The sequence below is a fragment of the Budorcas taxicolor genome, chromosome 14 (assembly GCF_023091745.1).
Source record: "Budorcas taxicolor isolate Tak-1 chromosome 14, Takin1.1, whole genome shotgun sequence".
Taxonomy (NCBI): Eukaryota; Metazoa; Chordata; class Mammalia; order Artiodactyla; family Bovidae; genus Budorcas; species Budorcas taxicolor.
The window spans coordinates 74,909,827-74,979,076 of record NC_068923.1 but is presented as its reverse complement, the minus strand read 5'-3'; the positions used below and the strand labels follow the sequence as shown (position 1 = coordinate 74,979,076).

The following is a 69,250-nucleotide window of genomic DNA, read 5'->3' as shown; positions in this document are numbered from 1 at the left end:
CTGGATCTTAAGAAAAGTCTGCCACACACTCATTTGCCTAGTTTTTTGGAGAATTTCAGGGACATGAGTGAATCCCACGTCTATGCCGGGGCGCGCTGAGAGAGAGGCCGCAGGCAGCTGTGAGCTCCTGGGCATTGGAATCAGTCTTTACAGGACAGTGTACATTGTCGTTTTCACAGACCAGGACTAGAGGATACAACCTGTTCTGTCTCAAGCTCAGAGGGCTGAATGATCTCAGCCAATATCTGAAAAAGAGATATTCTTTCATCCATGCATATACAGACATGCTCTCTGTAACGTGTATGTTATATACTACATATATGACACAAAGCATGTATGAGTAGATATGTAAATAATTTACAAAAAGTGACATCACACAGAATGTAATAAATATATATATATACAGATATATATATACAGATATATATATAGTGAGATAATTGCATTATATAACAACACATATAAAAGCTACACAACAAAACACACACATTTTATACATTAGATATACAAACACATATTGATATAATTTTTACTAAAATTTAATATTATATATGCTTTTAATCTTTCCCATTAAAATTTTCTTTTTGCAGAAATGGGGCATTATTATATATACAATTTTGTGGGAATATACTATGACCATTTTCTCATTAATATTCTTTTATAATATGATTGTTATATACTTTTACATGCTATGTGGAGGCATTATAATTTGCTTAGCCAGTCTCCAGTTTGGTTCTTTGGGCTGTTCTGAGTTTCTGTTATAATAAATAATGCTGCTAATACACTTTCTCCTAAATAGACCTCTGATTTGATATGTAGTACCTGCACCAGTTAGGGCCTGACAGGAAACAGGTGGCATGCCGAAACTGGGTAACTGAGGGAGTTCTAATAAAATGACGACGTACAAATGTGTGAAACCTGCCAGGGATGGTGCAGTGCTGGGGGATATTACCACCCCTAGGCCAGAGGGGGCCGGGAGGGATCAGTTACCAGAACCTGAAGAGGTGGGTGCTTGGGGAGGGTCATGTGATAGGGAGTGCGGCCTTGGTGCAGAGATACAGCAAGCCCAGGCAGCCGCAGAAACCAAAGAAACAGTACCCTCACTTTCTTCCCAACTCCTTCCCATAACTCTAACTAGCACCACCTAGCCAGAGGCCAGTCCACACAAGTCAGCCCCCAGGCACACAGAAGGATGGACAAGAGTAGATAGTGGATCTGGAGAAGCAAACCGAGGTTAATATGCCATAAAGAAATATATGATAACAATTTCGTACCCAGACCACCTAACCTGCCTCTTGAGAAATCTGTATGCAGGTCAGGAAGCAACAGTTAGAACAGGACATGGAACAACAGACTGGTTCCAAATAGGAAAAGGAGTACGTCAAGGCTGTATATTGTCACCCTGCTTATTTAACTTATATGCAGAGTACATCATGAGAAACGCTGGGCTGGAAGAAACACAAGTTGGAATCAAGATTGCCGGGAGAAATATCAAGAACCTCAGATATGCAGATGACACTGCCCTTATGGCAGAAAGTGAAGAGGAACTAAAAAGCCTCGTGATGAAAGTGAAAGAGGAGAGTGAAAAAGTTGGCTTAAAGCTCAATATTCAAAACGAAGATCATGGCATCCAGTCCCATCACTTCATGGGAAATAGATGGGGAAACAGTGGAAACAGTGTCAGACTTTATTTTGAGGGGCTCCAAAATCACTGCAGATGGTGATTGCAGCCATGAAATTCAAAGACGCTTACTCCTTGGAAGAAAAGTTATGACCAACCTAGATAGCATATTCAAAAGCAGAGACATTACTTTGCCAACTAAGGTCCATCTAGTCAAGGCTATGGTTTTTCCAGTAGGCATGTATGGATGTGAGAGTTGGACTGTGAAGAAGGCTGAGCACCGAAGAATTGATGCTTTTGAACTGTGGTGTTGGAGAAGACTCTTGAGAGTCCCTTGGACTGCAAGGAGATCCAACCAGTCCATTCTGAAGGAGATCAACCCTGGGATTTCTTTGGAAGGAATGATGCTGAAGCTGAAACTCCAGTACTTTGGCCACCTCATGCGAAGAGTTGACTCATTGGAAAAGACTTTGATTCTGGGAGGGATTGGGGGCAGAAGAAGGGGATGACAGAGGATGAGATGGCTGGATGGCATCACTGACTCGATGGACGTGAGTCTGAGTGAACTCCAGGAGTTGGTGATGGACAGGGAGGCTTGGCGTGCTGCTATTCATGGGTTGCAAAGAGTCGGACACGACTGAGCGACTGAACTGAACTGAACTGAGCAGTGTAGAAAGCACCTATTTCTCCATAATACCCTTGTAGCTACTGGGCATTACCACTTGTAGGGGGCTGTCAACAATAATTACCACTTATAAGGGGAAGTCCAAGGACTTCCCTGGTGGATAGTAATCCACCTACCAATGCAGGGGACACAGGTTCAATCCCTGGTCTGGGAAGATTCTACATGCCGCAAAGCAACTAAACACACACGCCTCAACTACTGAGCTAGAGCCCTGGAACTTCTGAAGACACCTAGACCCACAAGTCTAGAGCCCCGTACTTGGTAACAGCAGAAGCCACTGTAGTGAAAAGCCGGTGCACTGTAGAGTAGCCCCCGCTTGCTGCAACCAGAGAAAGCCCTCATGCAGCAAAAAAGACCCAGTGCAACTAAAATAAATAAATAAATGACTAAATAATTTTAAAACAAACAACAAAACAATATCAGGTCCAAATCCCTGAAACTTCTTAGTGTTACCTTACATCTCTGTGCTCAGTAGCTCAGTTGTGTCCAGCTCTTTGCAATCCCATGGACTGTATGTAGCCCACCAGGCTCTTCTGTCTATGGAATTCTCCAGGCAAGAATACTGGAGTGGGTTACCATTCCCTCCTCCAGGGGATCTTCTTAACCCAGGGATCAAACCTGAGTTTTTTACATCTCCTGCATTGGCAGGCAGATTCTTTACCATTCAGTTCAGTTCAGTTCAGTCACTCAGTTGTGTTCAACTCTTTGTGACCCCATGAACTGTAGCACGCCAGGCCTCCCTGTCCATCACCAACTCCCAGAGTTTACCCAGACTCATGTCCATCGAGTTGGTGACACCATCCAACCATCTCATCCTCTGTTGTCCCCTTCTCCTACTGCCGTCAATCTTTCCCAACATCAGGGTCTTTTCAAGTGAGTCAGCTCTTTGTATAAGGTGGCCAAAGGATTGGAGTTTCAGCTTCAATGTCAGTCCTTCCAATGAACACCCAGGACTGATCTCCTTTAGGACGGACTGGTTGGATCTCCTTGCAGTCCAAGGGACTCTCAAGAGTCTTCTCCAACACCACAGTTCAAAAGCATCAATTCTTCGGCGCTCAGCTTTCTTTATAATCCAACTCTCACATCCATACATGCCTACTGGAAAAACCATAGCCTTGACTAGATGGAACTTTGTTGACAAATAACGTCTCTGCTTTTTAATATGCTGTTTAGGTTGGTCATAACTTTCCTTCCAAGGAGTAAGCGTCTTTGAATTTCGTGGCTGCAATCACCATCTGCAGTGATTTTGGAGCCCCCCAAAATAAAGTCTGACACTGTTTCCACTGTTTCCCCATCTATTTCCCATGAAGTGATGGGACCGGATGCCATGATCTTCGTTTTCTGAATGTTGAGCTTTAAGCCAACTTTTTCACTCTCCTCTTTCACTTTCATCACGAGGCTTTTTAGTTCTTCCTCACTTTCTGCCATAAGGGTGGTGTCATCTACATATCTGAGGTTATTGATATTATTCCTGGCAATCTTGATTCCAGCTTGTGCTTCATCCAACCCAGTGTTTCTCATGATGTACTCTGCATATAAGTTAAATAAGCAGGGTGACAATATACAGTCTTGACGTACTCCTTTTCCTATTTGGAACCAATCTGTTGTTCCATGTCCAGTTCTAACCGTTGCTTCCTGACCTTCATACAGGTTTCTCAAGAGGCAGGTTAGGTGGTCTGGTATTCCCATCTCTTTCAGAATTATCCAGTTCATTGTGATCCACACAGTCAAAGGCTTTGGCATAGTCAATAAAGCAGAAATAGATGTTTTTCTGGAACTCTCTTGCTTTTTCCATGATCCAGTGGATGTTGGCAATTTGATCTCTGGTTCCTCTGCCTTTTCTAAAACCAGCTTGAACATCTGGAAGTTCATGGTTCACGAACTGCTGAAGCCTGGCTTGGAGAATTTTGAGTATTACTTTACTAGCGTGTGAGATGAGTGCAATTGTGCGGTAGTTTGAGCATCCTTTGGCATTGCCTTTCTTTGGAATTGGAATGAAAACTGACCTTTTCCAGTCCTGTGGCCACTGCTGAGTTTTCCAAATTTGCTGGCATATTGAGTGCAGCACTTTCACAGCATCATCTTTCAGGATTTGAAATAGTTCAACTGGAATTCCATCACGTCCATTAGCTTTGTTCATAGTGATGCTTCCTAAGGCCCACTGGACTTCACATTCCAAATGTCTGGCTCTAGGTCAGTGATCACATCATCATGATTATCTGGGTCTTGAAGATCTTTTTTGTATAGTTCTTCTGTGTATTCTTGCCACCTCTTCTTAATATCTTCTGCTTCTGTTAGGTCCATACCATTTCTGTCCTTTATCAAGCCCATCTTTGCATGAAATATTCCCTTGGTATCTCTAACTTTCTTGAAGAGATCTCTAGTCTTTCCCATTCTATTGTTTTTCTCTACTTCTTTGCATTGATACCTGAAGGCTTTCTTATCTCTCCTTGCTATTCTTTGGAACTCTGCATTCAAATGGGTATATCTTTCCTTTTCTCCTTTGCTTTTTGCTTCTCTTCTTTTCATATCTATTTGTAAGGCCTCCCCAGGCAGCCATTTTGCTTTTTTGCATTTCTTTTTCTTGGGAATGGTTTGGTCCCCGTCTCCTGTACAATGTCAGGAACCTCTGTCCATAGTTTATCAGGCACTCTGTCTATCAGATCTAGTCCCTTAAATCTATTTCTCACTTCCACTGTATAATCATACGGGATTTGATTTAGGTCATACCTGAATGGTCTAGTGGTTTTCCTCACTTTCTTCAATTTCAGTCTGAATTTGGCAATAAGGAGTTCATGATCTGAGCCACAGTCAGCTCCCAGTCTTGTTTTTGCTGACTGTATAGAGCTTCTCCATCTTTGGCTGTAAAGAATATAATCAAGCTGATTTCAGTGTTGGCCATCTAGTGATGTCCATGTGTAGAGTCTTCTCTTGTGTTGTTGGAAGAGGGTGTTTGCTATGACCAGTGTGTTCTCTTGGCAAAACTCTATTAGCCTTTGCCCTGCTTCATTCTGTACTCCAAGGCCAAATTTGCCTGTTACTCCAGGTGTTTCTTGACTTCCTACTTTTGCATTCCAGTGCCCTATAATGAAAAGGACATCTTTTTTGGATGTTAGTTCTAAAAGGTCTTGTAGGTCTTCACAGAACCATTCAACTTCAGCTTCTTCAGCATTACTGGTTGGGGCATAGACTTGGATTACTGTGATATTGAATGGTTTGCCTTGGAAACAAAGAGAGATCATTCTGTCGTTTTTGAGATTGCATCCAAGTACTGCATTTCGGACTCTTCTGTTGACCATGATGGCTACTCCATTTCTTCTGAGGGATTCCTGCCCACAGTAGTAGATATAACGGTCATCTGAGTTAAATTCACCCATTCCAGCCCATTTTAGTTCGCTGATTCCTAGAATGTCGACGTTCACTCTTGTCATCTCCTGTTGGACCACTTCCAATTTGCCTTGATTCATGGCCCTAACATTCTAGGTTCCTATGCAATGTTGCTCTTTACAGCATCGGACCTTTATTCTATCACCAGTCATATCCACAACTGGATATTGTTTTTGCTTTGGCTCCATCCCTTCATTCTTTCTGGAGTTATTTCTCCACTGATCTCCAGTAGCATATTGGGTACCTAGTGACCTAGGGAGTTCATCTTTCAGTGTCCTATCTTTTTACTTTTTCATACTGTTCATGGGGATCTCAAGGCAAGAATACTGAAGTGGTTTGCCATTCCCTTCTCCAGTGGACCACATTCTATCAGACCTCTCCACCGTGACCCGTCCGTCTTGGGTGGCCCCACACGGCATGGCTTAGTTTCACTGAGTTAGACAAGGCTGTGGTCCATAAAAGCCCGTAAATAAATAAATAGAAAAACAAATAATTAAAAACAAACAAAACAATATCAGGTCCGAATCCCTGAAACATCTAAGCCTTTACCTTATATAGAAGAAAGGTATGTGCATATATGATTACTTTGAGGATCTGGAGATGGAGAGATTATTCTGAATTATTAAGTGGGCACCATGAGTGTTTGTATAAGATAGAAGCAGAGGGATATTTGACAGAGAGCAGAGATGGGAGTCATGTGGCCACAGGAATGCCAATGGCCATCAGAAGCTCAAAGAGGCAAGGAGTGGATTGTCCCTTGAGTCTCCAGAGTGAGTATGGCCCTGCCAGCACTTTGATTCCAGTCCACTGAATAACTGAGTTTGTGATAACTTTTTATAGCAGTTATAGGAAAATAATACACTGCTTTTTTTCACTATGTTAGTCATGCAGTTAGGGAGTAGGAGAATATTTTATTGTTGCTTCACTTTCTATATTTCTCTTGTTGCTTGTGAGGTCGAATACTTTTTACATGTTTAGTTTTCTTTTGTAGAATTGCCTTTGCCAAAGGGGAGATTCATCTTTTTCTGTTTGGTTTGTGGAGTGCTTTATATCATAAGCATACCAACTGTTGGTTTGTTTCCCGAACATTTTAGTAGGTTTGTTACTTTTTATAGGTGACTTTGGTGTTTTGATATAATGGAACTTAAATTTTTTTATGTAGTCAGATCTTTTCATCTTTGCCTGTATGTTTTAGAATGATGCCAATTTCAATAAGATTACATAAATAGACCTTAAAGTGTATTTTACAGTTTCTTTTTAACCTCTAATTCTTAACTTCTAACTAACTAGTACTGACTACCAAACAACTGATAGTGGTTAAAAAAAATATACGTGTGGAGCAGAAAAAGAATGTATCAGTCAGAAAACTTTGCAAACCTTGTGAAAATGGAGGGTATTAAAAACCTATGGTTCTTTACCACATTATGTATCAAAAGTAGTTGGCAGAAAATACTTGAATCTATTGTGTCTTATTGAATACTGCTATTTATTGCTGTGGACTTAACCATTGTCAGTTATGTGAATTTTTGTCACAGATTGAAGCTAAATATCCTGTATTTCACAGGCATTACCACAGTTCTGTGGCTTAGCAGTTGTAAAGTTTTACTGCAACTTTTGAACTTGAGCCTAAGATTAAAATGTTTCTGAGTGAGAACTACTTCCCTTGACTTTTTTCATTTATTTGTTTATTTATTTATTAAGCAGTCATGATTATTGAACACTGAATGGCTTTGAAAATTAACTTCTATTGCAGACTTGATAATGCTTAATGAATTCAATCTAAAATTAAGAGACAAAACAGTGTTTATGTACAAAACTTATGTACTGCCATGAGATCATCTTGATGGTAACTAACGTTACTTTGGATCACAAGTAATGTCATACTGCTTTACACAGTTTCTGTGCTTTTAAAAATTAAAATGATAATTGAGATCTCCATTCCCACACAAATTTTCAGTGGATATATTTATATACTCAGCTCATACTATAGTTTCAGCAGTATTTTTTGAAGTTCCATGCAAGTATAAAGGGAATTTCCATATTTCAGAATCCACTTATCTGTAGTTGAGGAGCTTCCACCTGATCTTCAATTGGACGTGATTAATCTGCATTATAAAGACATGAGGGTGAGTGTTTTAGTTGCTCAGTTGTGTGCAACTCTTTGCAACCCCATCGACTGGGGCCCATCAAGCTCCTCTGTCCATGGGATTTTCCAGGCAAGAATACTGGAGTGGGTTGCCATTCCTTTCTCCAGGGGATCTTCCCAATCCAGGGATCGAACCTGGGTCTCCCGAATTGCAGGCAGATTCTTTACCGTCTGAGCCACTAGGGAAGCAATGACATGCTCCAAGGCAAATATTGGGTTGACCAAAAAACTCTTTCAGGTTTTTCTATACCATTTCATGGAAAACCTGAATGAAAATTTTAGCCATTCAAATACAAACAGAAGGAATGGAATCCTAAAAATGCCTTCCAAACAATGAATATGCTCAATTAAAATTGTATGGTTGAAAACTGATATCAGTATTTGGTAGCACCTTGCTGTGTAAAAAGACATTTTCCAAGATAAAATACATGAAATTCCATTACGTATCAGTAATAACAATAAATGTTTGCAAGAGATTTCAGCATCCACTAGTGGGAACACTAACTTTGAACCCCAATTCAGCAAAATGTGATCCTCACCCCAAAAAATTCCGTTCTTTTTTTTTAAGTTTACAGTTCATGGAATTTTTTCTTTTAAATATAAATTTATTTATTTTAATTGGATGCTAATTACTTTACAATATTGTATGGGTTTTGCCATACATCAACATGAATCTGCCACGGATATACACGTATTCCCCATCTTGAACCCCCCTCCCACCTCCCTTCCCCCAAAATTCCATTCTTACTGTAAGTAGACCTTTATTACAAAAAATTGAACTCATTTATCATTACTGTATTATTATATTTTGAATTTTAGCAGTAAGAATTTTATGGCAATTGGTATTCTCTGTTGTACTAATATAAGTGCCTACATAATATTCTCAGTTTAACCTCTTGGCCTGTGCTGTGCTCATTTGTGTCTGACTCTTGGAGACCCTTTGGATTGTAGCCTTACCAGCCTCCTCTGTCCACAGGATTTTTCTGTCAAGAATACCAGAGTGATTTGCCACTTCCTCCTCCAGGGGATTTTCCCGACCCAGGGATTGAACCCACATCTGAGTCCCCTGCATGGCAGGCGAATTCTTTACTGCTGAGCCATCTGGGAAGCCCACCTCTTGGCCCGCAAAGCCTATAATATTTACTATCTCATCCTTAACAGAGAAAGTTTGCTGACCTTGGATTTAGAGTATGTATACCAAAATGTCAACTGTGGTTTTCCCCAAGTATTTAGATTATGAATATTTTCATTTACTTCTTATTCTTGCTACTTGCATTTTTCTCATTTATCAGCAAACATGTATTAATCATGTAATAAAGAAAATCAGCTATTTTAAAAACCAGTTCCATAAAGAAAAATTAATCCTCCAATCAAGTTGATACATGTATCACTGATAAAAGTCATCATTCCATAAAGCAGACTCACTTCTATGCAATTCATTGTCTTTCTCGTCAGGAGAGGAAAGTTGCAATCAAACTGAGGATTTCTATAAGAAAAGTCCTTGTGTTTTCCTCGGAACCACATCAAAGCAGAGAATTTTCAGGAGGTCACTTTCATCTGCCACAGGCTGAATCAGACTTTTCAGAAGCCCTGTGCAGGTTTATGGGGAGCAGGCAGAATGGTGGCCTGTGGAGTCTCCTTCCAACACAGCATCTGACGTCCCACCTCTTGAGATGCTCTGTAGCAGGTTGCACGCTTGATTGGAAGTAACCATCCCCAGACTGATCCGTGCTCACAGGTTAGAGGATCAGGGCAGCTGAAGGGGTGGGAAATGAGCTCTGTCCAACTCATCCAGCAACAATCTGTGGTGGTGGTATTAGTCAGGTATGGTGGTGTCCAAATCTTTTATCTGTTTTCAGAAGCAACTTTACACTGAATTCCAATAGGTATAAGTCCATTTTTATCTGTATAAATTTATAATTTCAAGTGGCAATATTTACCACTTAATGGTAATCACACAAGGGAAATGAGGCTGTTCAGATACAAATTAAAGTTAGATTTAGGGAACTTCCCCGGTGGTCCAGTGGTTAAGAATCCACCCGCCAATGCAGGGGACACACAGTTTCCATCCCTAGTCTGGGCAGATTCCACATGTCTCAGGGAGGCTAAGCCTGTGCACCACAACTCCTAAGCCCCTGTGCCCTGGAACCCATCCCCTGCAACAAGAGAAGCCACCACAGCGAGAAGCCTGCACATCACAACTAGAGAGCAGCTCCTGGTCGCTGCAACTGGAGAAAGCCCAGGCACAGCAATGAAGACCTAGGACAGCCAAAAATAAAAATAAATAAAAAACGGTTTTTTAAATTAGCTTTAGCCTGGCCTCAGCATCAAGTTTGTCCTGAGTTATATTTCTGTTACATGAACTCAATAAAATCCTGAATCCCATACACTTGTGATGGCAAGCACTAACAGCTTTTAACTGCTTGCTTTGCAACCCCGGGATAACCTTCAATTAAACTGATCTAAAAGCTTGAAAGAAAATAGAAAATGTTTGTCTTAAAAATGGAATCACTAACATTCTCTTCCCACTGCCAGTATTTCTTATCATCAGTATAAAAGCCAATCAAGTAGCATCCAAAACTATAATGAATGTTAAAATGAATAGATTTAATGTGTTTAATATTAATAATAGTAAATAAATATTAAAATGAATATAAATACAGTATGTCTTGGGCTTCCCCTGTGGCTCAGTGGTAAAGAACCTGCCTGTAATGCAGGAGCTGCAGGTTCGATCCCCTGGAAGAAGGCAAGGCTACCCACAAGGCTACCCAGTATTCTTGCCCAAAAAATCCCATGGACAGAGGTTCCTGGCGGGCTACAGTCCATAGGGTTGCAAAGAGTCGGACACAACTGAGCACAACGCAGTATATTTACCACCTGAAAGTGCCAATTATCATCAACTCACTACTGTGTTGAGTGAGTGAGTGAAAGTTGCTCAGTCATGTCCAACTCTTTGTGACCCCACGGACTGTAGCCCACCAGGCTTCTCTGTCCACGGGATTCTCCAGGCAAGAGTACTGGAGTGGGTTGCCATTTCCTCCTCTAGAGGATCTTTCCAACACAGGGATCGAACCTGGGTCTCCTGCATTGTAGGCAGACACTTTACCATCTGAGCCACCAGGGAAGTCCCACCAGATGGCTTAAAACAACTGAAATTTATCCTGTCACAGTTCTGGAAGCCAGAAGTCTGAAATCGAGATTTGCCTGGGCCATGCTCCCTCTGAAACCTGTGGGGAATCCTTCCTCCTCTCACCCTAGCTTCTGATGGCTTGCCAGCACTCTCTGTCATCTTTGGTTTACAGACGCATCACTCCGGCCCTCCGTCTTCACACGGTTTCATATCCTCCCTGTGTCCAAACTTCCGTGTGCATAATGACACCACTCCAACTGGATTAGGCCCCACCTTAATGAGCTCATTTTAACTTGATTACCACTGTAAAGACCCTGTCACCAGTTAAGAATACATTGTGAAATACTGGGGGTAGAACTTCAATCTATTTTTGCGGGAAGATATAACGGATAACTGATGGCAACTAAGCGAGTCCATGGTGCTAGGGTTTGGATGACTGCTGAACCTGGGTGTCCCCAGGGGACTGGACAGGCCTAAGGGCTATGGAAGGACCCGAGTCCCTGTGCCTAGCTGGAGGAGGAGCAAACACGTGGTGCCTGCTGTTAGCTCATGGTGCTGTCTCAAGCACATCTCGAACACCACCTGTTTGCAGACACCACCTGTTAAATTTACATTATCCTCTTATGAGCCAGGTGTTATTGTGACCATGTCACAGATGAGGAACCTGAGGCCTGATGAAGTCAATAGACTACTTGATTCCTTTGGGTTTCTGGCTGTGATCTACTGGAGAAAGTGGGGTTTGCTGTTCGTGCTGGTGACTCCGTCATCCATTCCCGTTTTATTCCCAGTGGGCTTAGAATCTAGTCAGTGATTATGGTGACAGTCCTCTCTCCTGGTTTTAGGAATGACTCACTGGGTCGCATCTTTTATCTTGATTTAACCATGAACATCGTGTGAAAGCAGAAGTGAAATATTTTGTCCTTTTTCCCGAAGGTGTCACAACTGTCTGAGATTTTTGACTAGGCACTGAGTTGAAACACTGATTTCAAAGTGCCTAACATGTGGTGGCTCAGATGATAAAGTGTCTGCCTACCATGTGGGAGACCCGGGTTCAGTCCCTGGGTTGGGAAGATCTCCTGGAGAAGGAAATAGCAACCCACTCCAGTATTCTTACCTGGAAAATCCCATGGATGGTGGAACCTGGTAGGTTACAGTCCATGGGGTCGCAAAGAGTCGGACACGACTGAGCGACTTCACTTTAACATGTGTTGAAAGATGTGTGTATGTTGGGGGGGGGGGTGTTGTTGCTTTTTAAAAAAAATCCTCATAATCACCACATACAGTAGCTTATTATTATTTTTTAACTGTGTTCCACAGTGTACGGGATCTTAGTTCCCTGACCAAGGATTGAACCCAGGCCCCTGCACTGGAAGCTTGCATCTTAGTCACTGGACTGCCAGGGGATTTCCCTGTAAGATTTTTCTGTTTTAATATTTATTTATTTGGTTGTGCTGGGTCTCAGTTGCCACATGCAGAACCTTTAGTTGTGGTATATGAACTAAATTTTAGTTACAGCATGTGAGATCTAGTTCCCGGACCACGGATCCGAAACCAGACCCGCCCCCCCCCCCCCCCCCCCCCCCCCCCCCCCCCCCGCCCTGCATTGGGAATGCGGAGTCTTAGCCACTGTTAGGGAAATTAAATGAATAGTCTTGTTTAGGCTTCAGATACAAAGCACAGCAGGCCTCTGACCTTGCTTCTAACCTGCCTGGACACTGTCCTGACTGGGAGTGACTGCCTGCTGTGAGGGCAAGGCTTGCAGCACCATAGATAAGATGGGGGAGAAATCTTAAGATTGTTGAGCCCCTGGAGGGGGCCTGGCCAACCAAGCCCCAGGTTTCACTACATTCCAAGTTTTACACAACAAGACAGACTGCATTAATAGGAAAATAGGCTTGCAGTTTGGTCACAGATTGATGATGATATCAGTTTACGTCCATCCTGGGATTATAAGTGGGAACCCCTGAACTGCAATCTGTGAAGTCTCACCGGCGGAGTGGATGTGCTGCCTGGGACCCTTTCCCAACTGGGACTCCAGATGAGTTGTGACACGGGATTCCCAGCGCTGATTAAGTCTGGATGTTGGTCATAAACCCAATTTGGTGATGTATTCTCTGCTCTTTCTACTTTTCTTTTAATGCTAGCATATTGAGCGTAAGCTAGATAATTCTCTAATAAATATCTGTTATTTATTTGTATATAGCAAGTGGCTTATTTTGTTAACAACTCCTTTGAACCTGAGACGAAAGTGAAAACAGCCACTGCATCACCAGGGGAGTAACTGAGAGCTGTTTTTAAATGAAGAGTAACCTGGAAACTCCATGCCACTGAGACGTGTGTCAGAGATGGTGGAAAGAATCATCCAGGGCTTACCCTCTGCCAAATCGAGTCTAAGCGTGTATTTTCTCATTTAATTATCCGAAAACGCCCGATGGGATTGGTATTAATATTTTAGCCCATTTTCAGATTAAAAAATAATGAAAACTGATGGTCCAGTTGAATCTTTTGTAAGTGAGAGAGGCAGGATTTGTCTGATTCGAAAGGCTATGCTTTGAATCTTGACTGTTCCCCTGTCATGCACACACACATCCACCACCACTAAAAACTCAGCAGAGTTCAAGTTCAAGGGAATGCAAAAACCTACCCAGGAGAGTGCTCACACCCTCTCTCCAGACCTGAGAAAGGGGCTTTCCCCCCTCCCATGTGGTACTACAGGAATGGTTCAGCAGCCCAGGGGCCCTCTTCTCACCAAACCAGGTAGCTATTTTTCAGTTGAACTTCAAAATCCACCAACCGAGGTTTCTCTGGTGCATTTCCTTTGCCCTCCCCCCCCTACACCCTCCCTCTCCCCTTGTGCTTATTAACTCGGCAGGCTTACCCAGCACCTTTTATTTTTAGGATCTCGAAATGTTCGAACAAGACATTTGTATTACGTTGCTGTGCTCCTGACTGGGAAACCAGGATCACAAAGACTCTGTAATCCTGATGACTTAAATGGTTGTGCAACAAACAATTCAAGATAAAAAGCCTCGGGTAAGGGTGTGTGGGGGGTGGGGGGGCGGCTGCCGTAGACCCTGTCCCCAGGCCCCAGGGTTTGCTGATCTGGGCTGGGAACAGCTCCTTCCTTCCGAGGGCCACGTCTGCCTCTGCAGCGAGGGTGTTATTGACAGGCATGGGGGTGGGGGTGGCAGCCAGCTGGGCTGCCTCAGAGTCAAGCTTACCCGCGTTAGCCATTTTAACCGTCTTTTAAAATTCATTTCTAATACTAGGAATAGCAGTTTGTCACTTTCTCTGTTGTTTTTTTCCACAGACATATTAATATGGATGTGGCTAGCAGCTTCCAAGCTCTGAATTGAGCTCATTAAGTCACAGCTGGCTGGGAATACATGTCAGTCTATGCCTTTATTTCTCAAGCTGCTTCTATAATGAAATTAAAATGGACTCCTCCACACACACCCCTCCCCTCCAAGCAAAGCCCCTTGACCCTCTGGGGAGTGGATGCCGTGTCCAGAGGATGCTTTTTTCTCGGAAGAAATGCATATATAATTCCAGTAATTAAAACATTTAATTTGGTGATTATCTTCACAAAAAGAAACCACTTGGATTAACCCTGGTGGGGGGACATTCCATCCAGCTGTTAGAACCAGGGCGGCCTGTCCCCTCCGCCCTCCTCGCTTCGAGGGAGGAGCCCACCCGCTTGGGAGTGCTCCCTTCTCACTCACCAGAGACCAGTTCTCCGAGTGGAAGTGTGGCTGGCCAGATGGCCTCCAGCAGTACTCAACTTGCCCCGGCTGAAATCCATGGTTGGATTTCTGAAACACAGTATTTATTTTTTTAAAGGGCTGTAAAGAAAAAGCTGATTCATTGTTACTCCAGAGGAATTCCTTAAGGGAAGATAATACCCTTAAGAGCCAACATTGCCTGAAAACCTTTGCTGTTTAAATAAAACGAGCTGCGTGTCAAATAAATTCATCTGGGGAGCTTGTTAAACAAGGGGATTCCCAGGTCCACCCTGGCCCTCCTGAAACAGGAACCTGGGCAGGGGCCCATGATCCGGCTTTTAACAAGCTCCCGGGTGATTCATTTGCATCCTGAAGTTTGGGAGTCCCTAGGGGGGCGGGGGTTGGAGAAACACGGTGACGGAGGGGACACCCGCTTATCATCAGTGCTGGGTTGGGGTACAATAGTGAGTCACTTGGAGAGCAATGTGCTCACCTGACACCCTCTGTGCTCCATTTGGATGACAAATTAGAAAATAATGTGCCATTAAGCTTTGCACGAGGCACAGTTCATCGGTTCACCCCGTCTCGTACCTCAGAGCCAGCCTTCGTGTCCCTCGGTAATCAGGAAAGTCACTAAGACTCCCTCTGTTGTGTGGATGGGAGGATAGCAGGCCAGACCTGCCTGTCGACCTGGGAAACAGAACAGGCTGAGTAAGTCCTGCTCTGGTCTCAGGAGCTGCTGAGGAGCCCAGCGTACCTGCAGACGTTTTTTTGTGTGTGGGCTCAGTTGCTAAGTCGTCCTGGACTCTGCAACCCTCATGGACTGTAGCCTGCCAGGTTCCTCTGTCCTTGGGATTCTCCAGGCAAGAATACTGGGGTGGATTGCCATTTCCTCCTCCAGGGGATCTTCTCCAACCCACGGATTTGAACTCACGTCTCCTGCATTGGCAGGCGGATTCTTTACCACTGAGCCTCCAGGGAAGCCCAGTAGGGGTTCCCAAGTGTCAACTCAACCCAGGGTCATCCAGAGAACTTATTAAAAATACAGATTTCTGGAGCCCGGCCCTGAGCCATTGAGGGAGAGTGTCTTGGAGGCTGGGCCCTGAAATCTCTATTCATGGCCATCCTTCCTGGAGAATCAGGAACCACTGAGAACAGAGAGCACTGCTTGTTGGATCATGAAATTATTAGAAATAAACCTACAGAGAAGTCAATGTAAAGAAAAGAAACTAGACATCAGATGGCAGGGGAACCAGGATCTTGCACCCCTAAATTCTACCAGATTCTCCTGACAGGGGGAAGGCAGGTGATGAGGACTGTAAAGAAAGACAGCCCATTAAAAGAGGTTGTGTAATTTGAATTTGTTTTGCTCCCTTTTAGCAGCGGGAGCTTGCAAAATGATAGGGAGGGTGGGATGAAGATTTTAATTGCACGGGCTGCTGGCTCCTGTGGGGGATTTCTTTCTTTCTTTTAAAGGAGTATTTCCAGTGGTGTGTTGTAAGTGGGTGCTTACAGGGAGAAAAGAAAGAAAAAGCCATGATACGTACCGTTGACTGATTTCCCTGGAGTAAATCCTCCTTCCATGGCCTTTTGCAAGCTACTAACCTGATGTCACTGAGCGTGAAACTGAGAAGAGATACATGCAGCTGGCTCTTCTCTGCTGGCAGGAACCCATTCCAACACACCTCGGGATGGTCCTCAAATTCAAAGGAGACCTTCCCGAAACAAATTCAGCAGTATCTGCCACAAATGTCACCACGCTGGAATCCCTGTGGGATGGAGACAGGCAGATCAACACTGTGTGGTTGAGGGCGGGCTTCTCCCCACCAGGCATGCGGACATCACCGGGTACTATGCCCGGAACTGCAAGCAATGCTCTAGCAAGCGCAAGGTCCCTTGTCAAGGAGCCAGCAGCCCACCTAAGGCAGAGCCCCGTTCCCTAAGGAAGTGGGGACAGGCAGTGGAAACAGGAACGAAGAACTTCAGGTGGGGGAAGGGGTTCTTTCTCTTCAATTTCTGTTCATAATCACCCACTACAGACAGGGTTCATGAAAAAGGAAATGCAGCTGTAGCTGGGAGCCCGACTGGACAAGCACATTCTGCAATATTAGGGGGAAGAGCTTAGGATGACAGAGCCTGCACAACATGAACTGGAGTGGAAACGATCCAATTAATCATTCAAATTTGTGTCTAAGGAACCATGATACTCAGTTATGCATTTCAAGTACCTCTTAAAGCCTGCTCTGGAGAGAGGTGTGAAACCCATGATGGATGTAAAATTAGCACATATTTTCCCAGGTAGGTGCAAATGTGCTAGGTAAATAATAGGAAAGAAAGCAGAGGTTTCTGGGAATTACCTCATTTGCATGCGTGAAGAAAGAATGAGGTGGGGTGGGAGGAGAGAACAAGGCAGATCCCAGATCCGATGGGAAATATCTTTTGTGTTTGTGGTCCTCAGGGAGAGTTGGTTGGTCCTGAAACAAAAGCAGCCAACAGCGCACAGCTCTGCTCTGTTCCCATGTTCCACCAATGTGTTGGGCAGATCCAGCATGAAAGACAAGGGGTAAAGGACAGCTGAATGCAGTTCAGTTCAGTCGCTCTGTCGTGTCTGACTCTTTGCGACCCCATGGACTGCAGCACGCCAGGCCTCCCTGTCCATCACCAACTCCTGGAGTCCACCCAAACCCATGTCCACTGAGTCAGTGATGCCATCCAACATCTCATCCTCTGTCGTCCCCTTCTCCTCCTGCCTTCAATCTTTCCCAGCATCAGGGTCTTTTCCAATGAGTCAGCTCTTCGCATCAGGTGGCCAAAGTATTGGAGTTTTAGCTTCAGCATCAGTCCTTTCAATGATTATTCAGAACTGATTTCCTTTAGGAAGGACTAATTGGATCTCCTTGTAGTCCAAGGGATTCTCAAGAGTCTTCTCCAACACCACAGTTCAAAAGCATCAAATCTTCGGCACTCAGCTTTCTTTATAGTCCAACTCTCACATCCATACATGACCGCTGGAAAAACCAAAGCTGACTAGATGCACTTTTGTTGGCTGAATGCAAGGATTGCTTTATTTTCAAGCCACTCCTGTTGTAAGAAGGCAAGCCTGGAGCATGTGGGTGCCCTTGTGTGTTATGTTTGGGATGGGAGTAAAGGAAAGCTACTAATATCCTAGTTTACGAAAGAAAAAAAAAAACAAGCAAGATCCTGCCGTACAATGAGCTGCTATAAATATTTGCTGGAGGGATTGGCTGACAAACAGCGATGCGCTGGAGCCAGCCCCAGGGCACTGACGGGCTCGAGCCGTGCGTGCACATCTCTTCCCAACTTGACATCAGTGACGTGACACCGACAGCCTGAAATTGGCAGGGGCAGGATTGGCACTGCAGTAACTGGCAGATTCTACAAATTGGGTCATTTGTTCCTGGAGGGCCAGTTGTTAGGACCTACCGCCATATCACTGCAGGAAAGTTACTCTAACGGAAGATTGGACCATAACTGTGGCACTGAGTCTGCTCAGGCCACCATCACAAAATACCACAGACTGGGTGGCTGAACCAACAGACATTTTTTTCTTATAGTCCTGGAGACTAGAAGTCCAAAGGCAAGGTGTCAGCAGGGTTGGTTTCTGCTGAGGCTGCTGTCCCTGGCTTGCAGGTGGCTGCCTTATCACTGCGTCCCCACGTGGCCTTTCCTCTGTGCCTGCCCGTCCCTGGCATCCCTTCCTCTTCTTATAAGGACACCAGTCAGGCTGAATTAGAGCTTACTAGTATGACCTCGGAGAAGGCAATGGCATCCCACTCCAGTACTCTTGCCTGGAAAATCTCATGGGCGGAGGAGCCTGGAAGGCTTCAGTCCATGGGGTCATTGAGGGTACGACATGACTGAGCAACTTCCCTTTCACTTTTCATTTTCATGCATTGGAGAAGGAAATGGCAACCCACTCCAGTGTTCTTGCCTGGAGAATCCCAGGGACGGGAGAGCCTGGTGGGCTGCCGTCTATGAGGTCGGACAGAGTCGGACACAACTGAAGTGACTTAGCAGCAGTAGCAGTATGACCTCATTTGACCTTAATTACTTCCTTAAAGGTCCAGTGTCCAAGTACAATCACACTGGGTGCTCTGGCTTGAGGTGCCTCTGGTCAGCACTCCTCAAGCCTGAGTCTTCCTTTCTGACACTGACAGACAGCTCACCTCAGCCATCCCACACCACCCTTGGCATCTGCACCATCAGCTGCCTCCTGCCTGTTCTCCCGTCAGCCCGCTCATCCATCAGTGCGACAGGCACTGTGCTAGTGGCATGGGTGGGGCAGTGCACGTGGCAGCCTGGTCCCTGCACACACACGCAAGCCACGACAGCTGTCACGCCTCCTTGAGACAAGGGCCGGCCATGAGAGGACAGAGTGGGCTGACCCTGGGGAAGAGCTATTTGAGCTGAGATCTGAACCACTGAGTAGGGTTAGCTGAGTGGAGAGGAGTTAAGTGTGGGCGACACAGAACAAGCAGCCGTGCAAAGGCACTGAGGCAGAAAGGGCGAGGCGTGTTCTGCTGTCTTCAGGCAGGGCTCCCTTCTTGGAAACTTCTCCTGCCACCACCCCCCCAGCCCCCACTCTGATGAGTCCTGCTTGGTGGAGAGGCGGCAAGAGAAAACTCATAGACTGGGAGAAGGTTGCGTGAGGGCTGGGGAGCTTGTTAAGAGGCTAGAGTCCTCGGTGAGTTTTTTTAAATCTTCAGTGATTATTAAGAGAACGAGAACCTTGCGGGGTGAGAGACCATGACCAGAGAGAGTAGAACTTCCAGCATCAAGAGTCGAGAGTGAAGCACTTCTGGGAGATGATGGAGGCTGAAGGGACCTATGGCCTACGGGGAGGGTGCTGAGGTGAAGGTCACTGAAGGCAAGCAATTCAAGAAAGGAAGAGCCTGGAGAGAGGCCAGTCTGGGAGTCAGTTGGAATACACGAGGAGAGGGAAGAAGAACTGCAGGAAAGACCCCAATGGAGATGACAGGGCCCCTGCCGGTACCAGATGAGCATGTAGGAAAGTTCGAGGGGGCTTTGCAGCCTCTGACCCCGCTCCTTCCTGTTTTGCTGCCTCCAGTGGTGAACTGCACTGCTGTTGGCAGGGGAGCGTAGCGAGGACCGCGGTAAAGGCCAGGGTTTGGGGACTGAACTCTGACAAACATCGGGAAAACAACACTCCAGATTGATTTATGTAAGAGATAAATATTTGTTTGCAAAACTAGGAGTACATGGGATAAAAAAAGAGAAACTCAGGCATTGCTAGTATTGACTGTACCCCAGTTTCCCGGCCACCCAGAGGCACCCCCAGAGGCAGAACTTAAACAGTAACAAACCACATGTTCTTGGCTGGCGCCCACCGTGGCTGAGCACCCAGCCTTCTGCCTGGTGTTTCTCAACTTTTTTCTGGGAGCTTTGCACAAGTGTCTCTAGAAGCTCACAACAGCCCTCTCTGGCCCCGCTGGGAGTCCCACCACTCTGTCCACATCCCATTCCAGCTCATTCTATGGAGGGCCCTGGTCTTGTGGCCCAGAAGTCACCTTCCCCAGGGCTATTCTATCTTGAGGACTCTGGCATCATTTCCAAGGGTGCCGTGTCCTGGGGCTTCCTCACTGGTGCTGCCTCTTGCAGTTTCCTGGAAGGACGCTGCTCCTGGGTCCTTCTGCTTAGTCCTGCAGGGACCTCATCCTGGTTGGCTGTGGGCACCTGTGTTAGTGTACTGAAGCCTGGAACGGGACAGAGCTTTGCTCTGTGTTCTGGAAACTTTGACACATAGAAGTCATCCCCTGCTTCAGGTCACAGAGGGGAGACTGTGTGATCTTGTCTTCTTCATGATCTGAAAGTCAGCTAGGGTTCCTCTGGCCCTGGCGACTCACAGCCTGGACCACTCTGTGCAAGCCCGAGGCACTCTCCAAGGTCCCCAGGGGAGGCTGGCACTCTCACCGTCACCTCGGGGCCAAAGCTTCTGGTGTCACAGTCAGCTCAGCGTGTGGGTCCCTCACCATCTCACACATGCCATTTTCTGTTTCACACATTCTTGGCCCTGCCATGAACCTCAGCTCACTCTGATTTTTATTAAAAACAAAAAGACCTGCCATTCATATTAGTGATCAGTGAGATGTGCTAGGCATTACTAAACACGTAGGGGGCCGAGAGAGGTTTATATCATGGCCACATGTGTGTGTGCTAAGTTGCTTCAGTCATGTCTGACTCTTTGTGACCCCATGGACTGTAGCCCGCCAGGCTCCGCTGTCCATGGGATTCTCCAGGCAAGAATGCTGGAGTGGGGTGCCAAGTCCTCCTCCAGGGGATCTTCCCGACCCAGGGACTGAACTCGCATGCCTCCTGCATTTGCAGGTGGCTTCTTTTCCACTGGCACCACCTGGGAAGCCCTTATCACAGCAGCATAAACTCATAAGGAGACTGGACTTCCCTGCATCTTAAAAATAACCCACTAGCGATTGTACCCGGGTACACAGGCTTTGCAAAACTGTTCAGCAATGTCTAGCCCAGCTGAAATGTGCATACTATACCCTGACCCAGCAATTCCATCCCACAGGCATGGTATGAATATTCACCAAGACGTGTAGGAGAATGACCCTATGGCCATAGTCCCAACAACAGCCTCAAATGAAAAAATGCCCAAATGTCTGTCTACAAATGTCCAAGCTCATAGAAAGCATATGTAGGTTGTGGTGTATTTATACAAGAGAACGCCCTAAAGCAGAAAGGAGTGAAATACAAATAACAGGCAACAATGAAACTCACAGCTCTTACGCTGACTGGGAGAAGTGAGACACCAGAGAGTAGATGGGTTTTTTATATTTCCTAAAAATTTATACAAAACCAGGCAAAATGAGTTCTGGCTGCTTGAGAGCAGGAGGGGTTGTTAAAGCCAGAAGGAGGCGTGAAGGGGGTACTCAGAAGGTTCTGTTTCTCAATGGAGGTGCTGGTGACACGTAGAGTCACCCGGTGGCAACTCACCAGGCCTGTTTGTAGGTCTCTAAGGCACAGAACACGAGCATCTCGCTGCCCTGGCTCCAGCCCCTGAGGGTTCACTCTTCTGGGTTTCTCCCTCTCTCCTTCACCTACTCTCTTGGCACAAAGAGATATTTGTCTCCAAGACAAGTTCCTGCACCAGCCTTTAAGAATATAATTTCCCCCACCTGGAAAGATTAGGCGGGCTTGGGGAGGGGCCCACAGCCTGGCAGTGCTGCGTGGTGGCTCTACCTGGAGCTCTGGGTCATCACCAGCACACCTTTGGCCTCCGGGGCTTGCCAGCTGGGCAGCCGTAAAAAAGTGACTTGGCTGCTCTTGGCCGTAGTCTCCCCTCCTGTGAAAAAGTGACAATGTTAGCACCGACCTCAAAGGACTGAGTGACAGGATCAAGTGGACAAACACGTGACCAGCACCTAGACTACCACCTGGATGTGTAGCCATCGCTGCTGCTCTGAACCCCTCGTTTTATAGAGTATCCAAAGAAAAGAGCTCCGTTTTGGGTTCTTTTCTTGATGTCATACATCCTGACCAACTTCAGACTCCAGTACAGGTCCATGCAGTGGAAGGGCTGGATGTAATAGAGGCTGAGAATAGAATCAGGCCACAGGCACCAAGCTGCACTTGAAGTCCAGGCCTGCCTCCAATCTGAGCCTTATACCCCCTCCTCCTCTAGTTCTTTCTCCAGAAGCAAATGGAGCCCAGCTGGACTCACCATTCCAGCCCACGAGCTGGTCCAGACCCAGCTAAATTCCTTGAAGGGGTTCCAAATTAGCTGAAGCCAGGACATGGCTGCATAGGTTCTTTAAAAATATCACTTACAACCAATCAATTTCTCTCTTCTTTATTTTACACACCCACAAGCATGCACACACACTTTATTCACAACTGGATTTTTAACTTTTGGCTGTCCTGGGTCTTTGTTGCTGTTTGCACGGACTTTTCTCCAGTTGCAGCAAGAGGGGACTATACTTCAATTTGGTGCCTGGGCTTCTCATTACCATAACTTCTCTTGCGGAGCGCAGGCTCTAGAGCATGTGGGCTCAGTAGTTGTGGTGGCTGGGCTCAGTTGCCCCAAGGCAGGTGAGATCTTTCTGGACCAGGGGCTGAATCCGTGTCCCCTACATTGACGGGCAGATTTGTAAGCATTGGACCACCAGGGAAGTCCTACTATTGTTATTTTTAAATGCTTACATATTCTGTAAATGTCTGTTTTAATTTCTAAGAAGGCTCAGTCTTCATAGATAAAACCCACATGACCAAAAGCTCTTTGGAATCCCCACTTTCAGAGTGTAAGGTGGTCCTGAGGGCAAGAAGTTTGAGAGCCACTGAACAAAAGCAGGAAGATGGTATTACATTCCCTCTCTCCCTCCCCTCTTCCGTTCCCCTCCTCCTGGGCCTCCTGTCCCACAGCTTGAAGGGACTCTAGGTGTGGCTTGTCTCTAGCTTTTGCTTTGAGAGCCCTGCACTGACCTCTTTCTGCTGGGCTTCTGCAGGGACTTGAGAAAGACTTGGGGAATCTGAATGTATCTTGGTTCCCTGGAAAGCTGAGTCAGACAGAACATGAAGTAAGAGGGCTTCACATTTCACATTCTGGGGTTAAGAGCAACACCTGCTGGAGGCTTCCCTGGTGGCTCAGCAGTAAAGAATCCACCTGCTGTGCAGGAGATACAGGAGATGCTGGTTTGATCCCTGAGTGGGGAAGATCCCCTGGAGGAGGAAGTGGCAACCCACTCCAATATTCTTGCCTGGAGAATCCCATGGACAGAGGGGCGTGGCGGGCTGAAGTCCATAGAGTTGCAAAGAATTGGACACAACTGAAGCGGAGAAGGCAATGGCACCCCACTCCAGTACTTTTGCTTGGAAAATCCATGGACAGAGGAGCCTGGTGGGCTGCAGTCCATGGGGTCGCTAAGAGTCAAACACGACTGAGCAACTTTACTTTCACTTTTTACTTTCAGGCTTTGGAGAAGGAAATGACAACCCACTGCAGTGTTCTTGCCTGGAGAATCCCAGGGACGGGGAAGCCTGGTGGGCTGCCGTCTGTGGGGTCGCACAGAGTCGGACACGACTGAAGAGACTTGGCAGCATCAGCGGCAGCAGAAGCGACTTAGCACGCACACACTGCTGGAGGCAGTCTACCCCCTGGACCATGAACCCAGGCAGGAAGACTTGAGAGTCTTCTGTGGGAGTGTTTTATTCTGATTACATCTTCTTTGGTAATAACTGAAAACGGAAGTTCTTGCCTCTCCACAAAACAAGCCACCCATGCTATGGGAAGGAAAGAATTCTCAGTAAGAAACATTACTTTAGGAGACAGGAGAACCCCTGTGGTTGAGGGGAGAGTCGGGACATGATCACTACGGAGGCCGAGGCCAGTGTGAAGCAGCCTGACCTCTGCAGGGGGGACATGGGGTGGGGTGGGGCCCAGAGCAGAAAAGCACATTACTCCGTTTGAACAGCAACATGTGCAGAGAATCAAGCTGTAGGCGTGTGGATAACGACAGAAGCAGGCGACCCAGAAGTCCCAGTGTTCAAATCTGATTCCTCCTTCATCTTTCAGGTGAGCATAAAGAGAAATTTTCTTCTCAAGAGTTGTTAGACTTGAAGACAGAGAGAGGAGGCTGGCCACCTGGTTGGAACCCTAGTTCTGTCACTTGCTGTGTGAACTCCCCATTCCTCAGTCTCCCTATCTGTAAAATGGGGATAATAGCCCCACAACTTGAGCACTCTTTACCTGTGAAATATTATTCAAGTAAGTCTCTATTAAGAGGTAGGCAGCTATGGTAGTGGTAGGGACATGAAAATTCTCACCCCCACCCCCGAAGTCATCAGGCCACCATCTGCAGCAGAAGCAAGTCCTTCTGTTTCCAGGAGGACATAGACATACCCTTTCATGTTTGAATGATTCCAGTGTGGAGTTCAAGGAAGCTTTTTGGTCTCTGTCTTCAAGAACAAGCCAAATTGTAGTTACCAATTTTTGTTTGGTGAATCCAGGAGGCTGGAGGTGAGCAGGGGGAGAAGGCGCAATTGGAGATCTGAGAGGGTGGGAGAAAGGAGTTATAGACTCTAGTTGTCATGGAGAATCCAGACTCATCATATGACTCTACCTTCAAAGCTGGGCTTCTCTGGTGGCTCAGTGGTAAAGAATCTGCCTGCCAATGCAGGAGACCCAGGTTCAATCCCTAGTCCATGAAGATCCCCTGGAGAAGGAAATGGCACCCCACTCCAGTATTTTTGCCTGGAAAATCCCATGGACAGAGGAGCCTGGTGGGCTGCAGTCCATGGAGTGGCAAGAGTCAGACATGACTTAGCTACTAAACAAAAATACCACCTTCAAGACCAGGGGTTGACATACAGGTTTGCACCCCACTGAGTCTAGCTGCATCACTTAAACTGGACAAATTGGATGGACTGCCATGGGCACTTGGCATTTCCACCTCATTTCCAACCTGCATCTCCTGCCCCAGTTTTGGTACCACCAAAGTCCCATATCCCAGACAAACCAGGATGATGGTCACAAAGATCCCTATCCCCTCCTTAAATATGAATGAGGAACTTCATTCACGTATGTGCGTGCTAAATCACTTCAGTCGTGTCTGACTGTTTGCAACCCCATGGATTGTACCCCACCAGGCTCCTCTGTCCTTGGGGTTCTTCAGATAAGCATACTGGAGTAGGTTGCCGTGCCCTCCTCCAGGGGATCTTCCCAACCCAGGGATCAAACCCACATCTCTTATGTCTCCTGAAAGGCAGGCAGGTTCTTTACCACTAGCATCACCTAGGAAGCCCCCAAATTCTCATGACTCCTTCTCAGTAATGCCTGAATGGTCATATTTGCTGGGGAAAAAAGGAAAGCACCTCATGAGATGCTCTTTCAGATCCTGCTAACCAAGAACATCCTCTGTGCTGCAGCTGCTTGGACCTGAGTTCACCCCTGTTGGGAGCAGTTGTAAGAGTAACTTACCAACATCCTCCTCCTCCGTATCCTTTCCCTAACTTAGCAGGAAGATATTTGTCAAAGCCCCTTGTGGAGGTAGGGAGGAAGAGGGAGATAAATGATGCGGACCAATAAGGCTGGCCATAGGACCCCTGATGAGGGAGCACTCACCCAGTGAGGGAGCACTCCATCACTTATACAAGCCCCCCAGCCCTTCCATCCTTATCTGCCTGGGGTGCTCCAGCAGAAATTCCCTGCTGGGTAGGAAGCAGTCTGGATGACTTAGATTTTCCAAAGCTAAAGTTCTGAGGCTCCAAATGCCAGGAAAGTCTCCCTTGCCCCAGGATAGTGTCCACAGATGAGCCTTCCCCTAGTTTGAGTCATCTCCATTGCCTGGTACCTTCAGGGCCTTCAGGACTGGTGGCTGCCCTGATGCAGCTAGCTCTGAATATACAGGGAGGAGCTAGACTAGCGCCAGACAACATCCACTGAAGCAAAGGTAGACCCACACTTTTGGCCTGGAGTGGTCCTCTTGGACAAGCCCAGGGAACAGCCTTGTCATGTCAGTTGTGGTCTTTAGTTATAGGTAACTGAATCTGACTGGGTAACTGAAGAGAAGCAGGAATATATTGGAAGGACATGGAAGAATTCAGAGACTCAAAGCAAAGCCTGAGAACCAACTTGAAAACAACAGAACAAGGCCGTAACGAATGTGCCACGCTGTCCACGTGAATCAGCTCCAAACATCTTCAGTCTGTGAAAGATCAAATCCCCAGAGGAAAGTCGGATAGGCCAGCTTTTGTTACATGTCTGCGCCTTTACTGGGCAACATTATTGATGGTACCTAATGGCAGACTTCTGTGCAGAGTACATCATGAGAAACGCTGGGCTGGAAGAAACACAAGCCAGAATCAAGATTGCTGGGAGAAATAACAATAACCTCAGATATGCAGGTGACACCACCCTTATGGCAGAAAGTGAAGAACTAAAGAGCCTCTTGATGAAAGTGAAAGAGGAGAGTGAAAAAGTTGGCTTAAAGCTCAACATTCAGAAAACAAAGATCATGGCATCTGGTCCTATTATTTCATGGCAAATAGATGGGGAAACAGTGGAAACAGAGTCGGACTTTATTTTGGGGGGCTCCAAAATCACTGCAGATGGTGATTGCAGCCATGAAATTAAATCTTGCTTACTCCTTGGAAGGAAAGTTATGACCAACCTAGATAGCATATTCTAAAGCAGAGACATTACTTCACAAACAAAGGTCTATCTAGCCAAGGCTATGGTTTTTCCAGTGGTCATATATGGATGTGAGAGTTGGACTGTGAAGAAAGCTGAGCACCGAAGAATTGATGGTCTCGAACTGTGGTGTTGGAGAAGACTCTTGAGAGTCCCTTGGACTGCAAGGAGATCCAACCAGTCCATTCTAAAGGAGATCAGTCCTGGGTGTTCTTCGGACGGACTGATGCTGAAGCTGAAAGTCCAATACTTTGGCCACCTCATGTGAAGAGCTGACTCACTGGAAAGGATTCTGATGCTGGGAGGGATTGGGGGCAGGAGGAGAAGGGGACGACAGAGGATGAGATGGCTGGATGGTATCACACCGACTCGATGGACATGAGTTTGGGTGAACTCCGGGCGTTGGTGATGGACAGGGAGGCCTGGCGTGCTGCAATTCATAGGGTCACAAAGAGTCGGACACGACTTAGCAACTGAAGTGAACGGAACTGAACGGCAGAGGGCAGGGGAGGAGAAGAGAGAGTTATTTTATCAGGAGAGGATGCCATGGATGATGGGTAGGAAAAGTATTAGATGTCCCTTACAGGAAGACACAGTGGCAAATCTGCTCAGAGAGATGGCCCTGGAGCCCATCTGGATTACAGAAGAAGAGACCGGAGGTGGGCTTAGCAATTCAGGGCAAAACTGATAGTGTGGCAGACAGCATACTATCAGAAATCGTTTCATTAAAAAATTGGTGATATTCTTATGGAAGAAACTAAGAAATGACAGAAAAGTCTAGGAAGAGAATTTTTAAAACCATCTTTAATTCCACTACCGAGATATGACCACACTTAATCCTTGAGGGTGACTTTGAACCTGATGTTTAAGCACCAGTAACTGCTTGAGGAATATTTTTGGGCCATTGGCCTAATAAATGACTTAGCTGTCGCACCCAGTGAAAGAGACAGAGGAGACCCCTTTGGGCACATAGTTCTACCAATACTGGGGACCAAGCATCCACTTGCCCTCCATCCCATAGAAGGTTCAATCTGGACACCAGCCCAAGTGGCAGAAGCTTCCCCAGACATGGTCCTATATAAGGAAAGCTTCTCATCTCCATTGTTTAAACATCCAAGGAATCTTCTTGTGTTTATGCTGCAGGGAACTGAGACTCTAGATTGTTCCTGTGGGTTTCTGCAGGTTCTAATGAATTCTATATTGCCCTCTGACATGAATAGATCACATTTCCCTCTGATCTTTAAAGGGGTCACTACCTTTGTTAAGTCACTTGAAATGATGTCAAGAATATGCATCACGATAAAGAGTGCAGTTACTAGGAGGATGGAATCATGGGGCAATCCTAGTTAAAATAAAGCTGTGACTATCTTCATAATGTGTCATGTATAATACAGATGTGTGCGTGCTTAAATTCCTGAACCTATATATTTATGAATTTAAAACTGAGAGCGTGCTTGTTTTGACCTTTGCTGACATTTGCTAAGGGATGGAATTTGTGGTGCTATAAAAGTTTCAAGTCCATCCCTTGGAACTAGAGAAATCTGAACAGTTCCACAATGAACCCTCAGGAAGAGAACAGGCCACATTCCTATTGACAGAGTCTACCTTCAGAATTGGATGGAATCACTCTTGAAAGACTTCACCATTTGTCCACAGAGGAGTACTACCCGTCTTTGTTTTTATAACTCATCCCGTGTGTCTCAGACTCCAGCCTCCCTCATTCTAATATCTTCAGGGAAATTTGCTTTCTTTACTAAAATGCTTCATCTCTACAGAAAGGGAGTTCCTAGGTCAAGACTGGGGACCACTGGACTTGGTGTGGTGATACACAAAGGACTTCAGCAGTGGGAATTCTTTCTTCTCATATTTCTTCTATGAGACTTTCATGAGCTCCTTTAATTCTCTCATTTCTTATTATTGTTCTTCAGGAGTCTGCTTTAGCCCTCTTCATTTCTTCAATCTATTTCTCCTCTTGAGTGATCTAGCCCACTCAAGATCCTGAATTTTATATCTCTGACCCAGCTTTCTCTCAAGTTCCAGACCCACTTACCCACACGGCACTCCACATTTCTACCTTAAAGTCGTCACCAGCGCCTCAAACTCAGCATGTCCTCCAAGCTCACTCTTCTTCCCGTGTTTCTTATCTCAGTCAATGGCACCACGACTCGGTCAAGCTAGAAACTTACGAGTCATTACACCTCCCTCACTCTCCTCATTCTGTTCACTAAATGCTATTTAATTTTACTCATTTGGTGAATCAATTTTAACCTCCTATTCTGTGCCAGACATCGTGTTGAGGATCTAATGGTGAGCAAAAATAACTGGTCCCTGCCCTCACGGAGCTTACAGTCTAGTTGGGGAAACAGACAAATGATGTTATGAAAGACATATGTGGACTGTTCAGCATATACTCTGGGGAACAGGGAAGCCCTTGAAGGATGGACATTTAAGAGAAGAGCTAGAGAATGCCTTAGGAGTTAACTAGATCAAGGGCTGGGGTGGGGCGTTCAACTTCTAAGCAGACAACACTGACCAGGAGGGGGAATGAGAGAGACTTCAAGGAAGCCTTTGCGGCTCATGCAGAAGAAGTTGCAGGGGTAATGATAACAGAAGAGACTGGAGAGGTAGGCAGAGGCCCTACCGTTCACCACCTTGTGAGGATGCTGGGCCTTCTCCTGAGGACGAGAAGAGTCTGAAGACTTTGAGGGGAGGGTAGAGTCAAAGGGTAATAGATTTATGTATGAACAGCACTCTGGCTACAACGTGGAGAGTGGATTCGGTAGGGCCTGAGCGGACGTGGGAGGGTAGAGGAAGACAGCCCATTGGCTTCCTTCCTGCCGCTCCTGTGGCCACAGTCCCCAGCCCTGAATTTGTCTGTCTCCTGCCTTCCAGCAGAAGACATTGCTACTGTTCCCCACTCATGCTCCACCTTCTTACCTGCCAATTTCTCTCAACAGAAAGGAAACCCAGTGAGTCTACACTGCACTCAAAATAAAGTTCAAATGCCCTAACTGGCCACAAGTCCCTTTAAACCCGGCCCTTGTCTCCCTCTCCAAAGCCACCTCCAACCACTAGTCCTCAAGTACCCTATGCCTTGGTCCACTAAAAGGGAATTTGAGAGGCGGAGAGCAGTTTGAGGGGAATGGCCCAGAGGAGCAGAAGCAACTAAGCCAAGGCTGAGGGTTGAACCCCAGGTCCAGCGTGTTGACCCAGCTAAGTACACAGGAAACTGGCCCAAGTCAGGGTCTCAGGCAACTTCAGGCAGTTGGCTCTGAGTATCAAGGACCAACACTTGGGAAGCACTTGGGAATAGGGCATCTGGCAGCTTGGATGTAGGACCAGAGGCATAGTTGCTGTGAAGTGGTGACGAGGACAAGACTCTGAGCTTTGAGAGATGGGAGCTTAAGAGCAGGACCCTGGTCACAGGAGAACTGAGGTCCTAGGATAGCCAGGATGCCAGCTGATAAAGAATGGGCAGGACCCAGATATGGGAGGCTCAGAAGGTCAAGGACAAAGGCTGACTCAAGGTTAGCTTGGTAAGGAGAACCCCTGGGGAGCTCTTAATATTCTACGTATAAAGGAATAGAAGCCAGAGTGAATCCTAGAGTAAAAGGGGCAAGGCTAGATGTTGAGGCTGGAGTGAGGAGGTCCTGAAGGAAGGAGCCAGGCAGCTGCTTCTACCCTGCACACTACGGTCTTCATTGCGGTGGCTAATCCACAGGACACACACAAGTCAAGAGCAGCATGATTTAGCCCAATAAACCCTAAGGAACTGTGATGACTGGGGGGCCCATCCCACTTCAAGGTGAATGAAATCTTAACATCAGGGTGGTTCTGAGAGTAGCTCTGTAACTCTAAGGAGGCCCTCTGGAGACCTTGGCTGGGTATAGTTCTCATGGTAACCGAAAGACTATGACATACTTAAGAGGGTGGTGAGGTCATAGAACCCAAGCTTTATAAAGTAAGTGAACCATGTGTGCCTCATTTATTTTTAAAAGAAACCTCTGAGAAGAGCTTAGAACAATTTTTTCCCCCCCGAGTGCCATTTCCCAAAGGTACTCACAGAACAATAAGGTGTGACTGTGATGGCTGCACTGAGTTGTCTTTTGGACAGTGTGAGAAGGGACATCAAGAAGGTGGACAGAGAGCTGAGGCAGCTGCGATGCATCGACGAGCTCAGCGCGCGGTGCCTCTGCGACCTGTACGTGCACCCCTACTGCTGCTGCGACCTGCACCCCTACCCCTACTGCCTGTGCTACGCCAAGCGGCCGCGCTCCTGCGGCCTGTGCGACCTCTACCCATGCTGCCTGTGTGACGTGAAGCTTTACTGTCTTCGCCCGTCTCTCAGGAGTCTGGAGAGGAAAGCCATTAGAGCGATAGAGGATGAGAAGAGAGAGCTTGCCAAGTAAGACAGCACCTTCAGGGCTTTATAGTTGGTGCATTAGCCTCCTAGGGTGGAATCAGGGAGGAGAGGGTGACAATCGATACGCGAACAAAGATGAACCGGGTTCAAGATAATGACTCTGGTGACACAGAAAAGATTTAAGGAAAGAAGAGGAAACGGGTCCATAATGGGGACTGTAAGATTCTCCAAAGACAGTGTAATGATGTCGATTGGCAAGGTTGTTTTCGGCTTATGGCAGGAGCGCCAACGTGATAAATAATGTGGCTTCAATGGGGGAAAGAAACAGGGGGCGTCATTAAAAAGCTATTGGGAGCAGCAAATGAAACATTTTTTCTGGTTATGAGTAAAGTGATTTGAGTGTATTTCGGCTTACAGAAATGACTATGGGAGAAGTAATAATAATTGATCAAGTCAAACGTTTGCCAGAGGCTTTAAGAGCAGGGGAGCAAATTGAACAATAGAGGCATTTATTTGGTTTTGTAGGAAATCCTTTCTCCTATTCTCCAACTCTTGATGACTTCAAATTCAGCTGGTATTGGGCTTACTGTCTGCCTCCCCCTTCAACTATAGTAAAGATTGTGTAAAGAAATGACAGAACTGAAGCCACAGTGTTCAGAATACAGTTGAAAAGGTTTTAATTGAACTGGATAATTTTAAATTCACTTTACAAGTTTTTTTGGTTTTCATCACATTTTACTTTTTGCCTGAGAAAACTTTCTTTTTCTGTTTACTTATGCCATTTAGTCTGTAACTATGATAGAAAAAATAGTTGAAAGCATTGTCACCTGGTTAAACAAATTATGGTACATTCATGCATTGGGATAATATGTAGCTGTAAAAAGAACTGATGAAGCATTTTAAGTATTGTCATACTAAGTGAAAAAAGGTGCAGAAAAACTACTTAATATGCTACTATTTTTTAAAAAGATGGCACAAATAGATGATCTTTTTATATAATTATATTTGATATAATATTGTATGAATTTAAGGTGTACAATGTTGCAAATTTCATACATTTATATATTATGATTGCCATTGTAGCAATAATTAGCTATGTCTATTGTGCTACACAGGGGCTTCCCTAGTAGCTCAGTGGTAAAGAATCCTTCTGCCAATGCAGGAAATGAGGGTTTGGTCCCTGTGTTGGGAAGATTCCCTGGAGAAGGAAATAGCAACTCATGCCAGTATTCTTGCCTGGGAAATCCCAGGGATAGAGGAGCCTGGTGGGCTACAGTCCATGGGGTCGCAAAGAATTAGACAGGACTTAGTGACTAAACATGGAGGAGGCAATGGCACCCCACTCCAGTACTCTTGCCTGGAAAATCCCATGGACGGAGGAGCCTGGAAAGCTGCAGTCCATGGGGTCGCTGAAGGTCAGACATGACTGAGCAACTTCACTTTCACTTTTCACTTTCATGCATTGGATAAGGAAATGGCAACCCACTCCAGTGTTCTTGCCTGGAGAATCCCAGGGACGGGGGAGCCTGGTGGGCTGCACAGAGTCGGACACGACTGACGTCTAAACAACAACAAACTGTGTTACATATTTCTTTTTAGTGATTGGATTGATTAAGCCCTAGCCTCTTATCCAGTTTGATGATTATAACACAATGTTTCTTTTGTCTACATTTACTATACTGTGCATTAGATCTCTAGGACTTACTACTCATTGCCAGTTTGTATCCTTAAACAATGTCCTTCTTATCCCAGTGATAAGATTAATAGATTAGTTGATAGATTAGACAGAGAGACAGATATATTAACAGATGAATAGATAGGAAGAAAAAAAGGAGGGAAGGGAACAAGGAAGGAAGGGGAGAGAGGAGGGGGAGAGAGAGGAAGAAAGAAAAAGAAAGATGATGATGGATGGATGGATGAAGACAGAAAGAGAGAGAATGAAGCCCTTGACAACAGGGACAGTGATGATTCCCTGGAAAGGGCAACAGAACAATTATTGTCTAGGTCATCGGTCACCAAAGGTCAGTAATGAGCTTCCTTCAATAGTCTGAGATGGGACCATTGCCAAATAAACTCATCTACACTCAATCTGAACCAATTTTAATTTTTACCCCATCAAGTATCAAGTTACATAAATTTCATGCAAGGGCCCTTTTTAAAAAATATTTGGTCTGAGTGAAGGGCTACTTGTGAGTAGCCTGTGTCTACCTCCCCGTGCCTCTGACTATTCAAATACTTGCTCCAAGTCTGCTCAGTCTGTCTCCAGGCTGTCTTACTCTCCAGACTCTCCAGGTGAGTTCTTTACCAGCTGGGCACCCTCTGCCTACTCTGAGAGTCTCTACTTAATGATCTGCAGTAGACACGACTTCAAGCTTAAATCTCAGCAGTGTGGTTTATACAAGAGGTTAACACTTGCTATGGTTTGTGATAACTTTACCTGCTGATGTCTGGATTTTTCGTTAACTTTTTTCATACTGTGGCCTGCAGCAGTATATGAAGCTGCTGCTGCTTCTGAGATCTCTGAACTGATAATCCTGAGTTCATTTCAGAAATGACCTCAGGTCTGCCCTCTTCCCCGCTGCTTTTCTTCCTATTCAGACCACCTTGGGAAACTCCTATGCTCTATTTCTAACAGCTTGACATTTCACTGTCCTGAAAAGCTTAGAGTTACCTGCAAACCTAAATATTCAAATTTCTGAATATGAATGAAAATGTTAAAGCCTGGTCCAGCTCTAGTCCCAGAGGACTCCCACTATCTTTTTTTTTTCAGTGAAATGCCTCTTTTCTTATCTCTCAGCTCCCAACCCATGACTGAATGGATTCAGAAATATCATGTTGATTCGATTTTTAAAAAACAGTCTTTGGTGTGAAACCTTCCCAAGGCTTTTAGAATTTAGAAAACATATGCACGTGACCTTTTACTCTTTAAAGCAAAAGCCAGCAGTTTGGTTAGGTATGACATGTGCTCTTAGGTGCCAGGACATGTTATCCAGAAGCTTCTTTGCCCAATGCAGAAGATGCCTTGGTCTATAGTTGCCATAGCCCCACTGGAATTGTTTTTCTGTGTGAGAGTCTGTGTGCTCCGTCTTTGGGTGTTCTGTTAATAATGGGCAAGAAGTTTTGGCAGGCCATATAATTTCCCCCAAAAGTCATTTGAGCCTTCCTGAGTGTGTATTTGATTGGTGTGTATTTGATTGTGTGTGTGTATTTTTAGTTTGGGTACAGAAGGTCCAAATTCTTTCCATTGTTTACTGAGCAGCTACTTCTAAAGACACCTTGGCAGTATCTTCAATAGTGGAGACCCAAGTAAGCACTTCCATTTCATTAGCTTCTTTGAAATTCTTTTCTTCTGCCCCAATTACTTTTGTACTCTAAGCACTAGCCTTTTCCCTGACCCTTCCTTCCTTCCTCTTCTGAATTGAAAGAGACTGAAGTTACTGAGTTTGATTTCTCTTGTAAGAAACCATGCGACCAGCCTGATGTAAGTTTGCACTTGAATCACCCCTGCATTTCGTGGGCTTCCTGTCCTCTGTACGCAAATGGTAGAAACAAAGCCAGCCCCTCCTCAATCCTGCCCTTAGAAGTGAAGTTCCTCAGTCGTGTGCGACTCTTTGCAATCCCATGGACTGTAGTTTACCTGGCTCCTCCTTCCATGGAATTTTCCAGGCAAGAGTACTGGAATGGCTTGCCATTTCCTTCTCCAGGGGATCTTCCCGACCTGGGAATTGAACCCGGGTCTCCCACATTGCAGGCAGACGCTTTACCCTCTGGGTAAGAGCCATCCTGCCCTTAGGAGTTCATTATCTAATTATAGCTCATATTGGAGTGGCTCCAACACCTGGCTCTAGTGTTCGTGGGCAAATAAACCTTGCTTTGCAGCTGCGCCTAGGAATGCCCTAGGCTCAACGCTGGGCCATTTGCAGGTACCTGGAAATTCATCCTGAGACTGCTTCCGTCCACTCATCCAAGTATCCTTGGCTGACCTGCAGCTCAAGAAGTTCCCTTAAAAACCCCCCCACATCAGAGGCATCATCTTCTGAGAACTTTGAAACCAGCCTTCTCATTTCCTTTTACCCCTCACACTCTGAGTATGAAGTTCTCCCTGCATCACCCTCCTTGGGGGAGGCTGATGACTGTCAGCCCCCAGAGTGCACTTTTTGTGGTTTAGCAGCGCCTCCCTGGGCTTTAAGCCCTCAGGCAAATCACTCCACTCCCCCCACCCACCTCATTCTTTGACCCAAAGATCAGGGCATAGTCACACTGTGGGAAGCCAGCAGAGAGGAACCCAGGGGCTCTGCGGCTTTACCTAACGGCTGGCAGCAGGCTGACTCTCCCACGGAGCAGAGCTCGCTCTTTCCCTCTGTGACCTTGCAGAGCTGGAATCAAGCTGGGCCCCTCATCCCCTCTCACTGCTATCTCTTTGTACCCATAGGTCTCAGGGCCCAGGCACCCAGGGCAGCAGGAGTAGGAGTTGCTGCCCCTGCAGGCCAAGGGCATGTCCATTATTTAGCCTTAGTGCTTAATGACACAGGACTTGGGGCTTCGCCACTTAAAGCCTCATATTTTGGGGAAGTCTGTGTAAGGTGGAGACTGATAAAGAGACTTACCTTTATTGAGTGAAAATCAAGTGCCTAGCATATCATCTTCATTTAATTCTTGCAACATCTTGGCCAACTTAGAGATGATGAAACAGAGTCAGGGCAACGTTCTTGATCCTCAGGATACGGGAAGCCGGGACTTGAGGCCAGGTTTGCCTGAGTTCTGGAATCGTGCTTAAACGGCCGGTCAGCAATGGTCAGAGTGATCTGCTATCTGAACCCAGCAGCCAGCATCACCTGGAACTTGTTAGAAATGCAAATTCCTGGTTCCCTCCTCAGACCAGCTGAATCAGAAACTCTGGGGGTGGGGCCCAGGCACCTGTGTTTGAACAAGTGCCACAGGTATTCAGATGCACCTGTGGCGCCACCTTGCTCCCGCTGAGAGTCATACTTCTCCAGTATCATCCAAAACCAGGAGAGAGACAAGGCAAGGAGACAGGAAGAGGCAAAAGAAGAGGGAAAGATGTGTTGGAAAGGAACAAGTAAGCTGAACGGGTTACTGGCAGGGGTCTAAGGAGAAAAAGTAACTAGAGGAAGGGCAGTCATCCTCTGGTTCAGTGTAGAGACTGGCCTTCTCGTCATCCTCTTCACACCTTATTCGTCACTCGGCAGAAAACTGATTCATCTCTTTGTGAAGATGGCTGGCAGTATCACTCCCCTTTGCTCTGGGCAGAATCACATTCAGGAGTGTGGTCATACCTTCAGGTGAAATCCAGTTTCAGTCGGGAGGGGAGGTGACACCCCAGAGTGGCAGGCAAACAGCGCTGCCCACTCGCTCTTCCCCAGTTTTCCTAAGAGGCTTCTGCCAGCCACCAAAGAGGCTGACTTGCCCCTGTTGACCGTGACTAACCTCCGCCCTCATGATCACAGTAAAGCAGGCCATCTCCCTTTACCCAGAACCTCACAGAGCCAAGGAAAAATCTCATGTAGGGTGATGGAGTCGGGTTGCAAGTCCAGAGCTGAATCTAATGAGTAAAATGAGGCTTCTGCAATTTCTCCTAAACCCACACATCCCTACAGGTCACACCTGACCTAGGAGCAAAAGAAAGAAACCTGATCCAGCCAAGACTTCCGGGACAATTTCCTGAGGGCCCCCGTGCATCTGCTGCAGTGGAGAGGGGGCCACAGTGACAGGAATAGTGGAAGAGGGGGACATCTAAGCAAAATCCAAAGCAAACAAGAATTTAGACCCCAAGACTTAGATTGCTGAGAAGAGGAGATGGATCTGGGAGCTGGCTTTGGCTTGTAGATCGGGCTCCCAGATCCATCTCCTGCAGAAGGCAAGAGGGCTTTTGTGGTCTGTTTAAAAAGAAAAAATAGTCCATCTCTTTATTTGTACTTTGAGTTTTCTGGGCTTACCAGGTGGCGCTAGTGGTAAAAAACCCATCTGCCAATTTAGGAGACGTGAGACTCAGGTTCGATCCCTGGGTTAGGAAGATCCCCTGGAGAAGGGAATGGCTACCCACTCCAGTGTTATTGCCTGGAGAATCCTATGGACAGAGGAGCCGGGTGGACTGCAGTCCACGGGGTCACAGAGTCGGCCATGACTAAAGCGACCGAGCACAGCACATTTTGAGTTTTCTACAGTGAACTTGTGTAACTTATGTAACAAAAAGCAGTAAGTGTATAAACAAAATTCAGCATAAAAAGTCAGAATAAAAAATATATCTCAGATTAATCACCCAATCAGAGTCCAGACTACTCAAACCAGAAGAGGTTCTAAAAAGCACACTCCCAAGACCTCCCTTTGGAGGCCAAAGATGCAAGATTTGCCAGGAGTGGCTCTTAGAATACAGATTTTTTTTTTTTTCTTTAATGTTAGGGAGTAAACAGAAGAGCATTTCAGAGCACTAGGGGGTCTTTGGAAGGCTCAGGCAATTAGAAAGAAAGTGGTCCCTGAGGAAGCCCAGAGCAGGCAGGGCTGATGCCAGGCCCCCAAGACTGAGTGTCTGGGTCCTCATGCTGAGAGCTCAGTCTAAGTGATGGTTAAAATCATGACCTTGGCATTAAACAGGCCTGGATTTGAATCTAGGCTCTGCACTCACCACCTTCAGCATCTCCCCATCTATAAAACAGTGACAATTCCACCTGCATGACAGGGTTCTCATGCAGGTCAAACGAAACAATGCCTCCAATGGCTTAGTACTTTCCATGGCACATTGTGGGACACACGAACACACAGGCAACAGACAAAAGCCTAACGTGCTAACCGTGCTTGGAGCACTGGTATATAGGTTCTTTTCATTCATTAACTAATTTGTCTCATGAAACCCCTAGAAATGGGTTACTGGTATTGTCCCAGTCTTACAGATGAGGAAACTGAGGCAAAGAGAGGTTAAGAAGCCTGCCCAGGGTTCCATAACTAATAAGACAAGGAGTTGAGATTTAAATGCAAGAGAAAGTGCTGATCATTTTGTAATGGACAAAAGTATCAAATCACTATGTTGTGCCCCAGGAACGTTGTAGGTCAATTATACTTTAGAAAAACCCAACCAACAAACCAACCAGACAAATAGAAAAAGAGATCAGATTTGTGGTTACTAGAGGGGTGAGGAAGGGGGAGGATTGGATAAAGGTGGTCAAAACGTACAAACTTCCAGTTATAAGGTAAATAAGTACTAGGCATGTAATATACAATATGATTAATTAACAGTGCTATAGGTTGTATATGAAAGTTAAGAGACTAAATCCTAGGTGTTCTCATCACAAGAAAAAAGACCTTTCTGTTTAATTCAGTATTATATGAAGTGATAGATAATCACTAAACTTAGTGAGATAATCATTTCATGATGTAGGTTAAGTCAAATCATGCTATACACCTTAAATTTACAATGCTGTATGTCAATTATCTCTCAATAAAACTGGAAAGAAAAAGAAAATTAAAAATAAACAGTAAAAATAAAAATAAACTTCCAGAGAGATCTGGAAGACCAAACACTCACCGATAGTTAACAAGGGTTTACCTGGGGGAGGGTGTGGTTCCCATGGGCTGACTCTCATTTCTCACTTTACACCTTTCTGTAAAGTTTGACTCCTCACAGTGACTAGTGTTTACTTCAGCTGGGTTGTTTTGTTTTTTTTTTAATAGAGGTTAAAATGCTGCTTGTCAAGTTGTGTCTGAGCCCCACCATCTGAGCTTCTCCCTCCCACCCTTTCCTTTTCCTAAACTCCAGACTGAGAAGAACAACAAATAGAATTCTGGCGTCCTCTTGCTGTAGCAGTAACATTTTAGGATCGGTGAACGTGTGCGGCTTTGAACCGGATCAAGTCAAGGTTAGAGTGAAGGACGGAAAGGTGTGCGTGTCGGCCGAGCGCGAGAACAGATACGACTGCCTGGGGTCGAAAAAATACAGCTACATGAACATCTGCAAAGAGTTCAGCTTGCCCCCGTGCGTGGACGAGAAGGACGTGACATACTCCTACGGGCTCGGCAGTTGCGTCAAGATCGAGTCTCCCTGCTACCCTTGCACGTCTCCCTGTAACCCCTGTAACCCCTGTAGCCCCTGTAGCCCCTGTAACCCCTGTAACCCCTGCAGCCCCTGTAGCCCCTGCAGCCCCTGTAACCCCTGTGACCCCTGTAACCCCTGCTATCCTTGTGGGAGCCGGTTTTCCTGTAGGAAGATGATCCTGTAAAGCGTAGGAACCTAGGACTTAGTAGAAGTCATGTACCCAGCCAGGCAGCTCTTCCAGTGTTTCTCTCCCACTTCGCGTGGCCCGTGTTATTCAAGAACATAGGAAACTGAATACATAACTGCAACCCACTGGCGTGTGCAAGTCTTTTGGTTCAACCCCCACTCCTGAACCCCACCTGCTTAGTGGGCATCGGAAGGATGAAGGGATGGGCATGGAAGGTGAATGGTGACGTCTGCCCTCCTGTGTGCTACTTCACACCCCACTAATGCCAAAGCCCGGGAAAAGAGATTTTGTGGGTGGGCATCCTCACATGTTGCTTTTCCAAATGAGTCAGTGACATGACCTAGTCCAGAAATTAAACAATCAAAGCAGAAAACGAGACTAGTTAGGATTGAAGACTAACACTTTTTCAAAGCTGTGATGGTAGGGAGCATTGGAGAGAAACTGACTCCCCAAGGGACACGTGGTTGGGTTTTGACTGGGGGCAACGAACAGAGTACAAATGTATGGGGGGGAGCAAGCCCACTGACAGAGGGTAGGGTGGCCATATAGCTGCTGTTTCTCAACATTCCTGTGATTTGGGGGAAGGGCCAGCTGTGGCTCGGGGTGGTTTGCAAACTCCTCAGGATTTATTTAAACTATGCTTTCCTCAGTCCCTAAAACTACTTCAAGGCACAGAAGTTCAGTCCAGCATCATGAGTGGAAAGTACAGCTTTCACAAAATGATAGCATAGTTCACCTGAACTTGGATCCTCATGGACACGGCCCATGAGTCACTTGACCACCAAGACAGAAATAAGTGTAAAGAAGAGGGAGATGACGAGGCGGGATCAGAATGAGGACATGGGTTGATTTCACATCTGACTTTCACAAGGAACATAAAGCCTACACGTTTACAGAGTAAGTCTCTTTACTAGTCTCAGCTGCACGTGGGTTAAAGCCTTGGTTGCACATGGGAATCACTTGGGAACCTTTAAAAACATGGATGCCAGACCATAAAGAGAAAAAAGACAAACCACACACCCACAATGCACAAAAGAAAAAAAAATTAAGAGAATGTTTTAAAAAAGGAAAAAAAAAATACATTGACATTTTTAAAAGTCTTCCCAGGTAAGACTTTGAATCACACAGGTAAGGTTGAGAAACCCTGGATGGGATCTTAAAGCTCTCCCATCCCTGTTTCTTTAAAAGTTTCCTTCAAGGTTAAAGAATATTGATGGTGATAGAAAACATAGTTTGCTTTTAGCTGAGGGAAATAATGGCCCACTAATACAGGTGGTAGATATAAAATATTGAACATTTCAAAAATGTATTACCTAGCAACTAGGTATAAATGAATGTTTGTGTGTACCAAATGGTAAGTTACCTTTATAAGTGTTTTGCCACACTTTGATTACATGTTCATAAATATTCTAGTTTCTAAGTAACACATTTTTAAAATGGATTTTGAAAAAATTTCATGCTGTTGGGTCAGGGGAATCTGGCTGGGGTCTTGAATAAGTGGGAATCCCTGTCCTCTGGAGGGTGCCATTCCAGGGCATGCTTGGTGACAGTTCATGCTCTTATTCACCTACCCACCTGCTCACCCTCTTGTTGGTCCAGATTCATTCATTTGCTAACCTGCCAAGCCAGACTTATCCATTTAAATACCAGATACTGTGTTCTATACACTCTTCACCAATGCCTCAAATTCAAGAAGGTGCTTGGAGAGATTGGGAGAGGAGGGGGTTCTGAAGAAAGTGAATTTACAAGCAATAGGAGAGGCTGGAGGGGCATTCTGGATGCACCTTGGGCATTTCTGAAAAATGCATTGATGACATCACCGCCTCGCAGGATCCCTCAGGGAAGCCAGAGGCCACCCCTCAGCTGGAAGCCTGGCCTGTGGTGGTGGGTTAGTTGCCTGAATCTGCTCATCATCCTCACAGGGAAAACTGATATAAAGGCAAGGGTTTGTCTGTTGAGTACCTGCAATGATAGTGCCAGGAGCTGTTGTCAATGAGAAGTACCTTTCTAGGAGCTTTGTTCAGTGAAGGCAAGACTAACACCGTGATATAATTGTCAAGGGCTTTAGGTGTGCTTCAGACAAGTCAGTAACAGCATGGGTCCTGGAGCCAGGATGCCAGACAGGGCATGTGAAATCCAGCATTCACTGTTCTATAGACAACTGGTCCCACCACTTAGAATTCCTTCCAGCAGGTCATCTTTCTCTCTGCACTATAGAGAGTGCCCCAGGGAAGTGGGCATGACCCTGTGTGGCTGGAATAACTTCTGCTCTTGGTGGAATAGGGACCACCAAGCATCAGAATATCTGAAAGTTCAATCTGGAAGGTTTGGGGTCGGCAGGGGTGGGGGGGGAGGCAACATTCCTTTTCTTCTTCTAAAACTTCAGTGAAAACTGAGTTTTCATACACTAAGAAAAATGTTCAAAAAAAAAAAAAATGACCAGAGAAGAGTTTTAGTCTACTTTGTGATTTTTTTAAAAATAAAACAATCATTTTTCTAACATTCATGAATTTGTAGGTCAGAAATTTAGGAAGGGTGTGGTGGAATGCCTTGTCTTTGCTCCAGGTGAAACTCAGGTGACTGGAGTCTTCTAGAGGCTTCTTCACCACCTGGCACCAGGCTGGAATGATTCCAGGGCTGGGCTGGGATTTCAGATGAAAAATCTTACAATGGTATACAAAGTGTCACAGTTTATTATACATATAAATAACTGCTTTTATTGAAAACAATACAACAATATGAATGATGATATTCGGCATCAAAAATGTTTCCACTAGCGGAAATGTAAACTGATACAGCCACTATGGAAGATGGTATGGAGATTCCTTAAAAAACTAGGAATAAAACCACCATATGACCCAGCAATCCCACTCCTAGATATACCCTAAGGAAACCAAAATTTAAAAAGACACATGTATCCCATTGTTCACTGTAGCACTATTTACAATAGCTAGAACATGGAAGCAACCTAGATGCCCATCAACAGATGAACAGATTAAGAAGTTGTGGTACATATATACAATGGAATATTACTCAGCCACAAAAAGGAACACCTCTGAGTCAGTTCTAATGAGGTGGATGAACCTAGAACCTATTATACAGAGTGAAATAAGTCAGAAAGAGAAAGTTAAATACCATATTCTAATGCATATATACAGAATCTAGAAAAATGGTACTTAAGAATTTATTTACAGGGCAGCAATGGAAAAACAGATATAGAGAACAGACTTACGGACATGGGGAGAGGGGAGGAGAGGGTGAGATGCATGGAAAGAGTAACACGGAAACTTACATTACCATATGTAAAGTAGATAGCCAACGGGAATTTGCCGTATGGCTCAGGAAACTCAAACAGGGGCTCTGTGTCAACCTAGAGGGGTGGGATGGGGAGGGAGATGGGAAGGAGGTTCCAAAGGGAGGGGATATATGTATACCTATGGCTGATTCATGCTGAGGTTTGACAGAAAACAACAAAATTCTGTAAAGCAATTATCCTTAAAAATAAACATTAAAAAAAAGAAAACAAGAAGTGGGCAGGATCCAGAAATGGCCAAAACCCAAATCTTTGCCTCTGAGGAGTTCCACTCTGGTGAGGGAGATAGGCCTATAAAAGGGTAAGTTATAATTTCACTTTATCAAGTTTTCTTGTCTAGATAGAACCAAGCACTGAGGGAACAGAGGATAGAGCCAGTAGCCAGGGGCTGGGGGGAGCTGGGCTGACTCAGGCCAGCCATCGCTTTGCCTCGCACAGTCCTAAGTCCTCTCTTCCCGCAGGGGGGTAAGCACAGGGAATGACAAGAACTGCTTCTCCTGGGCCTGTGTAAGTGCTTCTGAGGGAACCTCTTATCCTTCCAGGCTCCTCTTGCTTCTTTCCCTATTTTTCTCACCGTTTAAGGCCTCATCAGAGTCCAGGCAGCAAAGAGAGCACACTCAGTTGGGGGTTATGAGGACGCTTCTTAGTGAAGTGACTATTTACAGAGGTGTGGGAAGCTTCCTCTAAGTAGTAGGAGACGCTGATGCCCACAGCCACTGCCCACCGAGGGAAGGGGCTCGCCCACCTGAGCGGCAGAAGCTGAGGAAGACGCATGGTGTGAGTGCCCAGGTGAAAGCTGGCATTCTGGGAGGAGGGCCGCAGGATGGGAGCTGTGACAACATAAGAACATACTGCTGCCAGGCCTGCCCAGCCTGTGAGGAGTGACAGCGATCAGTACCCATCTCCCCTCCCTCCAAGCCTCCAAACCCCTGACTGGGTATCCATTGGCCACCCCCAGTGGGGGAGCCGGAGGTGAGGGAGCCTGTGAAGTGGTCCAATGAGGTTAGCCACCTGGGGCCCACAGCAGATCTTCATGTCGAACTTCAGAGTTAACGGAAATCACCCACACTCTTTCCTTCCTTCTCACCTTCTCACCCACAGGGCACCATGCCAGGCACTGAGGAATGATCAATAAGCCAGACCTGGCCCTCGACTTTATGGTGCTTACAATCTAGGAAGGAAACAAAATAAGGGGACACAAGGGTGAATGAGCTCAGGAAATGAACTCTGGGGCCTGGTTTTGCTTTGCCAACGTCAGGCCATATGGGTTCTTGCTTCCAGAACTACGTGTGTCTGAAGGGACTCCATGAAAATCTTTTCTTGGGGATCACCCTAGGAAGCCCAGGTAATTGACCACTTGGAATTCAGAGGCAGAACGCTTCTCAGCCCCAAGTCACTGTACCCCAGGCCCTCTGCAACTCTTCAGCATTTCTATCTCCTGTTTAAACCTAGGCACTCTTCCTTAATACATAATGGAAGACAGATTCAGAAAACATCTTTCAACCTTGGGATGGAGAAAAACAATCTGGGCAAGTCAGGGTACCCAGAAGCCATAACAAAAATTACAGATATATTCAATGACATTTTTTAATCCCGTGAGGCAAAAATCATGAAGTCGGTGGAGACATAATAGACTAGGGAAAAAAATAGTTGAAACCTGATGAAGTTCAAAGTCCTTAGCAAACAATTTGAAAAGCAAAGGACAACGTAAAAATAGGCAAGAAGAATATTTATAGCAGCTTTATTCATAATCTCTAAAAACTGAAAGTGGCCAAGATGTCCTTCAGTAGAACACAGAATGGATAAACTGTGGTACATCCACACAATGGGATATTATTCTGTGATTTAAAAAAATAATAAGCTATCAAGTCAGGAAAAGACACGTGTGAACCTCAAATACATATTGTTAAATGAAAGACACTAATCTGAAAAAGTTACCTACTGTATAATTCCAACTATATGAGATTCTGGAGAAGGCAAAACTATAGAGACAGTAAAAACGTCAGTGATTGGCAGGAATTTAATAGGAGTGGGGTAGAGGGTTGAACAGAAGAAGCATGCAATTTTTGTTTTCAGATGGTGAAACTATTCTGTATAATACAGTACTTGTAAATATAGGACACTGTGTATTTGTCAAAATCCATAGACCTTCACAGCACGCATAGTGAACCAATGCATACACATTAAAGTAAGTCATCTAGGCGATTAAGGGACTCCAGGATTGAATGCACACTGTGATGAAGTAATCTGTACTGGAAATGAAACAAAACACCTCCCTGAAGGAGGTAAGGGGATAGGTGCTGACTGAGGGAACCTTGGAAATGAATGGAGCCATAAGACTAAAGGCAAAAAGAACTGCACATAAACCTGTACACTGTTTGATGAAGTTTTTCCCATCAGGGTGGGGTTAATGATTCTGATGCTGATATACATGTGTACTGAAAATCAACAATGAAGCGAATATTGTAGGGAGCCAGGATTCTCACTGTTGGAGTGGGCGTTTACGAACAAGACGGAAAGGAGGCGAGACTATTCCATGTAGTCATAGAGCTGTGGGTATAGGAATGAATCCATATTCATATAGAAATATTTGTAAATGTGTGTAGATACCCTGGTTAATAAGTTCTCATACATTCCCTTGCTCTGTGTGCTGAAAGAAACTGGCAGCAATAACACCCCAACAGCAATGAGCAATCTTGTACCCAGACCTTGTTTTCTAATACCATTCTCTCATAAAAGAAACTAGAACTATTTAGAGAAAAGGCTGATTCTAGGGTAGGGCAAGCTGATTCTAGGACACAAGAAGAACCTGGAGCACCTTGAAATGCCAGAAGGCAAGGGTGTGATCAAAAAAACAAAACCCAGACATCCGTGGCGATCCAGTGGTTGAGACGCCGCCTTCCTGTGCAGAGGGTGTGGATTCAGTCCCTGGTCAGGAAACTTAAGATCTCACATGCTACAGGGGGTGGCCAACAATTCAATAAACAATAGATAAATTAAACACACACACACACACACACATTGATGGTAGTATGTCAAAGGGTCATGGGCATCATCTGAAATGGTCCAAGCTGGAACAATTTGAGCAAGAAAATAAGTAAGGTAATATTGGATTATAACCTAAAGTATAAGGTAAATATCCAGGCATCCAAATGGATACCTGTAAATGAACAATTAAGTAAACAAAGGGAAACAGACAACTCTCTCATATAGAAGGGTTCAAAATCATTCATGTAAATACTTTACCCTAAAAGAGATGAGGCATAACCCCCACTCCATAGGTGTGGGTTATACATAGGACCTGGGCTTCCCTGGTGGCTCAGCTGGTAAAAGAATCCGCCTGCAATGCAGGAGACCTGGGTTCGATCCCTGGGTTGGGAAGATCCCCTGGAGAAGGGAACGGCAACCCACTCCAGTATTCTGGCCTGGTGAATTCCATGAACTGTATAGTCCATGGGGTCGCAAAGAGTCCGACACGACTGAGCGACTTTCACTTTCATACATAGTAACACACGACTTAGCGACTTTCACTTTCATACATAGTAACTACTTTCCAAAGAGTAGAGTATGGAAAAAGCAGGGAGAGAGTGACTTTGCAGGGGAGAATCGGACAAACACCACCTTGCCAGGTGCGCAAGGCCAATGCCAAGGCGAGGCTGAGAATTTGGGCTTTAATACCAGTTTAGTCAGGAGAAAAAGACAAGACCCAGATAGGGACATACTATACACAATGCCTGACCAGCACTATTCAAAACTGTCAAGGTCATGGAAAATAAGCAGTGTCTGACAAGTCATCAAAGCCAGAAGGAGCCCAAGGAGCTGAAATAACTAAGTGTAATGTGGTGAAAAAGAGTATGCCATTAATGTTTTAGTTCACTTTCTGGCACAGAAAGGAGACACTAGGTGAAAAACTAAGGACATTTGAAGGTCTTTAATTAATAATAATGTATCAGTAATGGTCCGTGGACTATAACAAATGTAGCAAAGTAACGTAAGATGTTACTAACAGGGGAAAGTGGGCGCAGCTCTGTGGGAACATCTGTACTGTCTTCACAATTCTTCTGTAAATCTAAAACTGTACTCTAAAATAAAGTTCATTTGGGGAATTCCCTGGTGGTCCAGAGGTTAGGACTCCACACTTTTGCTGCCCAGCACCTGGGTTCAGTCCCTGGTCAGGGAACTAGGATCCCACAGGCCACATAGTGCAGTCAAAGAGAAAGTTTATTTTAAAATAATAAAGAAGGCAATTTGTAGAAGAGGCAATGTAAGTGGTCAGTGGACAAGAAAAAAAAACAAAAACACCCTGACCCCTGTGGTCATTGTAGAGAAGCTAACTAAACCATTAACGGCATACTCTTTTTCACACGTCAAATTAGCTTACACCATAAAGAGCTGCACTATTTTACTCTGCCTTGCGGTTAAGAGGGCACATTCATTTCTTGCTGGTAAAAGTGTAAGTTGCTAAAACTTTTGGACAACAATCTGACATTCTCTACTACAAAGGCATGTGTTTTTGGAGGCCATGTTCTACTGCAGGTGACCCTTAGAAATGAGAGCACTGGAGCACACAAACCGGTATCATGGTATCATGGTATCATGGGCACAAGCAACACAGTTTGGGGCCTATGGTTTTTCTCGTTAACAGAATTTACACAGTAAGATTTTTTTTCTTTTCCCACCCAATATAAGCTGAAAAGCCATGGGATCTGCCTGAGACCTCACTCAGGGCCTGGAAGGAACTGCCTACAGTGTGGGTGAAAAAGGCAATTGGGAGAAAAAAAAGTAAGTGGCTTCCTGCCTGCACCCAGCGGAGCCCAGCTGCTTCCCAGGCACCAGAGTCTGTCCCCTCTCCTGCTCGCCGGCCCACAACCCCCAGCCTGCCTCGGGCTGGGTCCTCCTTCCTCTCTCGCTATAGCAGTGCACTGACCAGAGGCTCTGATTTAACAGAACCACAACAGCTCTTTCCTCCACCCTTTGCCTCTCAGCAACAGAACATCCACATTTTCTCCACTTCCTTGCCTCTCATTGCTTTTTTAATTTTTTAAAGTAGCACATTTAAATAAAACATGTGTGTTAAAATAAAAAAGTTTCCCTACTTCTTGGACAAGCAACCAGCTTCTCTGAGGGTTCCTTTTCTCACTGTAACAAGGATACGACCTTGCTGGGTTTTGAAAGCGCTAAACAAACTAACTCTGCTAAGCACCAAGCTGGTCCTCAGTAAACGCTGGTTCTGGCTGAAGGTGAGAAGGCCCTGTACCTCCGGGTACAGTGGTGCTGGCATCAGCTGGGATATGACCAGGCAAGTCCCTGGACTTCCTCTGCCTTCTTCCCTGCCCACACTGGGGCATCATCTCATATCCTTCATTATCTGAGGACTAGGCTGGAGCTGAGAATTGCAAAGTGAAATCAGCATCGGAAAGGGCCCGCAGACCACAGACCATGCACTCTACCCAACCAGTGCACTCACCAAAGCAGACCGTTCTGCAAGCCCTTAGAGTTCTGGTGATTTCTTTTCTTTTTTTTTTTTTAAATTTTTAAATTTTTACTTTATTTTACTTTACAATACTGTATTGGTTTTGCCATACATTGACATGAATCCACCACGAGTGTGTACAAGCTCCCAATCCTGAATCCCCCTCCCACCTTCCACCCCATATCATCTCTCTGGATCATCCCCACGCACCAGCCCCAAGCATCCTGTATCCTGTATTGAACATAGACTGGCACTTTGTTTCTTACATGATAGTATACATGTTTCAATGCCATTCTCCCAAATCATCCCACCCTCTCCCTCTCTCTCAGAGTCCAAAAGTCCATTCTATACATCTGTGTCTCTTTTGCTGTCTCACATACAGGGTCATCATTACCATCTTTCTAATTTCCGTATATATGTGTCAGTATACTGTATTGGTGTTTTTCTTTCTGGCTTACTTCACTCTGTATAATCAGCTCCAGTTTCATCCATCTCATTAGAACTGATTTAAATGTACTCTTTTTAATGGCTGAGTAATACTCCATTGTGTATATGTACCACAGCTTTCTTATCCATTCATCTGCTGATGGACATCTAGGTTGTTTCCATGTCCTGGCTATTATAAACAGTGCTGCAATGAACATTGGGGTACATGTGTCTCTTTCAGTCCTGGTTTCCTTGGTGTGTATGCCCCGTAGTGGGATTGCTGGGTCATAAGGCAGCTCTATTTGCAATTTTTTAAGGAATCTCTACACTGTTTTCCATAGTGGCTGTACTTGTTTGGATTCCCACCAACAGTGTAAGAGGGTTCCCTTTTCTCCACATCCTCTCCAGCATTTATTGCTTGTAGACTTTTGGATCGCAGCCATTCTGACTGGTGGTCTTGATTTGCATTTCTCTGATAATGAGTGATGTTGAGCATCTTTTCATGTGTTTGTTAGCCATCCGTATGTCTTCTTTGGAGAAATGCCTGTTTAGTTCTTTGGCCCATTTTTTGATTGGGTCATTTATTTTTCTGGAGTTGAGCTGCATAAGTTGCTTGTATATTTTTGAGATTAGGTGTTTGTCAGTTGCTTCATTTGCTATTGTTTTCTCCCATTCAGAAGGCTGTCTTTTCACCTTACTTATAGTTTCCTTTGTTGTGCAGAAGCTTTTAATTTTAATTAGATCCCATTTGTTTATTTTTGCTTTTATTTCCAGTATTCTCGGAGGTGGATCATAGAGGATCCTGCTGTGATGTATGTCGGAGAGTGTTTTGCCTATGTTCTCCTCTAGGAGTTTTATAGTTTCTGGTCTTACATTTAGATCTTTAATCCATTTTGAGTTTATTTTTGTGTGTGGTGTTAGAAAGTGATCTAGTTTCATTCTTTTACAAGTGGTTGACTGGTCTTCCCAGCACCACTTGTTAAAGAGATTGTCTTTAACCCATTGTATATTCTTGCCTCCTTTGTCGAAGATAAGGTGTCCATATGTGTGTGGATTTATCTCTGGGCTTTCTATTTTGTTTCATTGATCTATATTTCTGTCTTTGTGCCAGTACCATACTGTCTTAATCACTGTGCCTTTGTAGTAGAGCCTGAAGTCAGGCAAGTTGATTCCTCCAGTTCCATTCTTCTTTCTCAAGATTGCTTTGGCTATTCGAGGTTTTTTGTATTTCCATACAAATCTTGAAATTATTTGTTCTAGTTCTGTGAAAAATATGGCTGGTAGCTTGATAGGGATTGCATTGAATCTGTAGATTGCTTTGTGTAGTATACTCATTTTCACTATATTGATTCTTCCAATCCATGAACATGGTCTATTTCTCCATCTATTAGTGTCCTCTTTGATTTCTTTCATCAGTGTTTTATAGTTTTCGATATATAGGTCTTTAGTTTCTTTAGGTAGGTATATTCCTAGGTATTTTATTCTTTTCGTTGCAATGGTGAATGGAATTGTTTCCTTAATTTCTTTTTCTACTTTCTCATTATTAGTGTATAGGAATGCAAGGGATTTCTGAGTGTTGATTTTATATCCTGCAACTTTAGTATATTCATTGATTAGCTCTAGTAATTTTCTGGTGGAGTCTTTAGGATTTTCTATGTAGAGAATCATGTCATCTGCAAACAGTGAGAGTTTTACTTCTTCTTTTCCAACCTGGATTCCATTTATTCCTTTTTCTGCTCTGATTGCTGTGGCCAAAACTTCCAGAACTATGTTGAATAGTAGCGGTGAAAGTGGGCACCCTTGTCTTGTTCCTGACTTTAGGGGGAATGCTTTCAATTTTTCACCATTGAGGATAATGTTTGCTGTGGGTTTGTCATATATAGCTTTTATTATGCTGAGGTATGTTCCTTCTATTCCTGCTTTCTGAAGAGTTTGTATCATAAATGGATGTTGAATTTTGTCAAAGGCCTTCTCTGCATCTATTGAGATAATCATATGGCTTTTGCTTTTCAATTTGTTAATGTGGTGAATTACATTGATTGATTTGCAGATATTGAAGAATCCTTGCATCCCTGGGATAAAGCCCACTTGGTCATGGTGTATGATCTTTTTAATGTGTTGTTGGATTCTGATTGCTAGAATTTTGTTGAGGATTTTTGCATCTATGTTCATCAGTGATATTGGCCTGTAGTTTTCTTTTTTTTGTGGCATCTTTGTCAGGTTTTGGTATTAGGGTGATGGTGGCCTCATAGAATGAGTTTGGAAGTTTACCTTCCTCTGCAATTTTCTGGAAGAGTTTCAGTAGGATAGGTGTTCACTCTTCTCAAAACTTTTGGTAGAATTCAGCTGTGAAGCCGTCTGGACCTGGGCTTTTGTTTGCTGGAAGATTTCTGATTACAGTTTCAATTTCCATGCTTGTGATGGGTCTGTTAAGATTTTCTATTTCTTCCTGGTTCAGTTTTGGAAAGTTGTACTTTTCTAAGAATTTGTCCACTTCTTCCACGTTGTCCATTTTATTGGCATATAATTGCTGATAGTAGTCTCTCATGATCCTTTGTATTTCTATGTTGTCTGTTGTGATCTCTCCATTTTCATTTCTAATTTTATTGATTTGATTTTTCTCTTTGTTTCTTGATGAGTCTAGCTAATGGTTTGTCAATTTTATTTATCCTTTCAAAGAACCAGCTTTTTGCTTTGTTGATTTTTGCTATGGTCTCTTTTGTTTCTTTTGCATTCATTTCTGCCCTAATTTTTAAGATTTCTTTCCTTCTACTAACTCTGGGGTTCTCCATTTCTTCCTTTTCTAGTTGCTTTAGGTGTAGAGTTAGGTTATTTATTTGACTTTTTTCTTGTTTCAAAAATATGGAACGCTTCACGAGTTTGTGTGTCATCCTTGCGCAGAGGCCATGCTAATCTCTGTATCGTTCCAATTTTAGTATATGTGCTGCCAAAGCGAGCACGGTTCTGGTGATTTCTGACCTCTCTCCCTCATTCCATACTGGCCACGCCCTCCTCTTAATCCACATGCTCTGAGGGCTTAGGAGGTACCAGCTGGGCAGCCAGGTGCCATGGGTTTCAGACATTCTGACCCAACACACTCTCTTCCTACGAAGAGTTCATCAGAGTGGAGAGCAAAGCAATCAGGTTTCAAACCTGGATGTCACTGGGGAATAGCTGGGTGGCCTTGGCCAACACGTGTCCAGGGCACCCATTTCTCCATCTACAAGAGAGGGAGAATAATATGTGCCTTCAGGGCCCTTAGGAAAATTACGCAGTGCAATCTAGCTCTTAGGATTGTTAACAACAATTCAGCTAAGCAAATTCAAAGATCTGACCAGCTTTATCCAGTGATGGTGGTAAAGGGCACTCCAAGGGGTAGTACAAAATGGGAGGTTTTAATAGGAAGAAGGAGGGTGCAGCAAGGAAGCACTGGCGAGAGAAAAGAAAGGACTGTTTCAGGTCTGGCACCTTGTTTTGAAAGAAGGACAGGGTCTACTGTGCAGGTTACCTCTTCTTCCCTTGGAGTGGGGCTTGGTGCTGATGGTGGAGAAGTCCTGTGGGGCCCTCTGTGGTGTGGGCCAGAAAGTTCCAGACTGCCCAGTTTTAATTGATTCTCTTTGCTGTACACCTGAAACTAATACAACACTGTAAATTAACCATACTCCCCATAAAAATTATAAAAAAAAGACTACATACCTGGGAAAGGTTGAAGCTGCAAATGGGTCTAGGTTTGGTATCATGTGCACAAGCAACACAGTTTGGGGCCTATGGTTTTTCTCTTTAACAGGATTTACACAGTAAGATTTTTTTCTTTTGCTTTGACTGTCACGAAGACATCGAACCACATCATAAGGGGTAGAATTTACTTCTCTCCCTGGTAGCTCAGTGGTAAAGAATCTGCGTGCAGTTCAGGAGACACCAGTTCAGTCCCTGGGTCAGAAGATCCCCTGGAGGAGGAAATGGCAAACCACTCCAGTATTCTTGCCTGAAGAATCCCATGGACAGAGGCACCTGGCAGGCCACAGTCCATAGGGTGCAAAAGAGTCAGATGTGGCTTATTGGGTAAACAACAACAAAGATCTGCAAACAAACAGGAGATGCTGTTGCTGCTGCTAAGTTGCTTCAGTCGTGTCCGACTCTGTGTGACCCCACAGACAGCAGCCCACCAGGCTCCCCCGCCCCTGGGATTCTCCAGGCAAGAACACTGGAGTGGGTTGCCATTTCCTTCTCCAATGCATGAAAGTGAAAAGTGAAAGTGAAGTCGCTCAGTCCTGTCCGACTTCTAGCGACCCCATGGACTGCAGCCCACCAGGCTCCTCCATCCATGGGATTTTCCAGGCAAGAGTACTGGAGTGGGGTGCCATTGCCCTCTCCGAAATAGGGATACATAGTATAGCCTAAAAGATAGACAGTAAAGTAGTTGGATGAATTTTTCAGTTCTATTGATTAAAAAAAAAACAACAACCCAACTTTGCCCGGTGAAAGGTTAAAGGTCATGTCAACATCTGGGCTTTGGTGTTGCCACTAGGAGGCATCAGTTTGCGGAAATAAAACACAGGACTGCAAAGGGATTCTGCTTTCCCTGCAGAAGTTCCAAGCGACGGAACAGAGCTAATTGTCAAGAACTAGGCTGAGGCAGGTGTTGAATTTTCATTTCTAAATTTAGTTTTTAAACCAAGTGACAAATATAATAAAAGAGACTTCGGAATGCCAAGGGAGAGAAAGAAACCTGCATGTTGTTCTTGTGTAAAATACCTTCTAAGAACACACGGCATTATATCGCAATGTTATTAACTTGCCAGGGCTTTGGAGAACCCGTTATTAGAGGAATGTATTACTGTAGATCCCACAATAATAACTGGACACGGACTATCTTGCTTTGGGAGATTTCTTATTTGGTTCCTCAGGGATTTCTTTTGATTCATGTCTACCTGGAAATTTCTGTAAAACGTGAAAATAGGGTTTGCATTCTTTTTTTTTCTTTCCTTAAATGTTTGCTGTTTTATTTTCACTCCTGCAGGGCTGGGGAGCCATGAACGCCCGGGAGCTGTCCTTCTCAACCACCGAGTTCAGAATTAAAAAGAGGGGTTTTGCTACCCTCTAGTGGCCGGCTCTGGTCCCGGTAGCTGGCAGAAGCCACGGAGTAGAGAGAGGGGCGAGGGAGAAAGAAGATCCCCAGCACTGAAGGAGAGAGAGAAAGGAAGATGCCTCCCACCGGGGTGCCAGCCCCTCTGGTGCCCTCCCCACTCCCAGACAGAAAAACCACGGGGCCCTGAGCCCTGGGGAGGTTGGGAGGGAAGACTGGCACACACCAGGGGAGGCAGTGTGGAAACTCCCTTGCCTCGAGGTTCCGTGCTGCAGGTGGAACACGAACATGGAGGCCCTGAGACCTCAGGGCAGCCCTCACCCTGCTGCACCCCTCTGGGCATGCCATGAGAATGAAAAGTCCTCTGTGGCCTCATGTCCCGCATGCACGGGGTCACCCAGCTGGGCTGCTGGCAGGCCCTCCATTCATCTCTGTTTCCCTCCTCCTGGTGAGAGGAGAAAAGATTGGGGCAATCCCAAGTGGAGGCAATGTTTTCCTGTTAGGCGAGCTTCCCCGGGGGACCCCAGAGCCTGCCGCCCTGCCCCCTTCTCTAGGCCGTGGCTACAGCTCTCTGTGATTGTGGGTGTACTGGAAAACAGACAAGGGCGATGCTGCCGCCCAACTCTTTGACTTCTCCAGCTCTCTGAAGTTGTCATTAAGTTTAAACAGCCCTATGTGGACCATACAGTTCTAGAGAGACAATGTGAACACTTTGCAACCCCAGGGCTGTGCATGAAAAGGGTGGATACAAGATGAATTGAGCAAGTTTTGAAGTGAAAGGAGGGATAAGACAGGACGCATTCAAAAGCACACATCCATTCATCCAACAAACCTCTTCCACCATCTTATAAACAGTAAATGTGATTTACTGGGTCATACATTTGTCTTCCCTCCTAGACAGACAGTTGAGACTCTGCTCTGCTCATCGTACTCATCTTGGTATTCCCAGCACTCCACACAGTACCTGACACGCCGTAGCGTCTCAAAAATTGTCTGCATGCTGTTGACAACAGCCAAGACATGGAAGCACCCTAAATGTCCATCAACAGAGGAATGGATAAAGAAGATGTGGTACGTCTATGCCATGGAATATCACTCAGCCATTAAAAAGAATATGAAACAATGCCATTTGCAGCAACTTGGATGAACCTAGAGATTGCCATACTGAGTGAAGTAAGTCAGACAGAAGGAGAAATATTGTATGACATCCCTTATATGTGGGCTCTAAAAAGAAACGATACAAATGAACTTAAAAACCGGAAAGGAACTCTCAGACTTAGAGAACAAACTTATGGCTGCTGGAGGGAATGTGAGGAAGCGACAGTTAGGGAGTTTGGTATGGACATGTACACACTGCTGTATTTTAAATGGATAACCCACAGGGACCTACTGTATACCTTAGGGAACTCTGCATATGTTGCGTGGTAGTATGGATGGGAGAGGAGCCTGGAGGAGAGGGATATTTGCATGTATGGCTGTTTCTTTGTTGTGCACCTGAAACTATCACCGTGCTGTTAATCAGCTATACCCCAATATAAAATAAGAAGTTTTACCATCTGAGCCAACAGGGAAGTCCCCAAAGTAAAAAGTTAAAAAAAAAATCTGTTTGCATGAGGAATGGAACTGAGCTAGGCCTTCAGTGAGATATCCACGTTCATCAGACATGGCTCCTGCCACCAATAACATATGACCCAAAGATAAATACTTAAATACCAGATGAGAAGACTCATGTGAAAGCAGTGGCATTATGCTTAACACAAAGTAGGCCCATGATTGGGTTCCCAGGTGGTGCTAGCGGTAATTTGGCATCATCCTGCCAATGTAGGAGACGCAAGAGATGCAGGTTCAATCCGTAGGTTGGGAAGGTCCCCTAGAGAAGGGCACTGCAACCTACTCTGGTATTCATGCCTGGGAAATCTATGGACAGAGGGGCCTGATGGGCTACAGTCCAAAGGGCACAGGCCCACGATAAGTACTTAAGTTTCTTTCCTCCTTCCCTTTCCTTTATTCTCTCTAGAATCTACCCTCCAAAGATTTCCTTGAAAGAGATGAAGTGCTCAAGCATTTGGAGGAGGCAAGATTAATTTGCCTGGGAGAACAAAGGAAGGCTTCCTGGAGGAGGTAGCATTTGATCTGGCTCAAGCAGCATAAACCAAGATGTAGAGGTTTGGGGAAAAGAGATGTGTGGAGGAATGTGGAAAAATTCAGTTTAGCTTATGGAAAGGTATGTGAAGAGGAGAAGCAGAAAATGGTGTAGGAGAGTTTCTTGTACACTACAACAGGGGAGGCTCTAATGCTTGTGGTTAAAGACCTGGATTTCAGGACTTCCCTGGCAGTTCAGTGCTTAGGATTCTGCGCTTCCACTGCAGAGGGCATGGGTTCCATCTCTGGTTAAGGAACTAAGATCCTGCAAGCCGAGCAGCGCAGCCAAAAAAAAGCAAACAAAACAAAACCCCAAAGACCTGCATTTTGTTGCCAAAGAGACCAGACACTCTTGGCTTGGCCCAGACTCTGGCAAGCTACCTAACTCTTCCAAACCTCACTTTCTTCAACTGTAATCCGGGGGTGATACCGCTGCTGCTGCTGTTTACTCACTAGTTGTGTCTGACTCTTTGTGACCTCATGAACTGTGGCCCACCAGGCTCCTCTGTCCAGGGGATTTCTCAGGCAGAGTACTGGAGTGGGTTGCCATTTCCTCCTCCCGGGGATCTTTCCAACCCAGGGATGGAACCCGAGTCTCCTGTTTGGCAGGCAGATTCTTTACCACTGAGCTACCTGGAAAGTCCATGGAAATGATACAACTTACTCTTTAAAAAACAAAGAGAAGAGCACACTGTAAATGCATGCAGTCCTTTTTTTTTTTTTTTTTTTCTACTTTGGAAAATGTTACATATTAGCACATATTGGGTTGACCCTATATTCACTTATATGCCATTATCATAATTTAGCTAACCATCCTTTTATTTGTGCCCCTTAAATTCATAAAGGGGCACTACTATATCAAAGGGTACATGAAATTTAAATTCTGACACAATTACCAGATTACTCTCAATAAAGGGTAACTTGGTTTCACTCCCATCAGCAACATATATATATACAGGTCTGTTTCCCTATGCCCTCACTAATGCTCCCATCACACTTTCTGGTCTTTGCCAATTTGAAAGCTTTTAAACTGGTATCTATAGTTTTAATTTATATTTAACTGAGTTAGGCATCTTTTCAATGTTTAAAGGAAAGGCATTTGTATTTTCTTCTCTGGGAACTATTTGTAGCCTTTGGCCATTTCAGTTTGTTAGGGGTTTTTTTTCTTACTGATTTATAGGAGTTCTTTATTTATTAAGGAAATTAGTTCTTTGGGTATGGTTTCAGCTTGTCATTTCTCTTCCACTATGCTTATTTTTTTCCCCATGCGGATGTGTTTTATCTTTATGTCATCAGACTGATTATTCTGGGTTTTGAATCATTTCTAGAAAGGACCTCCCTACTTCAAGGCAATAAGAAAAATCTTTGACATATCTGAATTTATTTGGAGGTGAATAAAGAGGCAGGCTTTCTAGGGGGCTCAGTGGTAAAGATTCCACTTGTCAGTGCAGGAAATGCAGGAGACGCAGCAGACTCAGGTTCGATCCCTGGGTCGGGAAGGTCTCCTGGAGTAGGAAATGGCAACCCACGTCAGTATTCTTGCCTGGGAAATCCCATGGACAGAGGGGCCTGGTGGGCTACAGTCCATGGGGTCGCAAAGAGTCAGACACGACTAAGTGACTGGGCATGAACACACACAGCTTATTTTATACCCAAAGTTTGCACCTCTTAATCCCCTACCCTTGTATTGTCCCCCCTCCTCCACCTCTAACCACTAGTTTGTACTCTATATCTTTGAGTCTGTTCCCTTTGGGTTATATTCACTAGTTTATTTTTTAGATTCTCTATATAAGTGATAACGTACTGTATATGTCTTTGTTTTTCTGACTTTTTTCACTTAGCATAATATCCTCCAAGCCTATCCATGTTGTTGCAAATGGCAAAACATCATTTTTTATGGCTGAGTAGTATTCCATTTTATACATGCATCACATCTTCTTTATCCACTCATTTGTTGATGGACACTTTGGTTACCTCTATATCTTGGCTATTGTAAATAATGCTGCTATGAGCATTGCGGTGCATGTGTCTTTTCAAATTAGAGCTTTCATTTTTTTCTGAATGTTCTACTCTTGGGATTGCTGGATCATATGGTAATTCTATTCTTACTCTTTTGGGGAGCCTCCATACTGTTTTCCAAAGTGGCTGTACCAATTTACATTCCCACCAACAGTGTATGAGAGTTCCTACTTTTCTACATATCCTCACAACATTTGTTATTTGTGGTCACGGTGGCCTTCTTTTTGGGCAACCACTGGAAAGTCTTTTTGCCTCGAATTCCTTAACATTTTAAACTGATCACTCTCACTCTGTAAGCACTGCCAGTATGCTGTACCTTCCTGGTTCTGGCTACCTCTTTTTCCTTTAGAACTGAACTTGGGTGTCCTCTCTTCCAGGAGAACGTCTCTAATTCCCCTGACTCTCCAAACCCAGGGCTGGTCAAGACTCACATCTCCATGCTCTCAGCTCCCTGAGTATTTCTGACAGGTCCTGCCACCTATTCACAGCCAGCCCTCTTGTCAGATGGAAATGTCTTTAAAGCAGGGATATTCCTTCCCAGCTCATCCCAGCAAGTTTGTTCCACTGAATGCCACCCTTTTAGCCAAACGGAAATATTTTCAATAGATGGTGTTATAAAAATAAGTATTAAATTCTATCAAATTGAATCTTAGGACTTCAACACTATATGGACCCTTCAGAAGAGGAAACTGAGGTCTTGAGGATGAAGTGGCTAGGTATGTCTGTACTTGGGCCAAGATGTGAGCAACATTACTGGTGGAATGAAGCTTGTTACCGACAGCAGAAACTATCCCTGGGCTGAGGTTTGTTCGTGTAGTGCAAAACATGTTCATCAACTGGTGTGGCCTGTGGCCCTAATGTCTAAACATTTCTTTGGCTTCTGTATTTTCTTTATCATTTTTATAATACACTTTTTAAAAAGTTTACCTTTTGATTATAAAAGTATACATTGCTTATTATAGAGATTTGGGAATATCAGTTCAGTTCAGTCACTCGGTCATGTCTGACTCTTGGTGACCCCATGGACTGCAGCACGCCAGGCTTCCCTGTTCTTCACCAACTCTCGGAGCTTGCTCAAACTCATGTCCATCGAGTCAGTGATGCCATCCAACCATCTCATCATCTGTCCTCCCCTTCTCCTCCTGCCTTCAATCTTTCCCAGCATCAGGGTCTTTTCCACTCAGTCAGTTCTTTGCTCAGGTGGCCAAAGTACTGGAGTTTCAGCTTCAGCATCATTCCTTCCAAAGAAATCCCAGGGCTGATCTTCAGAATGGACTGGTTGGATCTCCTTGCCATCCAAGGGACTCTCAGAGTCTTCTCCAGCACCACAGTTCAAAAGCATCAATTCTTTGGTGTTCAGCTTTCTTTATAGTCCAACTCTCACAACCATACACGACCACTGGAAAAACCATAGCTTTGACTAGACGGACCTTTGTTGGTAATGTCTCTGCTTTTTAATATGCTGTCTAGGTTGGTCATAGCTTTTCTTCCAAGGAGCAAACATCTTTTAATTCCATGGCTGCAGTCACCATCTGCAGTGACTTTGGAGCCCCCCAAAATAAAGTCTATTACTGTTTCCATTGTTTTCCTATCTATTTGCCATGAAGTGATGGGACCAGATGCCACTATCTTAGCTTTTTGAATGTTGAGCTTTAAGCCAACTTTTTCACTCTCCTCTTTCACTTTCATCATCAGTCTCGTTAATTCTTCTTTGCTTTCTGCCATAAGGGTGGGAATATGTGAAATAGTAAAATAAGGAAAGAAAATGACAAATTATCTGAATTCTGCCAGCCAGAGAAAGCCTGTCTTATTTATGGTATATCACCACTAGGCCTGTAACTAAAGTCAAGATGTGTGTTGAATTTTATGTTTTCATTTTTCCATTTGAATTGTGAGCATTTCTCTAAGTCCTTAAAAAATGTGTTTTTCTTTGCAGCCTTTGTGTTATGAAGCTTGTTCGTGTACTGTATGGAATTAATTTATAAATAAAAAGAAGCTTTAATGAAAAGGAAAAATGCTACACACTGTATTTTTTATATTGTTATTAATCACTAAGTCATGTCTGACTCTTTGCAACCTCATGGACTACAGCATGCCAGGCTTCCCTGTCCCTCACTATCTCCAAGAGTTTGCTCAGACTCATGTCCATTGAGTTGGTGAGGCCATCCAATCTCATCCTTTGTCACCCCCTTCTCCTCCTGTCCTCAATCTTTCCCAGGATGAGAATTCTTTCCAATGAGGTCAGCTCTTCGCATCAAGTGACCAAAGTATTGGAGCTTCAACAATTATTTATAGTAGGTACACTTTACATGGATTGACCATATTTTCCTAACATCTAGGTGGCTTGAAGTTTTTCATCGCAATTAATGAAAAATGTGTTTATTCCATCATCTTGCTGTAATGAAACAATATCTTTGAATTAAATCTCTACCTGTGTTTCAAATCATTGCTTTAGGAGCCACATATGGTTTTTGTCCTCAACTTAGAGGAAAGATTTTTAAAAGACAAATTATTTCAAAATTATCAAGAGATAATGCTGTTTTTCAGACTTACAGATATGGAAAACAAAGTTACAGTTACGAAAGGGGAAACATCAGTTCAGTTCAGTTCAGTTCAGTCGCTCAGTCATGTCCAACTCTTTGTGACCCCATGAATCACAGCACGCCAGGCCTCCTTGTCCATCACCATCTCCCGGAGTTCACTCAGACTCATGTCCATCGAGTCAGTGATGCCATCTAGCCATCTCATCCTCGGTCGTCCCCTTCTCCTCCTGCCTCCAATCCCTCCCAATGTCAGAGTCTTTTCCAGTAAGTCAACTCTTCGTATGAGGTGGCCAAAGTATTGGAGTTTCAGCTTTAGCGTCATTCCTTCCAAAGAAATCCCAGGGCTGATCTCCTTTAGAATGGACTGGTTGGATCTCCTTGCAGTCCAAGGGACTCTCAAGAGTCTTCTCCAACACCACAGTTCAAAAGCATCAATTCTTCGGCGCTCAGCCTTCTTCACAGTCCAACTCTCACATCCATACATGACCACAGGGAAAACCATAGCCTTGACTAGACGGACCTTAGTCGGCAAAGTAATGTCTCTGCTTTTGGTTGGGGGGATAAATCAGGAGCTTGAGATTAACACATTCACACTACTACATAGAAGATAGATAACCAACAAGGGCCTCCTGTAGAGAACAGGGAAATCGACTCAATACTCTGTGATAAGCTATATGAGAGAAGGATCTGGAAAATAATATATACACATGCAGAACTAAACCACTTTGCTATACACCTGAAACTAACGCAACATTGTAAATCAACTATACTCCAATACAAAATTTTAATGAGAGAATGCTGTTTTTCAAGTTGCCTTAAAAGCATTGATTACATTTCAGTCAGAAAAAGGAAAGGTTATTTTTTAAATAAACAGCCAAAAAACCAATATAGTGGAATGGCACTGAGTCTAGCTGCAGACTAAGAGAGCATGCGTGCATGCTGTCACTTCACTCATGTCCGACTCTGTTCAGCCCCATGGACTGTAGCCCACCAGGATTCTCCATCCATGGGATTCTCCAGGCAAGAATACTGGAGGGGGTTGCCATGCCCTCCTCCAGGGGATCTTCCTGACCCAGGGATTGAACCTGTGTCTCCAGTGTCTCCTGCTTTGGCAGGTGGGTTCTTTACCACAAGACCACCTGGGAAGCCTCTGCAGCACAAGAGACCTGGCTCTAATATTTGAGGGAGGGATTGATTTTTCTTTCTACTTAGAGCTGTAAATTAGATGTTAATTGCTGTTATATAACACTAAAGAAGGGATGTTGCTTTTGAACTATGTTTTCCATTTGTATAAAAGTTAAATAGTTTGAGTTCAAAAATAAAAGAAAGTAGAAAGAATATTCTGGTTTTTAGAACATGGATGCCAGCTACTAGATTTAAGTTCATAGCCATAGAAAATGCCAAAGTAAAATAAGCTGTTTCCCTAGTAATCTGCGCCCAGGAAAAACTTCCATCTTAAGCCTCAAAATAGGACATTTTAAAATTTATAGCATCATAAAATACATTTTAAACAAGGTAAAATCTAAAATAAATTCAGGTTTGACAGATTAAAAATGAAATCAAGTAATCAAATAGCCCTCTAAATGTTTCTATTTTTAGGTTCTAAGTGTATTTGTCTTATGGACATTATACTGGATTATGGTGACTACACTTTTATTTCACAGACATTTTTATTATTAAATTGTCCCAACTATCAAATCTTTGCTTCTCATGAAATGTGAAATGAAAAAATAATTTTCAAGAAGAAATAATTTTCAAGAAGAAATACTATACCTCAAAACAGCTTTTGACGTAGCATGTATTTTCCAATTTGCTCTTGGAATATTTTTCTTTTTTAATCACTAGAGGCAACTGCTTAAAAACAGGATGAACGAGGGCAAGCAAGATTGCTATGGAAGTGGTTTGGAGGCTACACAACAATTGTGAGCTCACTTGGGAACTAAACCACTGGGACTCTCTGCAAAACAAAAATTCAAGTTTCAGGAGAGTGCTCCCAGTGAGGCTGGGGCAGGACCAAAATACAGAGGAATCCTCCATGTGAATCCCTTACAGATTTTCCAGGAAATAAAACGATCACTCACATTTATTGACTAATTACTGCATACTGGGGGCCACTGGGGGCACTTTGCAGATATCATTCCATCTAACCATCCCCCAATTCCTCCACCCCTTGCCTAGCCCCATGAAGTAACTGCTGCTGCTGCTGCTGCTGCTGCTACTAAGTCGCTTCAGTCGTGTCCGACTCTGTGCGACCCCATAGACGGCAGTGCACCAGGCTCCCCCGTCCCTGGGATTCTTCAAGCAAGAACACTGGAGTGGGTTGCCATTTCCTTCTCCAATGCGTGAAAGTGAAGTCACTCAGTCATGCCCGACTCTTAGCGACCCCATGGACTGCAGCCTACCAGGCTCCTCCATCCATGGGATTTCCCAGGCAAGAGTACTGGAGTGGGGTGCCAGGACCCCCATTTTACACATAGGGAAGTTGATGACCAGAGAATCTCTCCCCAGAGAAGTCTCTCCCGAGTCACAAGGCTCGGGAGCAGCTAGGGTTCAGTCCGGGCGTGCGATGACAAAGCCCCAGCTTCTAATTCCCTGACCCTACCCCTTTAGTCAAGTTTTAGCACTGAGAGAAAGCAGAGCAGGAATACAAGTGGGAAGGAGGATGAAATCTCCCAAATCGGATTTCTAAACCAAACTGCAAGAAAGTTGCAATGCTTTAACAAAAGAATAATCTGGGTTTTCCAAGGACTCTCCATAGATACATGGTTTAAGAGGATGAGACCCACAAATACAGCAGTGCTGGGATGCTTGAGTTGGCAGACTCAACCTTCTCTTCCTTCCCTCTGGCTCCCCTTGGAGATGAGTGGCTGTTCTGCCTGCTCCCCAGTCCTTACAGTTGTTGTTCAGTCGCTCAGTCAAGTCCGACTCTTTGTGACCCCATGGACTGCAGCACAACAGGCTTCCCTGTCCTTCACCATCTCCCAGAGTATGCTCAAACTCATGTCCATTGAGTCTGTGATGCCATCCAACCAACTCATCCTCTGTCGCCCCCTTCTCCTCCTGTCCTCAATCTTTCCCAGCATCAGGATCTTTTCCAATGGGTCGGCACTTTGAATCAGGTGGCCAAAGGTCTGTATAGTCAAAGCTATGGTTTTTTCAAGTAGTCATGTACAGATGTGAGAGTTGGAATTTCAGCTTCAGCATCAGTCCTTCCAATGAATAGTCAAGGTTGATTTCCTTTAGGATGGACTGGTTGGATCTCCTTGCTGTCCAAGGGACTCTGAAGAGTCTTCTCCAATACCACAGTTCGAAAGCATCCATCCTTTGGTGCTCAGCCTTCTTTATGGTCCAACTGTCACATCTGTCCATGACTACAGGAAAAACCATAGCTTTGACTATACAGACCTTTGTCATCAAAGTAATGTCTCTACTTTTTAACACACTTTTAGGTTTGTCGTTGCTTTTCTTCCAAGGAGGAAGCATCTTTTAACTTCCTGGTTGCAGTCACCGTCCACAGGGAGTTTAGAACCCAAGAAAATGAAGTCTGTTACTGTTTTCATATTTTCCCCATCTATTTGCCATGAAGTGATGGGACCGGGCGCCATGATTTTAGTTTTTTGAATGTTGAGTTTTAAGCCAGTTTTTTCACTCTCCTCTTTCACCTCCATCAAGAGGCCCTTTAGTTCCTCTTTGCTTTCTGCCATAAGGCTGGTATCATTCACATATCTGAGGTTATTGATATCTCTCCTGGCAATCCCTAGTCCTGCGATCACTTTATTCCTGGTTCCAGCCTTGCCTCAGAATTCAGATAGGCCTGGGACTTCCCTGGTGGTCCAGGGGCTGAGACTCCACTCTCCCAATGCAGGGGGCCTGGGTTCGATCCCTGGTCAGGGAACTAGATCCTGCATGCCACAGTGAAAGATCCCACAAGCAGCAATGAACACTGAAGCTCCTGTGTGCCTCAACTAAGACTCAGTGCAGCCAAATGAATACATATTAAAAACAAAAACAAAACAATCCAGATAGACCTACCTGCACTGCCCTGGAGCCACGGACCCACCTGCAGCATCCGCTCTGGAGGGAGACGTTCAAAGAAGCCCACTTCCACTTCGAGTATCCTCTGAGTTCTTAGGTTTCATTTCACCTGTAATGAAATTGATGTTTTAATTTGCTGGTTGTGGTTCCTCCTGTCTATCTGCCAAAGCCCAGAAGTGGGAGAGGAAGGGGAGGGAGCAGCCAGGGATTGGGTCCAGCACCCTAGTAAATCCTCCCCACCACCCAAAAACAGAGGAGCCTGGTGGGCTGGAGTCCAGGGCATCGCAAGAGTAAGACCCAACTTAGCGACTAAACCACCACCACCACTATCCTATTAAAACCCTTGACTCTCAAGACCTGAAGGAGCTGGATGTGGGCTCTTAGACATCTTTGGGCTCTAAAGTTCTGTGAAATTGATTAGAGGAAAAAAAGTATAGAAAGACAGGTCACTTACAAAAGAAAAAACAAAAAAAGAAACTTTGAGCTATTTAAATCCTAACCTCAAATATTTATATTTAGAACCTAGAGTATTTTTAAAAAATCTTTGAAAATATCATTTTTAGAACAAAATTCAGCCTGAGTTGATAAAGTTCCCCAGGGATTATCACAGATTAAATCTTCAATAACCTGGCTTTATGGCTGTCTTTACCTCCCGACTCTGCTTTATAACCCAAAACATCTCCACTCTTCATCATGGAATTGCAACATCATTAATGTTAAGCAGATAAGTTAGGGGGAAAAGAACCAGAAATGGCTTTCTCGACAAAAGAGAATCCATTCTGGCCTAAGCCATTCTGTGATCTAGGGCTTCCCAGGTGGCGCTACTGGTAAATAAGCCGCCTGCCAATGCAGGAGACATAACAGACACGGGTTCAATTCCTGGGTCAGAAAGATCCCCTGGAGGAGGGCACGACAACCCACTCCAGTACTCTTGCCTGGAAAATCCCAAGGACAGAGGAGCCTGGCGGGCTACAGCCCATAGGGTCGCAGAGTCGGACACGACTGAAGTGACTTAGCACACACACACCATTCTGTGATCTAAGCCTTGCCGAAGTACTTGCCTCTGAACAAGTCTCAGAACAAAGGAATAATCTCAAAGGAACAAAGGAATGCAGGAAAAGAAAAAAAAGCAGTCAGACCTTTGTGCAGAGCCCTAGTTCCTCCTCAAGGGATATATTTACACAACAATAAGTCTGTGACTTCAATCCACTAAAGCTTGGACTCTGGACCTTTGCCCCATTTCTATGTTGAACTCTCTTCTGCTCAAGCCCCTTCATGAATGGATACCCTTAGCTTAAAATTTCTGCAAGTTTGCTGTCTGGGGAGATGTTGCTTTGGGCAAGATCCCCAGTGCTCTTCTTACTTGCTGAAAGTAATAATAAATCCTCCCTTCTCCTGAGCTTTGGCTTGGTTGTGCCTACTGGCACGACACCCACTGAGAGGTGAGCCCAGTTTCGGGGAACATTAAGGCCTCCAGCCCCTTTCTGATCACAGTCACCACCCCTCCTCCCTAATCTGTCCTTCCACGATATCCAACCATGAGTCCTTCCATTCTCCTTTCTCCAGCCCTTTGGAGAACACAGTCTCTTGCCTGCCTTGGGTCTGTTTCCCCTTCGTCCCACACCTGCTATTCCTCCCCCACAGTCACCGTGGTCTAAGAGAGGGGCCACAGGAGACTTGCGACTCAGGCCCAGTCAACCCATCTTTTCAATAAATATGTATATGGTGCATATCCTGAGCTCGGCCCTGTTCTAAGTACTTCATAAATGTTGATTTATGTAAGCCTCCTAAGGATTTTTACATAAATTGAGCCTTGGTGGTTCAGACAGTAAAGAATCTGCCTGCAATGGAGGAGGCCTGGGTTCGATCCCTGGGTTAGAAAGATCCCCTGGAAGAGGAAATGGCAACCCACTCCAATATTCTTGCCTGGAGAATCCCATGGACAGAGGAGCCTGGTGGGCTACAGTCCATAGGGTCGCAAAGAGTCGGACACACTGAAGCCACTTAACATTCATGCTCAAACAGACAAAATGGGAGCCCCTGATCAAACAGTGCCTGAAGCCAGAACTCCTGGCCTTTACAGTTTGTTGAGCTAGTGAGTTACATTTCTGTTTATAAAAACTTTGGGTTGGGCTGTTCTTCGCTTGCTAGCTTTCTGCTCGGTCTCTCTGCATCCCGCTCTCCCCTTCCAGCCCAGCCTGACCCACAGTCATCCAAGAAACATTTTAAAAGAATAACTCAGATCACATTACTCCCTGTTCAGAACCCTGTGATTCCATTTGCCTTTGGCTTAAATTCCTTGATAATTTACCCTTGCAGCATTTTCTCCAGGACTACTCCCTTAAACATAACATACGGGAAACTCTGACCGTCCCCCAGGGGTCCTGATCCCTCCTATTTCTGGTTCGGGCTGTTTCTTCCTTAGTTCTTGCTCACTCCCATCTGCCTGGCAGATTCTACCCACCCTCCAAGGTCCAGCTTTCAAGCCCCCTTCTCGCGTCTCCCAGCCACAAGTCCCTCCCCCGCCCCCATCCCACACACCACACTTCTGCTTCCGCAGCCCTTTGCTTATTTGCTTATAAACTCTTACGGCCCCTGACCGGGTCTGCTGAGATGTGCCAGAGGCCGCCCCCAGGGAGCACCCGAGATCTGGCCCTAGTGCGCCCCTGTCCTGCACTGCAGGTGTGATGACGCCTGCTCCTTCCCGTTTCAGCAGTCGAACCCTCTGATGCCTTTCTTATTAAAAGTGTGAGATTCCCGAGGAGAAAGGGGACCCCGTGGAGGGCCTGGTCGTTTCTGAAGTTCCTGCCGGCGCTAATTGCACTTTAGCCAGAGGCGCTGGCTGCTCCCCGCGTGTCAGCCTGGCCCGGCCGAAGCTGGCCCGCCCTCTCCTGCCAGCTCCACCCGCCAAGTCGTCTGCCCGCCGGGCTTGTTCCGACCGTGGGATAAAGGCCGTCTGAAACCCGAGCGACGGTTAAAAATAACCCACAGCGCTGACCCACTAAGGGCCCGCGGGGGGATCTTCTAAGTGGGGTAAGCCGTCTCTGGGGCTCGCCCCACTTCCACCCGAGCTGGTGGGGCCTTCGGTCTCTCAGGAGAAGCCTCTGCTGACCCAGGCGAGGGGCGGGCAAGTGCACCGGCTCCCACCCGTGCTGGGGGCTTCCAGCCTGGGTGGAGCCGCTGAGGTCACAGCCAGAAGCACTTCTGCTAACAGACGACAGACGCCGGGCGCTCAGCGGTCCCTGCGCGCCCTGGGCTCAGCGCCTCCTCCCTCCCGCCCCTGGGCACGCGCCCGAGCCCGTCATCCAGGAGGGACACGATCAGCTGTAGTCCCCCAGCCTTCTCTCCTGCCCAGGTCAGGGCAAGGTGGCAAGTTTCCGCTGAAGTTTTTCTCTGGGAGGCTGCCTTGGCGTGACAGAGCAGGATAAGAGAGCAATCCTTTAGGACTGTCCTCAGGGTGCTGTCTCATTAAAAGCTAGAGATATACATCCTAATTTGGAAAGGTCTCCCAAGACATACCCTTATATGAAAAAAGTCATAGAATAGCATTATAGTGTGAGTCAACTTATCAATTATACAATGATATGTCTACGTGGGTTAGTTTATAAATACACTAAAAGCAATCAAAAGTTGTCTGGAAACCCAACTAACTGTGGAGAAGCATTATTTCAGGGGAGACCTGAGAGGTGAAAAGAGTTTTGTACTTGTTACTTTGTGCTGCTGCTGCCGCCAAGTTGCTTCAGTCGTGTCCGACTCTGTGCGACCCCATAGACGCCACCCCACCAGGCTCCCCCGTCCCTGGGACTCTCCAGGCAAGAACACTGGAGTGAGTTGCCATTTCCTTCTCCAATGCATGAAAGTGAAAAGTGAAAGTGAAGTCGCTCAGTCATGTCTGACTCTTCGCGACTCCATGGACTGCAGCCTACCAGGCTCCTCCCGCCCATGGGATTTTCCAGGCAAGAATACTGGAGTGGGTTGCCATTGCCTTCTCTTTGTGCACTGAAGTGTTATTTGAACTTTTATAATGAGAATCTACCCAGGAGATACAAATTGAAGTAAACATGAGATATCACTTTATAAATCAAGATCAGTGAAATTGGAAAAATGTGTAAAACATTTTGCTGGTGGCAATAGAGGGGAGGGGGTGTCAGGGCTTTCTGTGTAGCTCAGTTGTTAAAACATCTGCCCGCAATGCGGAAGACCTGGATTCAATTCCTGGGTCAGGAAGTTCCCCTGGAGAAGGAAATGGCTACCCACTCCAGTATGCTTGCCTGGAGAATCCCATGGACAGAGGAGCCTGGCAGGCTACAGTTTATGGGATTGTAAGAGTCACTCAGCACCATCTTTGCTTATTCTCATTCAGTAGAAATGGGAAAAGCTATATAGCCTTTTTGGAAAGTAGTCTGGTGGCATCTACTACAATAAAAACACATCATTGGAACTTCCCTGGCAAGCCAATGGTTAAGCCTCCACGCTTGCACCGCAGGGGCATGGGTTTGATCCTTGGTCAGGGAACTAAGATTCTGCATGCTGCACAGTTCAACTAAAAAACCCCAACAAAACAAAACAGAAAAAGCACACATATAGTACACGTGTCCCTTTAAGGTATAGAGTCCAGCGGTTTCAGTATATTCAGTTTGTAACCATCACCACAACCAATTTCAGAAGTTTCATCACTCCAAAAGAACCCCCCGCACCGAATCCATGAGCAATCAGTCCAGTTCTCTACCACCACTCTCCC

The 69,250-nt window shown here is 45.1% G+C and overlaps 1 protein-coding gene and 1 non-coding gene across 2 annotated transcripts; one reads left to right on the top strand and one right to left on the bottom strand.

Annotated features, from left to right (window-relative positions):
• The first annotated feature begins 30,960 nt into the window (after positions 1-30,960).
• On the top strand, positions 30,961-39,469 carry ODF1 (outer dense fiber of sperm tails 1). Its single transcript, XM_052652015.1, has 2 exons — positions 30,961-31,280; positions 39,010-39,469. Exons 1-2 carry the CDS (start codon positions 30,961-30,963, stop codon positions 39,467-39,469), a joined length of 780 nt encoding a protein of 259 aa, XP_052507975.1.
• Positions 39,470-51,540: 12,071 nt separating this feature from the next.
• Positions 51,541-51,644, bottom strand: LOC128059685 (U6 spliceosomal RNA). The gene has a single exon (XR_008200613.1). It is a non-coding gene; the product is annotated as a U6 spliceosomal RNA (small nuclear RNA).
• Between the last annotated feature and the right edge of the window lie 17,606 nt (positions 51,645-69,250).

Coding starts and splice junctions, on each gene's coding strand:
- ODF1 (XM_052652015.1), top strand. CDS start 30,961: ATGGCTGCACTGAGTTGTCTTTTGGACAGTGTGAGAAGGGACATCAAG. Junction 31,281..39,009: donor GAGAAGAGAGAGCTTGCCAA/GTAAGACAGCAC, acceptor CCTAAACTCCAG/ACTGAGAAGAACAACAAATA.